Source organism: Nerophis lumbriciformis, linkage group LG25 (genome assembly GCF_033978685.3).
Source record: "Nerophis lumbriciformis linkage group LG25, RoL_Nlum_v2.1, whole genome shotgun sequence".
Lineage (NCBI taxonomy): Eukaryota > Metazoa > Chordata > Actinopteri > Syngnathiformes > Syngnathidae > Nerophis > Nerophis lumbriciformis.
The window spans coordinates 19,517,201-19,589,289 of record NC_084572.2 but is presented as its reverse complement, the minus strand read 5'-3'; positions in this window follow the sequence as shown (position 1 = coordinate 19,589,289).

The following is a 72,089-nucleotide window of genomic DNA, read 5'->3' as shown; positions in this document are numbered from 1 at the left end:
ATTCCCAGGTCGCCCACCTCGTCTGGTAAAGCGGCGCTCTACGCGTCGCCGCCACCTAACTCTGCCCCGGTGGATACGGGGACACGTGGTCTGGCGACCCACCGCCATATCCCCCACCCGCCCTCCCATGACTATTGATCATTGTTTTTTTTGTTTTTTTTTATGGACATCTGGTATCTGTCCTTAAGGGAGGGGCTCTGTCATGTCTGTGTAATCCTGTTTTGTTTTAGTCATGCTTTGTTTTGTTTAGTTATTGGACTCTTTAGTTTCTGGTTGTTCACTCCCTTGTTTTGTTTCCATAGAAACCCATTAGTTTTCACCTGTCACGTCACGCACCTGTTTCACGTTTTGAGTCACGCACCTGTTTTCGTTAATCATGTCTGTGTTATTTAAGCTTTTCTTTTTCTGTTGGTCAGCCTGGTGACATCGCATTTATGCTCTGCACACTCTTTATCGTCACACTGCATAATGCCATGTTCACAGTCCCATGCCAAGTAGGTTTTTGTTTCATTGTTCACAGTTTCTGCCTTTGTGCAAGTTTTGTTTTCATTAGCCAAGTTTTTTACCTCCGCCATTGTGCGCGCCTTTTGTTTGCTTCTTTATATATATATATATATATATATATATATATATATATATATATATATATATATATATATATATATATATATGCATATATGATTTTAAGTTGTCCTGAATAATTTGGAGGTAATCCTCCTTTTTCATTGTCCCATTTACTCTCTGTAAAGCACCAGTTCCATTGGCAGCAAAACAGGTCCATGGCATTATACTACCACCACCATGCTTGACGGTAGGCTTGGTGTTCCTGGGATTAAAAGGCTTACCTTTTCTACTACTTGGGAACGGCGTGGCACAGTTGGGAGAGTGGCCGTGCCAGCAACCCGAGGGTTCCTGGTTCAATCCCCACCTTCTACCAACCTCGTCACGTCTGTTGTGTCCTTGAGCAAGACACTTCACCCTTGCTCCTGATGGGTCGTGGTTAGGGCCTTGCATGGCAGCTCCCGCCATCAGTGTGTGTGAATGAGTGAATGTGGAAATAGTGTCAACGCGCTTTGAGTACCTTGAAGGTAGAAAAGCGCTATACAGGTATAACCCATTTAATTTTTATTTTTTTATTCCAAACATATTGCTGGGTATTGTGGCGAAACAGCTACATTTTTGTTTCATCTGACATCACATGCACAAAGATAAGACCTTCTGGAGGAAAGTTCTGTGGTCAAATGAAACAAAATATGAGCTGTTTGGCCACAATACCCAGCAATATGTTTGAAGGAGAAAAGGTTAGGCCTTTAATCCCAGGAACAACATTCCTAGCGTCAAGCATGGTGCTGGTAGTATTATGTATCTGGACCTATTTTGCTGCCAATGGAACTGGTGCTTTACAGAGAGTAAATTGGACAATGAAAATGGAGGATTACCTCCAAATTATTCAAGACAACCTAAAATCATCAGTCCAGAGGTTGGGTCTTGGGCGCAGTTGGGTGTTCCAACAGGACAATGACCTCAAACACACGTCCAAAGTGGTAAAGGATTGGCTAAATCAGGCTTGAATTAAGGTTTTAGAATGGCCTTCCCAAAGTCCTGACTTAAACGTGTGGACAATGCTGAAGAAACAAGTCCATGTCAGAAAACCAACAAATTTAGCTGAACTGCACCAATTTTGCCGAGAGGAGTGGTCAAAAATTCAACCAGAAGCTTGCCAGAAGCTTGTGGATGGCTACCAAAAGTGCCTTATTGCAGTGAAACTTGCCAAGGGACATGTAACCAAATATTAACATTGCTGTATGTATACTTTTGACCTAGCAGATTTGGTCACATTTTTGGTAGACCCATAATAAATTCATAACAGAACCAAACTTCATGAATGTTTTTTGTGACTAAAAAGTATGTGCTCCAATCACTCTATCACAAAAAAATAACAGTTGTAGAAATGATTGGAAACTCAAGACAGCCATGACATTATGTTCTTTTTTTGTAAACTTTTGACCACGACTGTATGTGTATGTATATATATATATATATATATATATATATATATATATATATATATATATATATATATATATAATGGTCTCTAGTGTGTGAATGTGAGTGTGAATGTTGTCTGTCTATTTGTGTTGGCCCTGTGATGAGGTCGTGACTTGTCCAGGGAGTACCCCGCCTTCCGCCCAAATGCAGCTGAGATAGGCTCCAGCACCCCCCTCCCCGCGAACCCGAAAGGGACAAGCGGTAGTAAATGGATGGATAAATGGACATGCATACCTTCATTGTTAGCCGCCACTTACTATCAGTTTTTCACTATTACATAATCATATTACATAAGGATTGTGGATGAGAGGCACAATTCTTAAAAAAGTGCAATCTTCCTTTAAAAGACGTCTGCACCCTTTTGATTATTCAATTAAAATCATTTGTCATTTGTCACCATAATTCACAATTTGTAGTTTATTTCAGTGTTCTTTTCCCCTTCTTCTGCTTTCCTCTCCTGTTTGTGTGAAGGATTGTTACCAGGAATGTTTAAACCCCCTCAGGGGTGTTGTTGCTGAGTTAATAATGTGTGTCATTATGCCATTGTGTTTCCGTAGCAACACCATGGATAGGCCTTGCTGTTGGTTTTTTTTGTTTGTTTTTTGGTGTTTTGTGGTTTGATTCGTTGCAGGGGGGAAAATGAACAGTTTTCACCCGGGCGGCTCTACAGTACACTGTAGTGGAGTTCTTCAAACAGTCAATGGAGGGCGCTATAATGCAAGAGAAAAGACGATTACTGTTTTAGAGCTCTTGGAATGACCCCTTAAGGCTGCTGGGATCTGCTAGGGATTGAAATCAACTTGTGTGGAATGGATTTCTTATTCCACCTCATGTTTCCTGATCTGTTCCAGAATCCATCTATTATTTCCGTTTCCTTATTCAGGACAGCACCAAAATAATTTTGCAACCCCATGTGTCAGCATGGATATTCCAGTGAATTGTTGTGATGGAGCTCCTTGTAGAGAAGTGTTATGGATCGATAATCGCGGACACACACACTTCTTCACAAGCAAAGGCCTGTGTGTTTCATCACTTTGATGCAATTGTCACTGCGCCTGTTTTTCATCAAATTCCAAGGCCACACACACACACACACACCCAAACCCACACACACAAAAACACCATTGTCTGCTCTTGTCTTCCCATTTTAACAAGAGATGAGAAAAGAAAGTTACCAATAAATAATCATTGATTGCTATCAGTGGTAATGTCCGCAGTCTCACCGTTTATCAACAAAGTGTTTTTCTGCGTACAGTCGGTGAGTGGTGTGTGTAAGTTTGTTTGCCTGCATTGTGTGGGTGTGTGTGTGTTGAACATTTTACTATTTACCTGGTTTGTCTAAATCAGGGGTGTCAAACTACGGCTCGTGGGCCTGGTCAGGCCCGCTCACAGGTTCTATCCGGCTTGCGGGATGAGTTTGCTAAGTATAAAAATGAGCCGAAAATTTTGAATGAAAGTATTTGGCCACCTGCCTTTACTCACATATGAACTTGAAGTGCCATCCCATGGAATTGTCCAAAATGTTTTGGTATCCAGGAGCATTCAAAGTTCCTTTCACTGGAATTAAGGGACCAAGCCCAACTGTGTGTGTGTGTGTGTGTGTGTGTGTGTGTGTGTACAAAGTACAAAGATAAGATAAGTGTCTTGAACTTATTGACAATTATCTATCATTCATCACATTGGGTGAACCATAACTGACTTAACTATTTATAAAGGCAACTGTTGTGTTTAGAATTTATTGATGTAAATTGTGTACAAATTAAGAACAGGAATTAAATATATGTGTGAGTAATTGCTGTGAAGTAGAAAGGGGGTAAGATTGAATACGTTTTGCTTCTTCCTACTGCTTTTTGGACAATTTTTAAGGGGGGGAAAAAATATGTTGTTTATCAGACATTTTACATGCAAGTCAATATCATTCAATACTTGTTTTTTTTAATGATATCCGAGCGATATCAATATGGATTCGGGACACCCAAAGCCTAAATTATATTTGCTTTATAACACATATATTTTACTGTTGATTTTATTTCCTGTTCACACCAATTGGGTGGAAAAGCGCAGGAGTTTTTCCAACCACATTTGTTGATCTGCTCATTTGTATTTTACCAACAAATACACAACCAATACAATATGATAGGTCATGTATCTGGATCATACACTTATTGTAAGATTTTATAGTTGGTATATACCCTTTTTGTAGGACTATAAGGCGCACTTAAAATACTTTAATTTTCGAAAAACTCAACAGTGCGCCTTATAACCCGGTGTGCCTAATGTATGGAATCATTTTGGTTGTGCTTACAAACCTCAAAGCTATTTGATTTGGTACATGGTGAAACGGGTTCTTTTGGCTCATGGGACTCTTGAGGCAGCGGACAGGTACCGACAGGCCAAGCGGTGTGCGGCTTCAGCGGTCGCGGAGGCAAAAACTCGGACATGGGAGGAGTTCGGGGAGGCCATGGAAAACGACTTCCGGACGGCTTCGAAGCGATTCTGGACCACCATCTGCCGCCTCAGGAAGGGTAAGCGGTGCACTGTCAACACCGTGTATGGTGAGGGTGATGTTCTGCTGACCTCGACTGCGGATGTTGTGGATCGGTGGAGGGAATACTTCGAAGACCTCCTCAATCCCACCAACACGTCTTTCTATGAGGAAGCAGTGCCTGGGGAATCTGTGGTGGGCTCTCCTATTTCTGGGGCTGAGGTTGCTGAGGTAGTTAAAAAGCTCCTCGGTGGCAAGGCCCCGGGGGTGGATGAGATCCGCCCGGAGTTCCTTAAGGCTCTGGATGCTGTGGGGCTGTCTTGGTTGACAAGACTCTGCAGCATCGCGTGGACATCGGGGTCGGTACCTCTGGATTTAAAAAGGGGAACTGGAGGTTGTGCTCTAACTATCGTGGGTTCACACTCCTCAGCCTTCCCAGTAAGGTCTATTCAGGTGTACTGGAGAGGAGGCTACGCCGGATAGTCGAACCTCGGATTCAGGAGGAACAGTGTGGTTTTCGTCCTGGTCGTGGAACTGTGGACCAGCTCTATACTCTCGGCAGGGTCCTTGAGGGTGCATGGGAGTTTGCCCAACCAGTCTATGTGTGCTTTGTGGACTTGGAGAAGGCATTCGACCGTGTCCCTCGGGAAGTCCTGTGGGGAGTGCTCAGAGAGTATGGGGTTTCGGACTGTCTGATTGTGGCGGTCCGCTCCCTGTATGATCAGTGTCAGAGCTTGGTTCGCATTGCCGGCAGTAAGTCGGACACGTTTCCGGTGAGGGTTGGACTCCGCCAAGGCTGCCCTTGGTCACCGATTCTGTTCATAACTTTTATGGACATAATTTCTAGGCGCAGTCAAGGCGTTGAGGGGATCCGGTTTGGTGGCTGCAGGATTAGGTCTCTGCTTTTTGCAGATGATGTGGTCCTGATGGCTTCATCTAGCCAGGATCTTCAGCTCTCACTGGATCGGTTCGCAGCTGAGTGTGAAGCGACTGGGATGAGAATCAGCACCTCCAAGTCCGAGTCCATGGTTCTCGCCCGGAAAAGGGTGGAGTGCCATCTCCGGGTTGGGGAGGAGATCTTGCCCCAAGTGGAGGAGTTCAAGTACCTCGGAGTCTTGTTCACGAGTGAGGGAAGAGTAGATCGTGAGATTGACAGGCGGATCGGTGCGGCGTCTTCAGTAATGCGGACGCTGTATCGATCCGTTGTGGTGAAGAAGGAGCTGAGCCGTAAGGCAAAGCTCTCAATTTACCGGTCGATCTACGTTCCCATCCTCACCTATGGTCATGAGCTTTGGGTTATGACCGAAAGGACAAGATCACGGGTACAAGCGGCCGAAATGAGTTTCCTCCGCCGGGTGGCGGGGCTCTCCCTTAGAGATAGGGTGATAAGCTCTGTCATCCGGGTGGAGTTCAAAGTAAAGCCGCTGCTCCTCCACATCGAGAGGAGCCAGATGAGGTGGTTCGGGCATCTGGTCAGGATGCCACCCGAGCGCCTCCCTAGGGAGGTGTTTAGGGCACGTCCGACCGGTAGGAGGCTACGGGGAAGACCCAGGACACGTTGGGAAGACTATGTCTCCCGGCTGGCCTGGGAACGCCTCGGGATCCCCGGGAGGAGCTGGACGAAGTGGCTGGGGAGAGGGAAGTCTGGGCTTTCCTGCTTAAGCTGCTGCCCCCGCGACCCGACCTCGGATAAGCGGAAGAAGATAGATGGATGGATGGACATGGTGAAATGATAAGTGTGACCACTCATAAGAGATATATGTAAACTGCAGTATGACTCAAGTAAACAACACCAAAATTGTGTATGTTCCATTGAAAATATAAACCATTACACACGGCGCTCAAAAATCTATAAAAATGTTTTAGTACGACTTTGGTAAGCAATGAAGCTGCACCACTTGATAGATTGTACTGAGTTTCAACGTACGAGTATTATTATGGTGTGTGTATAAGGTAAGACATATTATCTGGTGTTTTTTTCTCACAATATTATGCAAAAGCAACTTTTCTTACCTTCTGGTACCTGCTGATCTGTATTTGTGATCTGCATAAGTCCAATAAATGTGCACCCTTCCGCCTTTGTAGTCCGTGGTGACGCCGAAGTTAAAAAGGTTCTTCTTTTTCTCAATCTTCTTGTTATGTGACATTCATCCTCCACTGTTGTCATTTCTAATATACAGTAATGTAAAGTTCTTACTTATATCTGTCAGTGAACTCGCCATGAAAGCGCTAAAACATACCGGTGTAGTCAGGGGCGCCGAAAAGGGGGGGTAAAGGAGACAGATTCTAGGGGCCCATGATGGAGGGGGCCCAGAGAGGCCCCTAATGATGATGAAATTATAATACAGAAAAAATAATGACACTGTGTTGGGGGCCCTGTAAAGATTCTTTTCATGGGGCCCAAAATCCCTAGCGGCGCCCCTGGGTGTAGTGAGTTTACATAATTCACCCAAAGAACTTTAATTATTAGAGGGTTTTTCACGGGACACATTTCCGCCGTTGTTATTGCACTAGTGAACCACGGATGAGGAGATGCTGCTCCGTTATTGATTTAAATAAAGTCTGAATGTCATTAAAACAGTTAGTTCCATCTTTTGAAACTTCTTCCACCCCCGTCCTTGCACGCTACACCGCTACAACAAAGATGACGGACAAAAGACACTGCCGAAGGTGAGCCACGTACATAAGACCGCCCACAAAAGGGCGCATCATGAAGCGACTGTCAGAAAGTGACTTGAAGATGATCTGTAAAACATAATCTATGCAACATTTTGACCAAAGAACCACCATTACATGTTATGTAGACCACAAGGAAGTGTTTTCCATTTAGAAAAAAAATAATAATAATATGACTCCTTTAATGCGCCCTATAACTTGCTGTGCCTTTTGTATGAAAATAGACCTAACTAGACCCGCTCATCGTCAGTGCGCTTTATAATCCGGTGCGCTCTATGGTCCGCAAAATACGGTAGGCTAAGTTAATTCTGATCATGTGCAGGAAAGCAAACACCAATGCTGAGTCAAGCGTTTTAAGTTTGTGAAAATGAGGTCAAATATTTGGTTGTACTATGCACATTCAAAAACACTTGCACTTTCTTGTAGGAGCTATGGATCGATATTGCCTACCTTTGGGAAAACTGCTGATTCTTAGACAATTTAACATATTCTGAAGCATGCTCCTTAAAAGTGGTTCTCGAGTGGTGAGAAAGTTTAGACCATCACACACAGATATAAAATGTCACAGAGTTTGTGAAAGATGTTTAAGATGAATGGAAATAATTTATGTTGTTATGTTTGATTGATGGAAAACAATAAAACAATTAACAAATGAAACATTAAACTATGAATTTTAGCAATCCCATTCTAAGAAAATTTGTTTTTAGGAATTCCGCTCCATCACATATATACTGTACATGAAATGCATCTTAGCCCAAAAAAATTGAAAAAATAGCAATAGGACATTTTGGGTTTAAGTGTCAATATTTTCCTTAATGTTAATGTTTTATGTGGGTCAATGCTATACTGGGATGTGTACCAGAACTCAGTACCATTATGGCACCTGACATAAACAATAATTAACATATCAAAACAAAGGTTGATAAAGTGCAATATTTATGTACGTGTGATTTTCTTAGTTTTTTATTTTTAATAAATTCGCAAATTAATAAAAAAAAAAAAATAATAATAATAATAATATATATATATCTATATATATATATATATATATATATATATATATATATATATATATATATATATATACAGGTAAAAGCCAGTAAATTAGAATATTTTGAAAAACTTGATTTATTTCGGTAATTGCATTCAAAAGGTGTAACTTGTACATTATATTTATTCATTGCACACAGACTGATGCATTCAAATGTTTATTTCATTTAATTTTGATGATTTGAAGTGGCAACAAATGAAAATCCAAAATTCCGTGTGTCACAAAATTAGAATATTACTTAAGGCTAATACAAAAAAGGGATTTTTAGAAATGTTGGCCAACTGAAAAGTATGAAAATGAAAAATATGAGCATGTACAATACTCAATACTTGGTTGGAGCTCCTTTTGCCTCAATTACTGCGTTAATGCGGCGTGGCATAGAGTCGATGAGTTTCTGGCACTGCTCAGGTGTTATGAGAGCCCAGGTTGCTCTGATAGTGGCCTTTAACTCTTCTGCGTTTTTGGGTCTGGCATTCTGCATCTTCCTTTTCACAATACCCCACAGATTTTCTATGGGGCTAAGGTCAGGGGAGTTGGCGGGCCAATTTAGAACAGAAATACCATGGTCTGTAAACCAGGCACGGGTAGATTTTGCGCTGTGTGCAGGCGCCAAGTCCTGTTGGAACTTGAAATCTCCATTTCCATAGAGCAGGTCAGCAGCAGGAAGCATGAAGTGCTCCAAAACTTGCTGGTAGACGGCTGCGTTGACCCTGGATCTCAGGAAACAGAGTGGACCGACACCAGCAGATGACATAATAGATAATCCGCGGACTCCGCGCATCTCTAGTGTCCACATAACACTTTTTCACTTCCAATACTTTAAGCCTATTGTAGCCTTGAGTTTCGGCCAATATATTAAGACGTCAACAGGAATCACGTATACTTGTATTATTTTGTAGTGTGGAATGTTCGAAAAATATTTGATCAATTGAAATTAGTTATACAGAGAACAATGGTAGGTATGAAAACCACTAGCCTATTTATTATTAACCGTCTGGAATGGACTTCTGCTGTCTTGAGGTTTAAATGGAGTGGTACGTTTTTTAAGTTATGTTCATGATGCAGTAATTGGAATGATGCGAACACGTTTGATACTGGTTACTCTATAACATGCGTTTGCTTTGGAGACTTTACATGTGTAAGTAATATGCAACTATTATTATTTGGCATTTGTTCATATTGACAAATGTGCTGCTTTAGACTGCAATATTGTTCAATAAAGTACACTTACTACGGTTGTCTTGCATGTGTGCTATTGTGTGCTTACCTGTTGTGTAGCTGCAGGCTCCTTGTAGCCTATAGCCTACCATGTTTTCCTTTTGTAAACAAGTTGACAAAAATAAAAGACAAACCTTGTGTGCTCTTTGGAGGACATCTGACTGTCGAGCTTTGCACAAGTACGACTGTTTGTATCGAACATTTTACATGCAAGCTGATATACTCTCATACCTGTCTTTTGCTGATATCTGACTGATAGCCAGTATCGATATTGGATTGAGACACCCCTAATTGAAATTACTATTCTGTTTAACGGACATGTCACAAAATCGCATAAAACAAACATGATTATTTTTGGACAAAAGTGGAACAGCATGTTATACTTTTCTAGAAGGAAACCTATGGTGATGTTAATCTACATTTAAAACAATTCCTAGTGGTCTACATCAGGGGTCCAACTTTTTCCACTACACTGAATTAGTCATCTTACTCTTGATTTTAATCGTATTCAATAATTACATCTAACCCACTTACAGTTTACAACCTTTTCAAATGATATGAAACCATTTGTTATTCACAAAGATTATTATTTATTTAGCACGTAAACCTTCGGCTTAGGTCAGGCTGATTACAAAAATAAGTACTAACCAAACATACAGCATAAAAAACTATTCATATATAACTGACGAAACATAAATGCATATACAACTAGATGAGGCAATTCCTGAAGGAATGCTGAAGTTGAACTGAAATCCTGGAAAAAAATTTTAGAATTATTGAAGTAGAGCACACAATTCCTGAACAGGCTGAATATCAACAGTTTGATTTAAATGGGAATTTCCCCAAAATTTGGGAATTTCGGGAAAAGCGGGATTTTTTTTTTAAATGGTAAAAAACTTGAATGGTCTGAATGATTAGAAATGGTTGCTGTTTACATTTTTTGGTCGAGAGTAGTAACATGTTGAATTGAAAAATAGTATTACGGAATGCCTGGAATTTCGGGAAAACCGGGAATTTTTCCAGTTCAAAAAACAACTTTTTTTTTTTGTGCTAATTAAGAGAATTGTTTTGACGGTTGAACGGTTGAAGTGGGTTGAAAAATGTGTGAGGAGTATGTCGTCAGAAAAAAGGGTGGAAAAAGGCCTTTGGAAAACCAGGAATTCTGGAGAATCTTGGAATTTTTTTGAACTTGGCAAGAGGGTTGTTTAATTTTCCAGAATGGTGGAATGTGTTGAAGGTGGAATGGTTTGAATTGGTTGAAAAACGTGGAAATGGTGGAAGTTTGAAAAATGGGCAATTCATTTTGAATGGGAAAAATGTCCCGGAAAACCTGGAAGTTCTGGGAAATCTGGGACATTTTGGAATTTGTTAAGGGAAAGCCCGCGATTCCCAAATAGGCTGAACAGTTTGAAGTTGGAATGGTTTGAGTCGGATGAAAAATGTGGAAGGTTGAGCTCACCAAAATCTGGAGAATAAGAAGAATTTGTTGAATAATAAATTAATTAATTTTGGTGTAGAAAACCACAGAAATGCTCCAAAATGCTTTGGAGCATGCACACAAATATGCAGTGCTTAAATTAAATTAATGATAAATATGTTCCTAAACTAAACTGTCAATAAAATTGAAGTGCAAATGAAAATACAGCTTGACCACTTTAGTTATTGTTTTTGTGCTTAAGAAACTTTTCTATAACTTTAGCGCCAGACTTCTTCTGTTTGTTTAAGATTGTCTTTACTGCCACAAGTAGTGGAAAAGTACCGCTAGCTGAGAAACATATATTTTTTGCGGCCCTTCAAGGGCAGCTTACGGCTCAACAATGGGCCCTATGCTTAAGAAACACCAGTCTACATAATAAAGTATGTTTTGGATATGCTCTAGCGTAGATCCTCCCCCTCTGAGAGCTTTACTCAATGTCAAAATAAGTACGTCCACCTCATGTTGACGTCGCAACATATCCAGACTGCAAAACTCTGCAAACAGAGGCATCCAAAACAGCGTGCAAGCTCATGCCACAATGCATGAACCTTATGATTTGATGCTTTGGCATTGATTAACACGAGTATCCAACATTTTAACAACATTTATTCTGTAAGTCAGAAAAGACGAGATACATCATAGTTCCCCTTTAAAGTATCGATTCGGTACTGGTATTGGATAATATGTAAACAATACCCAACATTAGTCAAGACCAGGGGGTGTCAAACTCATTTTAGATGGGGGCCACATGGAGAAAAATCTACTCCCAAGTGGGCCGGAGTGGTAAAATCACGGCATGATAACTTAAAAATAAAGACAACTTCAGATTGTTTTCTTTGTTTATAAATAGAACAAGCACAAATGTACAAGTCATAATGTTGTTAGGTTTTTTTATACACTTACATGTTGCGGTTAGTAATTTATTGTCGTTATTTTTATTTTCTGAATAAATTATGTGATAATGTTCATCAGTCAAGTCATTGGTGTTAATTTTCAATCTATCAACATTACAAAATTATATCAAAATCAAATTACAGGATGTTATTTATGTAATTTGATCATTTTCCTCGACTGATGTACTAACATCATGTGGTTTATATTGTACATATGTAGCATTGTCTACAAAGATACAAATAATTGCTATTGCGACATCCAGTGGACAGATTTAAAACAGCAGTTTCTTTAATTAAAAAAATTCAGGTTGATTTTAATACTTAGCAAACTCATCTTGCGGGCCGGATAAAACCTCTTCGTGTGCCTGTACGTTTGACACCCCCTGGTCAAGTTTGGTGTACATACTGATCATAGAAACGTTCATCAAAAGCATAAACACGTTTTTACAACACATATGGCAAAAATAATCTTATGCCTTTAATGCCTTAAAGGCTTGTACCAATTCCTCCTAAATAAACCAATTTTGACTCCGCAATAAAACCACCCCATAATTAATTTGTTGTTTCTTTCTTGTCCTATATTATTTACTTGGCTTGAACTGCACCTTTGAGACACACAAAGTCAAAACTTCCAGCTGCGTTTCCTCATATAGAGAAAATGCTGCCGGCTGACTTTCTTGCTTTATTATCAGTCAAAGGGTTCTGGCAGCCTGCAGGTAGCCAGCAGCCAATATGAATGGAGACATATGCAGGGGCATGGTCTGAAATAGTACACTGTGTATTGCAACTCAGGGGGGGTGAGGGGAGAAACACACACCTTTTGCAATTACGCAGCGGCACAAAGGCAAACGCACACTAACCTAACGCACACAACAGCGGTAGTCAGAGACATAGGCGCCGCTCCCGTGGGTGGGTCGGGGCCGAGCACCCATGGACAATGCCGAGCACCCACGTGAGATTGATGGCAACTTTCAATCTTTAAAATAATTTTTCAAGAATCAATTTTGTTATTGTTAATTTTGTGGCGAGTTTGGTCTGTTTTACATATCGAAAAAGTCACAAATCATATAGTCTATAATTAACATAGCCTAACCAAGATTTCATTGTGCCCGATTATGAACTAATGACACAATAATCTTGACTTTGAGCAAACTGCATACTTACTCAACAGCCATACATGTCACACTAAGGGTGGCAGTATGAACAATGCCAACACTGTCATAAACATGTGTCATATAGTGAAACCACACTAAACAACAACGACAAACACATTTTGGAAGCATATTTGCACCGCACCGCAACATAAACACTACGGAACAAACTCCCAGAATTCCCTGCTGAATTCCGGGACGCTACAATATAAACAAACGCAATTGGTGGATCTACATCTAAAATACACTGTAATGATACCACGTACAATTTACATCGATATTTTTTAACGTCACAAAATCTTTTGCTTTTTTAAAAATGTATATTATGTTTATAAACTCAGGAAACATGTCCCTGGACACATGAGGACCTTGAATTTGACCAATGTCTGATCCTGCAACTACTTGGTATCGGATTGATACCCACATTTGTGGTATCATCCAAAACTAATGTAAAGTATCAAACAACAGAAGAATAAGTGATTATTACATTTTAACAGAAGTGTTGATAGAACATGTTGAAACAGAAAATAACCAGATATTAACAGTAAATGAACAAGTAGATTAATAATTCATTTTCTACCACTTGTCCTTAATAATGTTGACAAAATAATAGAATGATAAATGACACAATATGTTACTGCATACGTCAGCAGCTAAATTAGGAGCCTTTGTTTGTTTACTTACTACTAAAAGACAAGTTGTCTTGTATGTTCACTACTTTATTTAAGGACAAAATTGCAATAATAAACATATGTTTAATGTACCCTAAGATTTTTTTTGTTAAAATAAAGCCAATAATGCAATTTTTTGTGGTCCCCTTTATTTAGAAAAATACCCAAAAGTACCAAAATACTTTTGGAACCGGTACCAAAATATTGGTATCGGGACAACACTAAAACACACACACTGAGCACCCACTGGCAGAAATGTAGATTGGCGCCTATGGTCAGAGAGATTTCTTCTTTTCCTAATTTCACTACATTCAGACATGCCATTTCTTATTTACACCTACAAATATGCCTTCTATCTATGATCTACTAGTAAAACCCTCCACCTGCCATAGGTTTATACAGTGCCGGCCCAAGCCTCCATGGGGCCCTAAGCAAAATTTGATTTTGGGGCCCTCTATTTCTGCCAATAATATTGATTGTTGATCATTCACACACCTACTATAAACTCATTGCGGCTCTGGCAGTGTTGTTTACATTATCCTATTGTCAGCCTGGCATGTCTTTACAAATGACATGTCATTTATAAAGATATGGGGGTGGCCCAGTTAAGAACATAAATAATACCAATGAATGAACGAATGATGTCCAGAGTGCCACATATGGTTCCTAATCTTAAAATGTAGAAAACATTCAGCTACAAGAGTGGCCTGGGGTTGAACAGTCCAAGTGATAAAGCTTTGTATTTACAGTAAAAGTGTCATCTTGTCTCATCAGTCTTGTACATATTAGTCTTTAATTACTAGTTTACATTTTTAGTTAATTGTTCATATTTAATGTTTACTTTGTACAAAGAGAGCGCAGTCTACTGAAGTTAAATTCATCAATAGTTTTCCCCTTTGAAAGACGCAAGGCAAAATCCTTCCATTTCACCATGTTGCTACAATGATCTTCACTGTTTTCATGCTGTTTCAGCAGTGCACCTATGTTGACCCAATCCCGCTGTCCCTCGGCTGCCAGTTTTAAGGACTTTTTGGAAAATAATTTGCAGCAAAAGCAATAGACTGCATCTTTACTTCTTGAATAAGTCAGCCAGCTACGCTTGACTTTTTCCCCATTGACTAGCTGTCTGTAGGTATAATGATAATGAAAACTTCGGCCATCAAGCCGTTTGGGGAATGAAAAGTTCTCCTTAATAGACAGTGGTCCTCTGATCACCTGCTCAGTCCTGTCTGAATCTGAGAGGAAAGATATGGCGTCACATTAGTGCCAAAAATCCAAGCGCATAAAAACTGTTATCGCGCGCTGATTCTCCACTTTGTGCGCGCGCGACACCCCTTTGCACGCGCGTGGTGTCTTTTTGCGCGCGCGTGGTGTCTTTTTGCGCGCGCGCGGTGCCTTTCTGTGCGCTCTCTGTGTACTCCTGGCATCTCTCCTCGCGCTGTCATTTTTTTTTGGCACTTTGGGGGCAGGTATGCTTAGACAGCCCCTCCTTTCTGATTGGCTCTGAGCATTTTTCATATGACCAATCATTCTCCAGCGTAGCAACGTTGTAGCCATTTTACCTCGGACAGCTAGCCTCAATCATTACATTGATGTCAAAGCAAGTTATGGTAATTTAATTAGTACATGTACCAATTAAATTACCATAACTTGCTCGATTTTCGACCAATTTACAAACGGTTTGCCTTGTTACAAATCTTATTACATGTAGATATGACATAGGATGCTGCACCTGTTGAAATTACCTCTTTCGCTATAAAAAAAAATGACTTAATTGTGCAACATAGTTGTGTAGGGTCAGTGATAGTCAGTTCTCTGATTATTTTAAACTGTTTCAGAATACATTATTAAAAGGCTATTTTTAACATTTTAAAAACAAAATTCAAAGATTATTTCATTAATTTTATGGCTGAATCAAAAGAAATTCCATAAATTAGAAAACAAATGTTCAAGAAGAAGTGAAAACTTTGCGCCTATAACAATCTTGATACATATTGACGATGACCCGCCCTGCTATACTTCTGATTGGCTCTGAGCATTTCGCCTGACCAATCAGAAAGAAGGGGCCGTCTAAGCATACCCGCCCCCAAAGTGCCAAAATGAAACATGCCAGCGCACAGACCGAGACGGCGCGCGCGCAAAAAGGCACCACACGCGCGCAAAAGGGTGTCGCGCGCGCGCACGAAGTGGAGAATCAGCGCGCGATAACAGTTTTTATGCGCTCGGATTTTTGGCACTAATGTGACGCCATAGCAGGCGGCCTAGATCAGCAGCAGCACTCTGTTGACCTAAAATTGTGTTTTTGTACAATAATATATCTTTGATCATTTAGAAATCATCAGTCAGACTCGTACATGCAAAAAATTCAAAATAAGACTTTTTTGTTAATTGCTTTTGGGGGCCCCCTGGTGGCCGCGGGGCCCTAAGCAAGCGCTTAGTACGCTTATGCCTTGGGCCGGCTCTGGGTTTATATGTTTAACATTCATTTTAAAACTTCAAAGTGACTCAAGCGGAATCCAGTTGACCCTTTTTACCACCTTGTTGACATTCTGTCTGACAGAATTATGCTGGCCTCAGCGATTTCTTTGCATTTTCTTCCTCCCCCATTCACTTTACTCACCCCACTTAAGTTTGCTTAAGCTGACTCAGGGTCACTTCAATTTAGCTGTGCAGCCTTGGAAGAGCGAGGACTACGCTGAGATTTGTTCACCTGAATCGTAGGGCTGCCTTTATATATACCGAACCGCGCGTACAGTGTGTGATTGTGTTTATGAGATGTGTCAGAAATAGTTCTGCACTTCAAGAAAAACCTCAAGGAGCAAATTATAGCTGTAGTAAAGTTCAGGTCATAGCTTATAGTGAAGAGTAGAAGCAATGGTGAAGTTGGCTCAAATCTGATTCAAATGTGAATATGTTGACGTTACAAAGCTTTACATATGACAACCCAGTCAAGTTAAAACGAGCAGATAAATATGATTATCATTCATAGAAACGTATTTCCATCCATATTCGATATTGCTTAAAGGGGAACGGCACTTTTTAGGGAATTTTGCCTATTATTCACAATTATTATGACGATGGATGTATTTTCTTTAATGCATCATAACTTGTAAATAAACGTAAATAAAAGTCTACTTAGCAGAGCCAACGGGATGTACTTTCTTCCGCCCATAAAACCCAATAAAAACATGAAAAAATCGCCCAAAATACCCAAGTATCAGTGATATTGTGTTATTATAAGCGCTAACGCAAAATAACTATTTATAACGGCGCCGTGAGCACAAGCTTGTGTGCCGATGTTGACATGATCGACTATTGAGCTGCTTCCTCGTTTCCTTGCTCGTCAAACATTCATTTCGATTAAAAACCATGGTTCTCACCTGGATAGAAGAAGAACAAGGACATATTCCGACAAGTTGGTACACTTTGACAGCCAGTTTAGACGAGGCAACATTGGCGAGAAGGACACAAAAAGATGCCTGGGTCCAACCCTTTTCTTCGCGAGGGTTATGAGTATCTTCATCTAAATGCGAATATAAGAACATACCTGCAGTCGGCATCCTAATGACAGTAGACATTGTACAGTAGGTGATATTTTATTATGTTTGTAGGCTCTCATGAAGTCTGCAGTGGGTAGAAATCAGTGATGTATGAGTAAAAAAAGCAAACGCCGTGATGCGTTTTTTTTTTTTTTCAAATATTTTTATTGAATTTTACAGTTAAAATCACATTTAACAGTCATACTTTGCTCATGCAAAGCCTTCATACAAGCACACATTCACTCATACACATTCACATGTACACTTGAGGAGAGAGGTGCACTTAAACTTTAACAACTCAAGGTTTACAGTATAAACATTATTAGAAAAAATACCCAGATATTGTATATATATCCATCCATCCCGCTCTGGCTCAGGATCAGCAGGCTATCCAGACCATAGCAAGATGGATGGATATTCCTCGGCATCTAGGATCCTCAGGAAGTGATCCCAAGATCACCTCTCGAGGACCTCTCCACCGTTCACACTTAAAAAAGAAAAGGAAAGTCACAGAAATTGATCAGATGCAAAACAATACGAAATAAAAAGTCACAAAAAAAATAAAAATAAATAGGCAAATAAACCGTGGCAAAGCCATATCAGAAGTAACAAAAAAACAAAAACAAAAATAGTGTAGGATCAATACAAAAACTAATAAAGCTAATAAAAGGAATACAACTACAAAAAAGATGGCAGTTTTTTTTTTCTTGTTTTTTCTCTCCCTTCTTTAAATGTCTATAAGTTATGATTCAATATATGTCAGTAAAGGTTTCCAGGTTAGTTCCCATTTATTCATATTTGCAGAGTTTATAAATCTTATTTTTTCAAGAGTCATTGCATTCACAAGTTCATTTAGCCAGTTCCTGAAGTTGGGTGCAGATGGGCTTTTCCTGTCTTTGAGAATGAGTCTTTTGGCCAAAACCGTCCCGAGCAGCAACACAGCTGTAATATATTTTGGAAGTTTTTGTGTTTCTGAAGACCACTCAAACAAGATTATATCCCTGTCAGGGACAAGTTTTCTCTGATATACCCCCGAGTAAAAAAAGAAAATGCTGGACCAAAATGATTGAATAATTGGACATTCCCAAAACGAATGAGACGGTGCTCCTTCAGCAGATGTATTGTTATCACACAGTGGAGATGTATCAGGATAAAATTTGTGTAATAAGACTTTGGAGTAGTAAAAACGATGAATCACTTTAAACTGTATGAGCCTAAGTCTGCTGTGAATTGAGCAATTGTGAATTTGAGAGAGTGTCCGTTCCCATTGCTGTTTGGGTATTGTTGTTCTTAGTTCCTGTTCCCATGCTCTTTTAACACCGTCGTGATGCGTTTTTTTAAATTAATGTGCTGCATATGCTTAAAATTTGCAAAACATAGGTAAATATTAAAATGTTATTATAAATGTACATGTTATTACATTACATATATACTTACATGATGTATATAAAACCTTAATGAAGGTTTGGATGTTTTTTTTTTAGTTTTAAAGGCAGAATACAGCAACTCCCCTCGGCTCCATAGCAGTGATGTGCGGTGAGGTTCATGGCTGGTGAGGCACTGACTTCATCACATCAGATTTACAAACATATTAACCCTAAAGAGTATCTTATTCACCATTTGATTGGCAGCAGTTAACGGGTTATGTTTAAAAGCTCATACCAGCATTCTTCCCTGCTTGGCACTCAGCATCAAGGGTTGGAATTGGGGGTTAAAGCACCAAAAACAAAAATTACTGCGAGCCTCACCCAGTGCATCTTTTGCAGCCGTTTTATGATTGCTTAGCACAAGAAATACGTTACACACATGCAGTTGTTGACAAAATACACTGTACATTATATACCTCAGCTAACTAAACTATGGAAATGTATAATATAATTCATATAGCAATACGGTCTCAGTGCACAGCAGGCCAGCAGTTAGCCGAGTCATTGCGCAATCCATGGTGAGGCTCAACTCAGTGACGTGCCTCAATTGGCTGCTGACTCACCGCAAGTCTCTTCTCAGTATTTGAACGGCAAATGTGAAAATTATGCGATTTTGAATAAAAATAATCTAAAACTGCTGAAGTTAAATGGAAAACAACTTTATAGTATAATCACTGGATACATATAACAATTTAATTTTTTTCTTTTCTTTTTACATTTTTTTTCTTTCCATGATGGCACGTGAGGCCCCGCCTCACCTGCCTCCCCTGACTGCACGTCACTGCTCCATAGGACGTTTGATTCCTTTTATTTGATATATAGAATGCATTAAAAAAATTTTTTTTTTTTTCTTGTCTTTCATAATGATTGTGAAGGGTAGGCAAAATTCCAAAAAAGTGCAAATCCCCTATAACCTTATTTAGGTCACGAGTAGGGATAGGTACCTTTCACTTTTGAATTAATTTGAATCACGGTACCATTTCCTGTTACGTAAGAATTTAGGGGCTTTTAGTTTACGAAAGGGCGCTTAACCAATGTCCTCGGTATGGCCTGTAGGGTGTACGAGGTTATCCAAACTACTAAGGACATTGCTTTCCAGCCTGTTCACAGTAAACACTGGTCTCCACCAACGCTGTCCTTGTCATGATATTGCAGAAGGAAGCAGGAAACAACAAAGCAACAAAGCAATAAAGTACTATCTATCTATCTATCTATCTATCTATCCAGGCCAGGCCCTAACCAATCTGGCGCCCTAGGCAAGATTTTAGGTGGCGCCCCCCCACATCGGCAGTGAAGTGTATATACTCACAAGAAACCGAATAGCTTTGTCTTTGACCTTTTTTTTTAACTTAAAGAAAGCAAATTAACAATCAGAATAGTTAACAAGATAAAAAAAATATGAATAAATAAATGAATACAAAAAATAAAAAATGAATATATGAAATACAATATTTTTACATACATAAACACAAAATAAAACGTGTCAACAAGTTGCATAAAATAAATTAAAAATACAATATAAATAAGGCACTGCACAAAACAAGATATCAAACCAGTATGACTTTAACAACTATATTACAAAAAAGGGGATCCTACAGAGTTCTCTATTTGTGCTTTTTAATATTGCATTAACTAGAATGACTTACAAATTACTGTACACCACCCCCTCATCAAACTCACATCACCTGCTACAGCCTTACTCTCCTAGTCTTTCTTGCAGCAAAGTCATCGACAACATCATCATATGACAACTGATTTGAGACCACATGATTTATGCTTATGATGGAAAGTCCACTGAGACGTTCTTGCTTCATAGTAGATCTCAGGTAGGCTTTAATGAGTTTGATCTTAGAGAAGCTTCTTTCAGCAGCAGCCACTGTAACAGGAAGAGTGGCAGAGATTCTCAGAGCAACCCACATGTTGGGGTAAATTTCTGCAAGCTTCTTCTCATGCAGGAAGGTCAAGAGTTCCATGTTTGTCATGTTCTTTGATGGCAATGGTGGAAAATTCTGCATTTCCATTGCAAGTTCTGTGTCATTAATGTCCAGCTGGCTGTCATGGGTCAGGGTAGTACTCAGGGTTTGGCACTGTTGTAGCAGCTCTTCTTTTTGTAAGTTGTGGAAATTGAGGAGTACTCCAAACTTGTCATTCACCTCTCCAAGGCTCTGAAATCTCTCATCAAGTGAAGAGATGGCTGTATCCACTACCACATTAAAAAATGTGGTTTCCATTTTTTTAAGTGCATCTTGTATGGGCTCATCTGGAGACTCATAACCGAAGTGCCTTTTGGTGGTTCTCAATCGCTTTTGTTTGAGTTTAGCCTCCACATTCATTTCTTCACACATCTCCTTTGTCGTTGTCTGTGCATCAGAAAATCCAGTGTTTCTGTAGCTGGTGAGGGAATCTTTGGTTTTCTTCAGCAAGTCGACAGCCACATCGAGCTGCATGGAGGGCGACTGCATGAGTTTACTCACATACTGGATCTTGCTGAGAATGTCATACCAGATGGCTGTACAAATGCAAAAACGATAGGATCCAATCTCCTCAGCCAAAGACTGGGCTTCAACTCTCACCACAGGGTCTGTAGTTGTTTCCCTCACCTCCAGAAGAGCCTCTCTGACTTGCCGAGCCTGATATCTGACTGCCTCAATGCTTCTTACCCTGCTTTCCCATCTGGTCTCAGCCCTATGATTTCAAAGTGGTTTTAACATGTTTCAGGAGGACACCCCACCTATGGGTGGAGGCTGAGAAGAGCTTGAATAACTTTGCTAAATGCCCAAAGTAGCCAAGGGCATCTGGTGAGCTTTTTGCAGCATCAGCTACTACCAGATTTAAAGTGTGGGCATCACATGGGACAAAAAAAGCTCTTGAGTTTAGCTGAAGCAACCTTGCCTGAACACCTTTATTTTTTCCCTTCATGTTGGCCCCATTGTCATAAGACTGTCCTCTGCAGTCTTCAAAAGGAATGTTAAGCTCCTCTAACCGTTTTAGGATGAGAGTTGACAAATGATCTCCTGTTTATTCCTCTGCAACAAGAAATCCCAGGAAATGCTCTTTAACTTGTGGTATGTCTTCTTGTGACACTATCCTGACTATGACAGAGAGCTGTTCCTTATGACTCAGATCAGGTGTGCAATCTAAAATGATGGATAAATACTTTGATCTCTTCCACAATGCGTTTTATTATTCTTGAACTGATGGAGTCAATCAGTTAATTTTGGATTGTTTTTCCCAGATAATGTACGTGACTGCCAGCTCCACTTTCTACTCTACTGACATGCTGCTTCATCACTGGATCCAATTTGGCCATAAGCTCCACTTCTTTCAGAAAATTGCCATTTTCTGGTTTATTTAATGTGTCTGTGGACCCCCTGAAAGCCATGTTTCTTTCAGCTAAGGACTGAATTATTGCCACCAAACGATGTAGAACTTCACGCCACCTTTTTCTCTCAGCCTCAGCAAGTGCCATCTCTTGTTTATCTATTGTGAGTCCTTTCGCAAAACGGACCTCCAAGACCTTCCATGTTGCCATGTGAGCATTATGCTCCTGGCTATCCTCATGGACCTTGAGCAAGTGGCTTGCATTTTTCCAGTCCTTCAGACCTTCCCTACTCAGTTTGTAATCTCTCTTGGAAAACATTTTGCAGCAGAAGCAGTGCAAGCTATCCTCTTTTTTCGAGTACATAAGCCAGGTTCTTCTCACCTTTTCCCCATTGATTAAGAGTCTGTTAAAATAATCATGCTGACACCTTCGTCCGTCTTTCTGTTTCGGGAATGTGAAGTCACTATCAATTACAAATGGACCTCTGTGAACTAACTCTGTTCGTACCTTTTCAGTTAAAGCAGAAGGCCAGTCAGCAGGGTCTATTGATGCAGCAGAAGGACTGCTTGATGCTGCTGCATCACTGGTGGGTTGTGCTGCTGAGGTAGAGGCAACAGGAAGACCGCTTGATGCTGCTGCATCACTGGTGGGTTGTGCTGCTAATGCTGCATCACTGGTGGGTTGTGCTGCTGAGGTGGAGGCAACAGGAAGACCGCTTGATGCTGCTGCATCATGGCTGGGTTGTGCTGCTGATGCTGCATCACTGGTGGGTTGTGCTGCTGAAGCGGAGGCAGCAGCGGTAGATGTGGTAGATGGCCCAGGGGTGGGATTTAGAAACTTCAACAGTGCATCTGAAGAGAGGAGTATGTGACACCATTGAGTATTACAGTCTAATTTTTTTTTTGTTTTTCTGTTTTTTTTATGTCCTGTCCAACTTCTCAGGCAAATCATATAGTTGATGTCGGCTGTTCAGATTTACTTTACAAAAGAGAAGTGTAGGATACTTCTCTTGTTGCCTTTTTTGTATTTGACTTTATTAAATGTATTTATATTATCATTTAGTGCAGCCGGGCCGGAGCAAGAGGGGATAGAAAGAGAAAAAAAAGAAGACAGAGGGGGACATTGTGGGGACAAGAGGGGGATGACAGAGAGACACAAACAACAACAGCAAACAACAACAACAACAACAATAGAGCAACATCAGCAAATACGACATGTACAAATATGATGGTAAAAGTAATAGCAAATAAGCAGTTAGCGAAAAATAAAAAAATAATACAGAAATGACAATGAGCATTATTACACTACAAATGGATCAATACAAATATCAATAGAAATAGCGCTATTGATAAAGAACACTACCAATACTTTACCTTTATTATCAACAATACAGTTGTTCAAATGCAACAATACATATACTGTACGTAATGATAACTTGAGATACAAAAGAAGGCAGAAAAATGGAGGGGTAGAAAGAGAAGCAACCTACATTAACCTTGTAGATTGTTATCAATCAATGTAATGTTGTAACAAATAATAGTTCTATTAAATAGGCTTTACTTTGCATTTTAATTAACCTGGGATTATTTTTTGTATTTAGAAATAATAGAACCAACTTTTTTTCTTCTTTTTTTTTTCCCTCCAACATTTGTGGCACTGGCTTGGCGCCCGCTGATGGACGGCGCCCTTAGCATTTGCCTATACGGCCTATGCCACGGGCCGGCCCTGTATCTATCTATCTATCTATCTGATCCAGCCCTGAAAGAGGGACCTTGGTGGAACTACTTAGAACTAATTAATGAGAATCAGGTGTGCTGGCAGGACATGGAACAGAAATTAAAGGTGCTTCAAAACACAGACCAAACAGAAAATACTGACAAAAAAAGAGCACCAGGACAGGAAGTGATTCTAAACACGAGTAGAAAACAAGAAATAGGAGCACTGGGCAGGAATTAAAACACCCTAAACAGGAAAACACAAACCTGACCAACCTGTCAGTAGCAAGTCTGACAGTAGCCCCCCTTCCTACAAAACAAACCATATACGTTTTAAGTTCAATACAAAGTCCAAAACCAAAGGAGGGTGGAGGGAGGAATGACGCAGGGTCGCCAAACTGCGCCCCCATCTCAAGGGGCCAGCCAGCAGTCCAGGCCATTTGTCCTCGCAGCCAGTGAGGAAGAGTTGGAACACCGCTGCAGCTGGCGAAAGGGAACACAAAAAGCGCAGGATGAGGTCCAGGTCCCAGGCTCGGCTGTAGACACCGAGGATGTCCGTTGACTGGCCACAGTTGCGGCTGACGAGGAGGATGAAGATAAACGCCAGACAGCGCTTTTGTAGCAGGCGATGAAGACGAGCGTCAGTCGGGGGCTTCTGCAGCAGGCGAGGATGGCGAGCGCCAGATGGACGCTTCTGCAGCAGGCGGGGACGGCACTTCTGCAACAGGCGAGAACGGCGAGCGGCTGACGGGAGCTTCTGCAGCAGGGAAGGACAGCGAGTGTCTGACGGGCGCTTCTGCAGCAGGCGAGGAAACTCAGGCAACGATCCCGCCGTGAGAGAGACAGGCAATGGACCCCCACCGGGAGAGAGACAGGTGGTGGCGCCGGCGTCAGGACAGGACGGAACGTTGTCGGCATTGTAGATGAACTCACTGGAGCTGAAGGGAGTACTGGTAGTGCCTCCCCAGCTGCACAGCTACTCATAGACCCCCCTCAAAGGACGGATCCCAGACATCTCCAACAGATGACAGGGGTGGCTGGGAGGGAGCTTGATGAGAGGCTGAAGAATGCTTCAATGTGGCCATCAGTGCCAAAATCTTGACAAGCGGCTGGGCCATAGAAATCTCCACTTGGCCACTCACTGGCTGGATCATTTCTGTCCCAATCTGGTAAGCGTTGCTTGCAGCATGATCCCAAGGCAATCCCTGCTGCAATTACTAATGTAGGGAACCAACACTGGCACACCAAACAACAAAGTAGAATGATCCAGCTATGAAGGAGGGACCCAGGTGGAACTAAATATAACTAATTAATGAGAATCAGGTGTGCTGGCAGAACATGGAACAGAAAGTAAAGGTGCTTCAAAACACAAACCAAACAGGAAATACCGACAAAACAAGAGCACCAGGACAGGAAGTGATTCTAAACACAAATAGAAATGAGAAATAAGAGCGCTGGACAGGAATCAAAACACCAAACACAGGAAAACGCAACCCTGACCAAACTGTCAGTTGCAAGCCTGACAGTCCTATGCTTTTTGTCACCATTTCTGTTCAAAATGTTTGTGGAAATATCTTGTGGCAACTCCAGAAACGGTTGGAACGCATCCTACGTGATGGGTGTGACATCATGTGAAGGAGTTCAGGTATTGCTTGTATGCATTGCTGACAAATGAGGGAAAGAGAACATCTTGGGGAACTTATAGAATGGGGCTCAGACTCAAATGACCACCAATTAGCTCCAAAATGATTTGCGCTATTCTTTTCGATCATGCTAAATAGGACTTTGGACCAAAGTTAGGACCAGTGTTCCACCTAAAGTCCCGTCAAACCCCCCACCCCTCCCCTCCAACCAACTAAAGTATCATAGGACTATACCGTAAAAGTCCCAAGAAGAACTAATGCCTAAACCTCCTGCATTGCTCTAGATCTAGAAGGTCAAACAAGTGCCCAAATAGAATGAGGGGGGGCTGTCACGCCGCGGATTCGAACCCGCTTCTACCCTGCAACTGAGTGTCACAGTTCCTCCTCTGGCTGCTCGGCCGGACACGCCCCCGCTCACGCTGAGCGCAGCACACCCACGCAGCGACAAGCCTGCACGCAATCGCAATCTGCACACCTGCGACTGATGAAGATGAGCTGTATAAAGGACCAGTGGGCCCAAGGATCGGCACGGGAACTTAGTTACCTCTTTGTGTACCGTAAGCCTTATGCTCTCTTACTGTGTTGTTTTTCCCTCCGTGATTCTGACGTCCATGTTGCTCTTCCGCAGTGCCTTCCCGAGTCTTCCCTCCTCGAGATCTCCCGTTGTTTCCCCAGTGTTTTGGACTGCCTTCTTTGTTTCCCGACTCCTCACTCGCCCCTGGACTCTGACGTCTCTCTCTGCCCCACGGACCCCTCGCTGATCTTGCACCCCTTTTGCCTTGCCCTCTTTGGACTTGTCTGCTTTTCTCATCAACACTTGGTAACACACACTTCAGATATCTACACACATAGTCTTACACCACACACACTCTTGTATTTTAGTCACACACTCCATTTCTATAGTTTAGTTGTATTGTTTATTATTATTAGATATATTTATTATATATAATAAATTATAGAACATACTGCCCTCTGGTGTCTGAGCCGTCACCTCCCCTTAGTGTTACATAACAGGGGCATCTTTTTGGTCAATTTGAGACTCCTCCTTGTGCAAATGGGATATTACCAGACCCTTCCAAGGTTAAAATGGGCACAAAGTAGTCCTCGTTGATACTTAACGAAAGCGGATTAGGGTGAGGGTTGGGAAAATACGACAAATTACCTTCTAACCCTACAGGTGGTGAAGGTAGAAGGGCGCGTGAGATTGACAGGCGGATTGCACAGCTTCTGCAGTAATGCAATTGCTGTACCAAACTGTCGGACGGAAGAGAAAGCTGAGCCAGAAGGCATGGCTCTCAATTTACTGGTCGATCTATTTTCCTACCCCCAGCAAGAGAGTGGAAGATGCCGAAATTAGTTTTCTCTGCAGGGTGGCTGGAAATCACCCTTAGGGATAAGGTGAGGCGCTCAATCATCTGGGAGGGTCTCAGAGTAGAACTGGATTCAGGATTCTAGTTTGGGTGCCTCCTTGACACTCCCTTCGTGAGGTGTTCTGGATGTAGCCAGATACAGGTGTGTCCAGGCCTCCTTACCCAGACTCCTGCGCTCATGACATAAAGTACACCTGGATAAGCAGAAGAAAATAAATGGATGGCACACAACAAGAAAGGAAGAGAGGAACTGTTTGATGAAAAGATTAGTCAACAAGATCAAGTAAAACTGATCAGCAAACAATCACAACGCGTATAAATGAATTATTAACATACAGTCGTACCTCAACTACAGTAGTTTTATTGAAATCGTGTATTAATTTTGTGCAACATTTACCTCTCCCAGCAGACTGAGGAGGACTTCAAAATCCTTTTTGGTTTTGTTTCTGATTGGCCTTTTGCTGTCTCATTAAATCTAACATATCATCCATCCATCCATTTTCTACCGCTTATTCCCTTTTGGGGTCGCGGGGGGCGCTGGAGCCTATCTCAGCTACAATCGGGCGGAAGGTGGGGTACACCCTGGACAAGTCGCCACCTCATCGCAGGGCCAACACAGATAGACAGACAACATTCACACTCACATCCACACACTAGGGCCAATTTAGTGTTGCCAATCAACTTATCCCCAGGTGCATGTCTTTGGAGGTGGGAGGAAGCCGGAGTACCCGGAGGGAACCCACGCAGTCACGGGGAGAACATGCAAACTCCACACAGAAAGATCCCGAGCCCGGGATTGAACCCAAGACTACTCAGGACCTTCGTATTGTGAGGCAATCAAAGTTTATTTATACAACCCTAAATCCCAAGTGTCTCAAAGGGCTGCACAAGCCACAACAACATCAGGGCAAGAAAAAACTCAACCCAATGGGATACAATGAGAAACCTTGGAGGGGGAGCGTGCTAAAATTGGCATGCTAACTAGTTTAGCTAATTTTGCAACCATTTGCCCCATAGTCCTACAACTTGGTATGTGACACATGCTAAGTGTTAGCATGTTAACAAGCTAACATTAGCAAATATGTTTATTTACAGCTTTAAATGAAATTAATGAATGTGTCTGTCAATATGGAGCAATATATATCCAAGATCAAATACTTTCTAAACTGGACTTTAAGACAAATATGATCATACAAAGTATGTTTTCATGTAGGATATACAGTGGTGCTTTAAATACAAATATAGAAAGGTATGATATGTTTTTTTGTTTTTTTTTGACAGTGCATTGGACTTTGTGTTTGGTGATCATATTGAAGTCAGAAGTTTAATGCTTTTGGTACCACCTCAGACCGGCTTAGCCTCTTGACATGATTAATCTGCCACTTAGCTTGTAGTTTAAACACTGAACATGTGGGCTGCTGGTGCGGTTGGCTATCCAAGAGGCAAGACCAAGTGCATATAAATCACCATTATGGCATTCTTTAACATTAGTGTTGGGGGACAAAAAAAGACTGTTAATGCATTAACGTCCTGGCCACATTTCCAGAAAGCTAAGGACCGGGCGGGGCAGACTTATTATTAGTCTTATTTTGTATATATGAAGAACCAGCGTCCTCTACAGTTGCCATTTAGTTTTGGTCTATTTATTTAGACAGAGTTATAGGAGCTCTGGGGTTTTTAAGGACCTTCTGCAAAAAAATCTCGTCAACAATCATCTCTATGACAGCACTCTAGTGTTTTTTCACAATCTGCTGCAAAAACGTGAGTTCGTTGAACTGAACTCATGGGCCACCAGTGTAATAAAGTTAAATTACCACTGATAGTCACACACACACTCGGTGTGGTGAAATTACACTCTGCATTTGACCCATCCTCTTGTTCCGTCCCCTGGGAGATGAGGGGAACAATGAGCAGCAGCGGTGGCCGCGCTCGGGAATAATTTTGGTGATTTAACCCCCAATTCCAACCCTTGGGCGCTGAGTGCAATAGCCCGAATGATGAAGTAGAGAGGACCCAAAATGGAACCTGAAGGAACACCACTTGTATAACTAAATAGGTTGAACAAATGACTACTGCTGCATCTGAAGTAAACAAACTACAGCAACAACTTAGTTGCACAAGTCACTTTACAAAAAATGTGTACTGTGACTGCCAAAAAGGACAGGACTTAAAGGGGAGCCTTGAAGAACGCCTTAGTTGTAAATCACAAGTTTGGACCCAAGATGTCATTCCCGGGCCGCCATTTGAATAGCCCTGCTGTAGACTATTTGCTGCTATGGTGTTGGTCAACCAACAACAATGGTCTGGACTGGAGCTTGCAGTGCCTCAGACTGGAAGTCTTTGCAGAGAGTGGTGAGGATGGCGGAAAGAAAGACTTCCTCCTATCCAGAAAATCGCAAAAAGCCGCTGCCTGACCAGGGCTCAGAAAATCTGTAGACTCCTCCCACCCCCACCAAAGACTGTTTTCACTGCTGGACTCTAGAAAGAGGTTCCGCAGCCTCCGTAGCGTAACCTCCAGGTTCTGTAACAGCATCATAATAACCCCCCCCCCCAAAAAAAAAAAACGGATTATCTCGCTGGAATATAAAGACAATATCACATACATCCATAAACGTGGATGCATATGCAAAAGTGCAATATATTTATCTGTACAGTAATCTATTTATTTATATATGCACCGTATTGCTCTTTTATCCTGCACTACAACAAGCTAATGCAACTGTGAGGGGCGTGGCCTGCGGACCTGCAGCGAGGCGGGACGTGTCGGGACCGGCTTCGAGATTAGCGACAGGTGAGTGGATGACACAGCTGAGTGTGTTTGTCTGATCACCTGTCGCTCTGTTAAAAGCAGCAGTCGGGAAGAAGAGAGGAAGTGGAGCACGAGCGAGAGCGAGAGCGAGACAGACGAACAAAAAGACATTTGCTGAAAAGCACGAAAAAGACTGAAAATAAAACCTTGTTCGAAACCCTGAACACTGCTGTCATGTCCGTGGTTGGTGGTCAGAAGAACCCGGTGAAACCAGACTTCCACAATTTGGCGCCCAACTCGGCTGGACCACCGGAGGCCAGGGAAGACGACACCCTGACGGCTCTCGCGGGAGCGCTCTCTGAGCTGGCAGCGACCACCCGCTGGCGTTAGCGGACCAGGGGGGCGGCGCACTGTCAGTGCCGACGACCGTCACCATCCCCCGCATGGGAGAAAAAGACGATCCCCATGCCTTTTTGGACATTTTTGCGGCCACGGCGAGAGCATGCGCGTGGCCGGAAGAAGAGTGGGGGGTGCGGCTCTTGCCGCTCCTGACGGGGGAGGCGCAGCATGCGGCGCTCAGCCTGCCGGCGCCCTCCAGAGTGCGCTTTGAGGACCTGAGGAGGGCGGTGCTGGACCGGACGGGAGGCACCACCGAAGATTGCCGACGACGGTTCCGGTCCATGCGTCTGGGGAAGGAGGACCGGCCATTCGCCTTTGGCCAGCGGCTCCAAGAGGCGGCGACGCGCTGGCTGCAGCCGGGAGAGGGAGATGGCCGACTGCTGGACCAGATCTTACTGGAACAGTTTGTGGAGGCGATCCCGACGCGGACGGCGAACTGGATCCGGTACCACCGGCCCCGGGACCTCGCAGCAGCGGTGACCCTCGCCGAGAACCACCTGGCTGTCCACCGCGAGGAGCAACCGACACCAGCGGCGCACGGACCGAGCGTGCGACATGAGAAGGAGAGAGAACGACACAAATTCCCCACTTTTTCCCACGTGACCCTCCCTTTACTCTGTCTCCGCAGGTCCCGGCTGCTGCTTCCAGAACATCTCCCGCGCAGACGGCCCCTCAAACGCTTAGGCAGGCGTGCTGGAGGCGTGGACGGCCCAGTCGCGCGCGTCACGGACCTCCGCAGGTGGAGGTGGGGCGCGTGAGCCGGGTGGCCGCTCCTTCAGTGCCCTCCCCCGGCCCGGGGGAGACGTACGGTATGAAGGTACCGATACAGGGGAGTACATACCAGGCGATGGTGGATTCGGGCTGCGGGCAGACCATGATCCACCAGAACCTGGTTCAACCCGGGGCTTTGAGGCAGGCAACACGGCTAAAAATCAGGTGTGTTCATGGGGATGTGCACGAGTACCCTATGGTGCCAGTAGAAATTTGGTATGAGGGCCAAAAGCATAGGGTCGAGGTAGCTGTAAGTACGCACTTCTCGCACCCCGTAATCTTGGGCACAAATTGGCCGGGGTTTAACCATTTACTGACACAATGTGTGGGGGTGCGTTCACGGACCGTAGGAAAGGGGAGCATCCGCGCGGTTCTCAGTGGTGACGCGGGTCCGTCCGATACTGCCGAGCGGGAACTGGTGGGGGCTTCGCGGGAAGCCCCCCCGGCCCCCCACTGGCACCCTATGGAGGATTTTCCGCTCGAGCAGTCTCGCGATGAAACTTTGCGCGCGGCCTGGGACCAGGTGGATTACATCGACGGTCAGCTGGTGCGCCCGTGAGCAGCGCGGGTGTTCCCTCACTTCTCGATTATTAGGGATAGATTATACCGAGTGAGCCGTGACACTCAGACCGGAGAGGAATACACCCAATTGTTGGTGCCAAAACGCCGCAGGGAAATGGTTTTCCAGGCGGCGCATTACAATCCCATGGCTGGCCACATGGGGTATAATAAAACACTCAATCGGGTCATGGTCCGATTCTATTGGCCGGGCATCCGGGCAGACGTGCGCCGCTGGTGCGCTGCCTGCCCGGACTGTCAGCTGGTGAACCCGGCGGCCACCCCAAAGGCGCCTTTGCGCCCATTGCCGCTCATGGAGGTCCCCTTCGAAAGAATGGGTATGGACCTCATCGGACCATTCCACCTGAGCACACGGGGATATCGCTTTGTGTTAGTCCTAGTGGATTACGCAACACGCTATCCCGAAGCAGTGCCCCTGCGCTCCATCTCTGCAAAGAGTGTAGCGCAGGCCCTGTTTCAGGTCATCTCCCGAGTTGGAATCCCGAAAGAGATTCTGACTGACCAGGGCACATCCTTTATGTCACGCACGATAAAGGAACTGTACGGATTATTGGGAATTAAAGCGATCCGCACCAGCGTATACCATCCACAAACAGATGGGCTGGTGGAGAGATTGAATAAAACGCTGAAAACCATGATCCGTAAGTTTACACATAAGGACAAACCAAATTGGGATAAATGGCTGGATCCCCTACTGTTTGCGATGCGGGAGGTACCTCAGGCCTCCACAGGCTTTGCGCCTTTTGAGTTACTATACGGCAGGAATCCGCGCGGAGTATTGGACGTAATTAAGGAAAGCTGGGAGGAGGGGCCAAGCTCCAGCAAAAACAAAATTCAATACGTCATGGACATGCGAGCAAAACTCCACACGGTGGGGCACTTGACACGCGAGAATTTGCTCCGTGCCCAGGAACGTCAGCAGCGCACGTATAACAGGGGGACTCAGCCTAGAAAATTTTCACCGGGAGAAAAAGTGCTTATATTACTCCCCACATCCAGCTCGAAATTACTTGCGCGCTGGCAAGAACCCTTCGAGGTCACACGGCAAGTGGGTGATGTGGACTACGAGGTCCGGCGCTCGGACCGGGGCGGAGCCACCCAAATTTATCATATAAACCTCCTGAAAGCATGGAAGGAGGCGGAGCCTGTTTCCATGGTAACGGTGGTTAAGGAGGAGGGGGAGTTCGGGCCGGAGGTCCCGCGCGCTGGTCCGCCCTTTCCCCTCCTCTGTGACGATCAGCTCACGTTAGCGCAGAGAGCGGATGTTGCTAAATTGCAGCAGCGCTTCTCTGATGTGTTCTCCCCTCGGCCCGGGCGCACGAACCTCATCCAGCATCATATTGAGACCAGCCCGGGTGTTACGGTGCGGTCTCGGCCCTACAGGCTCCCCGAACACAAACGCAAAGTAGTTCGGGAGGAATTAAAATCCATGCTGGAGTTGGGGGTAATAGAAGAATCCCACAGCGCGTGGTGCAGTCCCATTGTTCTGGTAGGGAAGAAGGATGGGTCTGTGCGGTTCTGTGTGGATTACCGCAAAGTGAACGAAATTTCACGTTTTGACGCATACCCAATGCCTCGGGTCGACGAGCTCCTGGATCGGCTGGGCGCTGCTCGTTTCTTCACGACACTGGATTTAACCAAGGGCTACTGGAGATTCCCTTGTCACCAGAGTCCAGGGAAAAAACGGCCTTTTCCACTCCGGAAGGTTTGTACCAATTTGTGTCACTTCCGTTTGGCTTGTTCGGTGCGCCCGCTACGTTCCAGCGCCTCATGGACCGTGTGCTGCGACCCCACGCTGCATACGCTGCGGCCTACCTGGATGATGTCATCATCCAGAGTAGCGGCTGGGATGAACACTGCGGCGGGTGGGGGCAGTGCTCGAGTCCCTGAGACAGGCAGGGCTCACCGCCAACCCGGCGAAGTGTGCAGTTGGCCGGAGGGAAGTACAGTATCTGGGGTACCACTTGGGAGGAGGGCAGGTGCGGCCGCAGGTAGATAAAACAGCGGCAATTGCGACCTGCCCAAACCCCAAGACGAAAAAAGAGGTGAGGCAGTTTTTGGGTCTGGCGGGTTACTACCGGAGGTTTATCTCCCGGTTTGCGGACCTTACCAGCCCAATAACTGACCTCACCCGAAAGGGTGCTCCAGATCTGGTCCAGTGGACGGAGCAGTGCCAGCAGGCGTTTGAGAGGGTTAAGAAGGCCCTCTGCGAGGAGCCGGTCCTGCACATGCCTGATTTTTCTCTCCCGTTTTGTCTGCAGGCTGACGCGTCGGGCAGAGGACTGGGAGCGGTTTTGTCCCAGCAGGTGGAGGGCGTCGACCGACCCATTCTGTACATCAGCCGGAAGCTGTCCGAAAGGGAGGCAAGGTACAGCACAGTGGAGAGGGAGTGCCTCGCCATCAGGTGGGCGGTCGGGGCCCTCCGATACTACCTCCTGGGGCGCTCATTCAGCCTCTGCTCGGACCACAAACCCCTCCAGTGGCTCCACCGCATGAAAGATGCCAACGCGCGGATCACCCGTTGGTATCTAGCTTTGCAACCCTACAACTTCAGAGTGATTCACAGACCGGGGGCACAGATGGCTTTTCTGGCTACTTCCTTTCCCGCTCCCTCACTGGGGGGCGGGGGGGGCGGCCGGACGGCGTCCCGGCCTGTGTCTGGCGGTGGAGGTATGTGAGGGGCGTGGCCTGCGGACCTGCAGCGAGGCGGGACGTGTCGGGACCGGCTTCGAGATTAGCGACAGGTGAGTGGATGACACAGCTGAGTGTGTTTGTCTGATCACCTGTCGCTCTGTTAAAAGGAGCAGTCGGGAAGAAGAGAGGAAGTGGAGCACGAGCGAGAGCGAGACAGACGAACAAAAAGACATTTGCTGAAAAGCACGAAAAAGACTGAAAATAAAACCTTGTTCGAAACCCTGAACACTGCTGTCATGTCCGTGGTTGGTGGTCAGAAGAACCCAGTGAAACCAGGCTTCCACAGCAACAAAATGTCGTTCTTATCTTTACTGTAAAGTTCAAATTTGATTGACAATAAAAGGAAGTCTAAGTCTAAGTCTTCGTCTAAGTCTAGTCTAACGAAACAATGTTATCCAGGGTAAATCACACATAACCTTATCCGTGCCCCTAATAATGCCACCGTTTAAGACACCCGCCCCCCTCCGTCCGCCGGGGCAACGCGACCGAGTACGCATGCGCGAAAAAAAAAACCTCCAAAAAAGGGTCATTAAAATAATACACAAAGCGTGCTACTATGAACAGACCAATCCATTATTTATAAGTTCTAATGTGTTAAAATTTTCAGATATTGTGTTTTTAAAAACAATGGAAATGATGTTTCGAGTAAAGAACAACAGCCTTCCAGCTTGTATTCTTAGGTTATTTCAATTAAAAGGAGACACCTATAATTTACGGGGGATATTGATTTTTGAAATAGGTAAAGCCAGAACGAATATAAAATACAAATGTATTTCAGTTTTAGGAGTTAAATGGTGGAACAAGCTCAGCGATGAGCTGAAGACATGTACTTCTTTGTTAAGGTTTAAGAAAACATTGAAAGGTGAAATTATTGAAAATTATAAAATATAGTAACAATTACTTTCATCCCATTGATTTTGATTTTTATTTTTTTTAACGTTGATGATCCAGGTAATCTTATTTTCAGTGAAGGTTTAGGATAGGCAGAGGTGGGTAGTAACGCGCTACATTTACTCCGTTACATCTACTTGAGTAACTTTTGGGATGAATTGTACTTCTAAGAGTAGTTTTAATGCAACATACTTTTACTTTTACTTGAGTATATTTATAGAGAAGAAACGCTACTTTTACTCCGCTACTTTTATCTACATTCAGCTCGCTACTCGCTACTAATTTTTATCGATCTGTTAATGCACGCTTTGTTTGTTTTGGTCTGTCAGACAGACCTTCAAAATGCCTGCCTTACTGGTGACGTTTCACTTCGTTCCACCAATCAGATGCAGTCACTGGTGACGTTGGACCAATCAAACAGAGCCAGGTGGTCACATGACCTGACTTAAACAAGTTGAAAAACTTATTGGGGTGTTACCATTTAGTGGTCAATTGTACGGAATGTGTACTGTACTGTGCAATCTAATAATAAAAGTTCCAATCAATCAATCAAAAGTGTGAAGGAAAAAAGATACTTTTTTTATTTCAACCGTACATCCTGTCAAAAGCCTAAAGACTGAACGCACATGAGGACGTTCCTGTCTTCACAATAAAAGTGCCGCTCCATCGCGCCTGCGCTTTCAAAACAAGAGTCTCCGAAAGCCAGCGCAAACAAGCTAGCAAGCTACGGAGTTTGACGCCAATATATTTCTTGTAAAGTATATAAAAACGAATATGGAAGCTGGAAACTTTCATGTGGTATTAGACAGAAAGGAGGAACTTTTCTTCTCCTCCATTTGAAAACGTGGACGTTATCATCACTACTGTCTGATTACAATCAACGCAAGTCATCAGAATCAGGTAATACACCAACTTATATTCTAATCTTCATGAAAGAAAGGAATCTATATGTGTTAAACATGCATGTATATTCATTAAAACACCTTTAACATGTAAACAAAAACAGCAAAATAAATACATATAAATGATATACTGTATATATCAATGTATATGTATCTTTGTATATATATATATATATATATATGTATATATATATATATATATATATATATATATATACACATACAGTATATATATATATATATATATATATATGTATGTGTGGGAAAAAAATCACAAGACTACTTCATCTCTACAGGCCTGTAGTCTTGTGATTTTTTTCCCACACATACATATATTGCGCTCTACTACGGTATCGAGCACTATTTTTTGGATAACCTTATTAAGATATATATATATATATATATATATATATATATATATATATATATATATATATATATATATATATATATCTATGATATGAGTGTGTATGTTACTCATCAGTTACTCAGTACTTGAGTAGTTTTTTCACAACATACTTTTTACTTTTACTCAAGTAAATATTTGGGTGACTACTCCTTACTTTTATTTGAGTAATACATCTCTAAAGTAACAGTACTCTTACTTGAGTACAATTTCTGGCTACTCTACCCACCTCTGACTATATATATATATATATATATATATATATATATATATATATATATATATATATATATGTGTGTGTATATATATATATATATATATATATATATATATATATGTGTGTGTGTGTATGTATATGTATATATGAGGTAGATCACCTCGACTTGGTCATTTATTAAGTAATTGATTAACGTTGAAAAACTTATTGGGGTGTTACCATTAAGTGGTCAATTGTACGGAATATGTACTGTACTGTGCAATCTACTAACACAAGTTTCAATCAATCAATCAAAGAATTCCTACTGAGCCTATGGTGCTGTTAAGTTATTGTGGCTCAATTTGCCTTAATTTTTTTATATTAATGTATTATTATTTAATATATATTATTGTTTTAGTTGCTGAAGAGATATTCCTGGCTTTGAATTTGCTCATTGCTATTTTTATGTTTTTGTGCATTATTTGGACTCCTGAGGCAGCGGACAGGTACCGACAGGCCAAGCGGTCTGCGACTTCAGCGGTCGCAGAGGCAAAAACTCGGACATGGGAGGAGTTCGGGGAAGCCATGGAAAACGACTTCCGGACGGCTTCGAAGCAATTCTGGACCACCATCCGCCGCCTCAGGAAGGGGAAGCAGTGCAGTGTCAACACCGTGTATGGTGGGGATGGTGCTCTGCTGACCTCGACTGCGGATGTTGTGGATCGGTGGAGAGAATACTTCGAAGACCTCCTCAATCCTACCAGCACGTCTTCCTATGAGGAAGCAGGGCCTGTGGAATCTGAGGTGGGCTCTCCTATTTCTGGGGCTGAGGTTGCCGAGGTAGTTAAAAAGCTCCTCGGTGGCAAGGCCCCGGGGGTGGATGAGAGCCGCCCGGAGTTCCTTAAGGCTCTGGATGAAATGAGTTTCCTCCGCCGAGTGGCGTGGCTCTCCCTTAGAGATAGGGTGATAAGCTCTGTCATCCGGGTGGAGTTCAAAGTAAAGCCGCTGCTCCTCCACATCGAGAGGAGCCAGATGAGGTGGTTCGGGCATCTGGTCAGGATGCCACCCGAACGCCTCCCTAGGAAGGTGTTTCGGGCACGTCCGACCGGTAGGAGGCCACGGGGAAGACCCAGGACACGCTGGGAAGACTATCTCTCCCGGCTGGCCTGGGAACGCCTCGGGATCCCCCGGGAGGAGCTGGACGAAGTGGCTGGGGAGAGGGAAGTCTGGGCTTCCCTGCTTAAGCTGCTGCCCCCGCGACCCGACCTCGGATAAGCGGAAGAAGATGGATGGATGGATGGATGGATGCATTATTTGTTGCCGCCATCATTAAACGAACAGGTTACTCATCAGTTACTCAGTACTTGAGTAGTTTTTTCACAACATACTTTTTACTTTTACTCAAGTAAATATTTGGGTGACTACTCCTTACTTTTATTTGAGTAATAAATCTCTAAAGTAACAGTACTCTTACTTGAGTACAATTTCTGGCTACTCTACACACCTCTGAGGATAGGCAAATATAAGCTTTGGCTTCAGCCTATTCCTTTTTCAGTCATGCTTTTTCTTTTCTTTTCTTTTCCTTTTGTGTGTAAATGTGTATGATTGTACTTATTTCATTCATTCAAAATCTTTAATCGACATGAGAAAGTAGACAATGCGATAAACTGTTTGGGACACGAGGGGATGGCCGCCGAAATCGGAGGTCTCAAGGTTGGCAAGTATGCGTCTTGCTCAAGGACACAACAGACGTGACCAGGATGGCAGAAGCTGGAATTGAACCCGGAACCCTCAAATCGCTGGCACGGCGGCTCCACTACCCGAACACGCCGTCTTTTCAATATATTTTATTCACTTCGCTATTCACTTAAACAAAGTAAATACTTCGCTGCCCAAACTACACTATCAATGTCTCCTTCTCTCCCCTTGCACACTGCTATGCTTCTCTGGCTCCCAATCAAATTTGAGCTTCATTAGCCCTCTTCTCTTTTCTCCTCATTGGCTCCTGGCAAAGAAGGGCAGAAACACACGCTGGCAGTCGGAAAGGGAACATGCCCACTCGCACACACTTGCCAAGAAAGCCTAACACACACTCCCACGGACCGACAAACACATAGAAAGGCTCTCACTTTAAATAATGAGAGTGCTGTCACATCTAATCAGCGCCGGCGCCACTGCATCGCCCGGTGGTCAGCAGCAGGCAGAGTAACTGCTTGCGGCCGACACCCTGCGGACACGCGGGGAAGAAGGAGGAGGCGGATGGAGAGGTAGAGGAGGGGAGAGAGGAGGCCGGGTGTTGACTGGACAGAGAGAGAGTGATGGAGATGGAGATGGACAGCAGCGAGGTCCCCTGTCTCCTTTGGCGTCTGAAGCCAGTGGGGGTAAGAGCAAGGATAGGGGGAGGAGTGCTGACACAGGCGGAAAAAAGGAAGCAAAAGAGAAATTAGATGCAAGAAACGCAATGAGAGATTATGAAGGAATACATGGACAGGATGTCCTGATACAACTTTTTGACTTCCAACACTACACTGCCTCATTATCCAACAATAAAGATACAAATTGATAACTTCGTTTTGTACTTGATGATTCGGTTCTGTTGGACACACCAGTGTACCGTGAGATATTGTCTGGTGTGCTGTGGGTGATGACGTCATTTCACCTAATTGGGTTAAAAATATATTTTGCAAACCAGTAATTATAATCCGAAAATAATGTGCCGTTGTTGAGTGTCGGTGCTGTCTAGAGCTCGGCAGAATAACCATGTAATACTCTTCCATATCAGTAGGTGGCAGCAGGTAGCTAATCGCTTTGTGGATGTCGGGAACATGGTTTGTCGTGATCACAATATGCGGATGACAGTGGGAGGCAGCGTGTAGGTAAAAAGGTATCTAATGCTTAAACTAAAAAAAAAAAAAAAAAAAAGGCGAGTGCCGCTAAGAAAAGGCATTGAAGTTTAAAGATGGCTATGCAAAATGAAAGTAAAACTGAACTGGCTGCAAAGTAAACAGAAACAGAATGCTGGACAACAGCAAAGACTTACAGCGTGTGGAGGAGCAGACGGCGTCCACAAAGTACACCCGTATATGACATGACAATCAACAACAAATTAGGAAACACTACACACAGAAAAACGGCAAAAAACTCCAAATTAGTCACGGCGTGATGTGACAGGTTGTGACAGTACTCCTACTTTGAGACGCGCTATAGTGTTGCATGCTTGGTTATGGTTTGAATGCATATCCAACAATTGCGAAAATTACTTTTTACTGACAATATCGGCTGCTGAGTTGAATTTTGTTATGTTTTCTGCTAGTGGTGTGCCTCGGGATTTTTCCAATTTAAAAAATGTGCCTTGTCTCAAAAAAGGTTGAAAAACACAGCTGGAGAAGACAGAATAAGGGGTTTGAAAAGCAAGGTGTGGAAGTCGTGTCTGTTGGGTTGAGGAGGTCAGTATAAGGGCTGGGGGATATGGACGAAAAAGTGTATCTCGATATTAGAGTTGTACGGTATACCGGTACCGATACTAATGAATCATATTTGGTACTATACCGCCTCTAAAAGTACCGGTCCGCCACCCCACCCGCGCGCCCCCGTTGTGTCATTGCTGATTTATGAGCAGAGAAGCATTTTCGGCAGTGCACAGTCACAGAGTACTTGCAAACAGACACAGTGTGTAGACAGAAAAGGGGGAACAGATGCATTTTGGCTTAAAAACTAAAGATAAAGTTGAAGTTATAACACTGAAACGCCCACCGGAAGAGGTGCTTTAAGACATGGCTAGCTAACTAGTGGCTAAAGTCCAGCTGCAGTCTGCAGTGTTTTAGCTACTTCTAAATCACTAATCCTGGTCTCCATGGCGACAAATAAAGTATGTTTCTTACAAATATCATCCCTGCAGGATGAGGAATAGCTGAACATGTTTCACTACACACCGTAGCTCACCGGTGTCAAAATGTAAACAAACTCCATTGGTGGATCTACACCTAACATCCACTGTGCTAAGTACAGTAGCGTATCTAGTTGATACTATTATGATTATGTCGATATTTTTTGGTATCACATCTTTTTTTTCTATTTTTTTTATATCATGTTTATAAACTTAGGAAATATATCCCTGGACACATAAGGACTTTGAATATGACCAATGTATGATCCTGTAACTACTTGGTATCGGATTGATACCCAAATTTGTGGTATCATCCAAAACTCATGTAAAGTATCAAACAACAGAAGAATAGGTGATTATTAAATTTGAACAGAAGTGTAGATAGAACATGTTAAAAGAGAAAGTAGGCAGATATTAACAGTAAATGAACAAGTAGAGTAATAATTAATTTTCTACCACTTGTCTTTAATAATTTTTGACAAAAGAATAGAATGATAAATGACACAATATGTTACTGCATATGTCAACAGACTAAATTACGAGCCTTTGTTTGCTTACTTCCTAATAAAAGACAAGTTGTCTTGTATGTTCACTATTTTATTTAAGGACAAACTTGCAATAAGAAGCATGTTTTTAATGTACCCTAAGATTTTTTGTTAAAATAAAGCCAATAAAGAAGCTTGTCTGTCCCTAAAACAAAAACAGGAACTATAGAGTCCAAAACTAACACGACATAACTAAACAAAACATGATCAGGACCATGGATCATGATACTGCATTTGACCCACCCCCTTGTTCCACCCCCTGGGAGGTGAGGGGATCAGTGAGCAGCAGCGGCGGCCGCGCTCAGGAATCATTTTGGTGATTCAACCCACAATTCCAACCCTTGATGCTGAGTGCCAAGCAGGGAGGTAATGGGTCCCATTTTTATAGTCTTTGGTATGACTCGGCCGGGGTTTGAACTCACAACCTACCGATCTCAGGGCGGACACTCTAACCACAAGGCCACTCAGCAGGTTTATTATCGGTGTATATACTACGAATCATAATAAAACAATTTTATCATCATAATAATGTTATTAGTACATCCTTTGGGGGGGTCAAGTCTCTAACCTGACTTTCGCCAGATCCTTGTAGTTCCCTGAGCTCCACACAATAATCTGGGAGTTCTCAATAGGAGATGTATTTCAGAAGGCGGGGCCTTGTAAAAAAAATCATTGTATGTAATTGGATAAACCACTTGTCCGTTATTTTGAATGACGTGCTACTTCAACCACTCACATCGAAATCAACCCGTGATGCTGATGAGAACGACGCTGGGAAATCCAAACCCGGTCGGAAAAAGAGCCAAAACATCCTTGCCACCAATAAATGTCTTTAAAACCGTTCTCTGTTCATCTTTTAAATAATTAATATTCGATGAATTCGACAAAACAGTTGCAATAGCAGAATCAATGTCAGTACACGACACAGCGAGGGCTGTGTTCCGCCATTGTTGTTTGAATCAAACAGTCGCTTCGGTGCTACGTCACATCTATGAAATCCCGCCCAGGGATCCTGATTGGTTTATTATTTTTTGCTATCTGGAAGGAGTTTGCAATGCCTTCGAGCCCAGACCCTTGTGTGGAGCTCAGCAAACTACAAGGGTCTGGCGAGAGTCAGGTTATCAAGTCTCCCCCTGTCTTTAAAAACTAGTGATACCTCTGTTCCTAGCTGTAATCGAGGGTCCTTGCTCGCAGTTATGTGCAAGAGATGCAAAAGTGAAACTGAAACATGACTTGCCACAAATACACACATTATATTTTTTACCTTACTTCTATCACTTTATGTATTTTTATTGTTATTATTATTATTTTACATTCCGCAATTTTTGGCGCCCCCTCCAAAGTATGGCGCCCCAGGCAAATGCCTGGTTCACCTATCGGTCAAACATGACTGTCTCTGGTAGTCCGAGACGACTAAACACTTCCTTCAGAGCTGCGACTACTATATCAGCAGAGGCTACATTTAGTTGAGCCACTTCTACATAGTGTGAGAAATAATCCACGATCAGAAAGTATGTGTTATTTTCCCAGAAGAACAAGTCTTTTCCAACTATTTGCCAGGGCCTCTTTTATACTGGTGTCATCAGCAAGGACTCGTTGTGCTCTTCTCTGTGATATGAACACACGTTGCAATTTTCCACCATCTGACTGATGTGTGTGGACAGCCCTGTGATTGGCGGGCTCTAGCTTTGCACTTTACAATACCTTGGTTTCCACTTTGAAGATACTGGAGAATTGATTGTCTCATGCCGTAGGGAATTACTATCTTCTGGCCTCTGAGTAGCAGTTCTCCCGCCAAGGTGAGATTTTCCCTTTCTGGACAATATGTTGCCCATTACAAGTGGGCGGGCCTGATTTTCTGGCCATCCCATTTTGCAGTAGCTGATGATCTTCACGCAGACTAGTTCAGCTTTTTGTTTCCACTGTATCTGTGGCAGGAAAGCTCTGAATGATGGCATCCACAAACACTTTAACTTCTGCCTTGTTCTCTTGTTCTTCCTATGTAAGTGTATGTTTCACAGGTGCTTTGAACAACATATCTAGTGTTATTAAGTTATTCCCCGGCACATGTACAATATCAAAGTTGAATCTGAGCGTTCTCAGCCGGAACCTCATCACCCTCGGTGGGAGCGCATCTCGTGCTCTAGTACTGAATATCGGCACTAGGGGCTTGTGGTCTGTTTCTAATCTGAACTTCAGGCCCAAGAGGTATGATGAGAGACGTTCATAAACCCACGCTGCAGTCAGAGCCTCCTCTTCAATCAGTGCGTCATGTTTTTCTGCATCACAGTCCTGTTGAAAAAATTATAACTGGCTACCTTCTCTATGCCTCTCGGTCAGGACACCCCAAAACTGAAAGATGAGGCATCTGCTGACACATACGTCTCTGCTGCAGGAGAATACTCAGCCATGACTTGTGATAAGCTCAGTTCTGCTTTCTGTGGCGCTTCCCAGCACCATTTGTTCCTCTTACACAGCAAGTCTTTGATTGGAGGTGTATATGAGGCCATATGGGGTAACAACTTGCTCAGGTAGTTGGCCATTCCGATCACTCTTTTCACGCCTTTGACATCTTTTGGTTCAGCAACCTCCATTATAACTCTGAATTTGCCTGGATCCTCCGACAGGCCGTCTGCTGTGACTTTGTGACCCAGAAACATGATGCCGTTCTTTGAAAACTCAGGTTTGTCTGAATTTAGAGTCAATCCCTCACGTTCTAACTTCTTCAGTACATGATGGAGTCTCTCACTGTGTTGATATATGTTTTCTCCATACACCATATATTATCTGCATGACACACCATGCCAGGACAGTTCTACGGTATCAATGACATGCAATACTGGAAGTGCTCAAGAGCTGACAAGGTCCCTAAGGGCAGGTGATTAAAAGCATATCGCCAAAATGCTGTGATGAAGGTCGTCAGGAGTGAACTCTCCTCTGACTACGGGATTTGCCAGAAACCGGAAACTGCATCCATCCAGCTAGCATGCTGAGGGTATGTTTACTGCTTGGATGATGTGTCTCTCTTGTCGCACCCACTTACAGTATTTAGCTGTGTACACAGCCGTATCTTCCATGCAGGTTTGGGGACCACCACCAAACCTTCACATCATTGTGTGGGTTGTGTCACCTTGTAAATAACCACCGTATTTTCCATCCGCTCGATCTCCACTTGCACCTTGTCCCACAGGGACACAAGATAACAGAGGGAATGGGACAGCCTCTGGCTCCTTCTCAATTGAATATGGCTCCTTTAGCTTCCCTAAGCCAGAAAACACTTTGGAGTATTGGGTTTTTACATCTTCTTTCTGTCCTTCAACCTGTGTCGAGACACTTTATTAGTCCGAGAGATTCTCTTGGAAGGCGACCGAGCAGAGGCTTGGACAGATCTTTAACAACATAAACCAGTTGCTCTGTTGATCTCTTTTTTTATGGTTAGTTTTCCTTTGCAGCAGACCTTTACGTTCAGTCTGTGTTTTCCTGGTCCATACAGCACTTTCAGTGGTGGTTCCACTTACCGATGCTTTTTAATGGAGTACATGCTGTTCTGGATAGCGGTGACCTGAGCTTCAGTGTTTTGAGTTTGAAAACTGTAGCTTTTCAATCCAGTCCTTGGTTTCCTTTGAGCTCACCTGTCCTAGGAAAGTAAATTCATCCTCTTATTTTCTTCCCCTCTGCACTTGTGTGATGTCATTGATGCTGCAGCCTGGTCTGCATTTTTTGTTACAAATGTCCTTCTATGTGACATTTCCTACATTCAGCGTCACCAACAGGACATTCTTTCCACAGGTGTTTCTTTGTGTTTCCACATCTGCTACATTCTGACGACTGTTTGTCATTCTTCTCTTTTTTCCCTTTTTCCCTCTCTCCTCTTTTTATTTATTGACTTCCACCTGTTGATTGCTCTGTCCCTCTCATTACACTGTTGCACTCTTGCAATAGCTTGTTCTAAAGTTAAGTCTGCATCTAACCTTTAGCTTTCTGATAGTCTAGCACAGGGGTGTCAAACTCATTTTAGCTGAGGGGCCGCATGGAGAAAAAAATCTATTCCCACGTGGGCCGGACGGGTAAAATTATGGCATGATAACTTAAAAATACAACTACGACAACTTCAGATTGTTTTATTTGTTTTACTTTGGTCCACAAATAATCCTCTTGACAAAACACTTTAAGTTAGTAAAAAAAAATTGAGGAAAAAAATAGGTGCATTTCAAAAACACCATTGAGAACACAATACAATTAGACTTAGTCTCAGTGTTTCTACAAACCAATTACATTTTAAGTCACAGCCTATCTATGATTGAACAAAAACAAAATTAAGTATAAGTATAAACGCTTCTATGTATCAACTAACTCATTTGTCATTTCCATGTTGACTTTCTTTAAATTTGCACAGAAAACAATAGATTCTACAGAACTATATCAATGTGTAGTGTCTCATGCAGCATTTTAAGTGAGGTTACCAATTGTTTGTATAGTTTATTTTACTCCTGTTCATTTTACGTTGGGTCGAGGGGGAGGAGTCACAGCCCTGCTTTACCGTGTACCTCTTGCTTGGTGTACTTGCTATTTGCTTGCCTAACAGAATTGCTATTGTGACATCCAATGGACACTTTTAGAACAGCACTTTCTTTAATTTAAAAATGCAGATACATTTTACACTTAGCAAACTCATCTCACGGGCCGGATTGAACCTGTTCCGGAACAGGCCCGCGGGCTGCATGTTTGACTAGCATCTCTTACGCCCACTTCTATACGATCCCTTAATAATTGCTCACACAGGGAACCACACTCGCAGTGTTTAGCTAGAGTCTGCACTGCAGTTATGGAAGACTCCACACTCTCACCGGGCTTCTGGCTTTCGTTTGTTGAAGCATGCTCTTTCAAATAGGGATGTTTTGCTTGCTGACACAGTACACGTTGAAAGCTTCCGGGACACAATGGTATGACTTTTTCTCTGCCTCTGTCAGTGGTAACACGTTCAAAATGTCCTCGGCTTCGTCTCCCGCGTCATACACAAGAGTGTTCACTTGAAACTCATCCGTCTGTTTATCTAGTCTTAGTGTGATTCTATAGCGTTCAAAACGTTTAATCCATCATGGCCATTCTTTAGTGTCTGTGAAATCGAACTTGCCTGGCGGGGCTAATTGTGGAGCTACTAGGGGGGGTCGCTTGCCGCTGCTGAGTCCATGTTTCCCTCGTTCTTCTTCTCCCGCTTTTTTATCTTTCAGGTTTAGTTCCTTTTCTTTAATTCACATCTCCCACACTGACACCATGGTGGGTTATCTTATTATTATTTAAGAATAACGAGACAGAGATCATGAAGTACAGTCTAACTGGTAGTTTACTTCCTGTAACCATGTGCATCATACAAACAAGTTCCCCTGACTACACAACTTAGTTCCGCCTACATAACAGTTAATAGCAGGTCCTTAATAATGTTAATATGTTTCTTAACTAAAGTTTCAATACAATTAACCCTCCTGTTGTCCTCGGGCCGCTGTGTTAAAAAAAACCCAAAAAATCCCCTAAACGATATTTTTTTAACTTGAAATTTTATGACTTCTCCCAGCTTGGCACCAACAGTAGAAAAAGTGAAATGTTGCTTTTATTTACATTTCCATGTAAGCTGTACAAAAAAAATTTACAAAGGTGGTCTTCGGGTCAAAATGACCCGTGAGTCACAAAGCGTTGAAATCAAAGTCACAGAGTTATTTATACATCACAGAATGTTACAATGTTTTAGTTGTTATAGTCCAACAGTAGCAGAGCTCTTTTTCTGTAGATTTCCAGAGATTATAAAAGTGCTGCAGACCACAGGGCCCCGAATTACGTCTGTGCTGAAGCCATGAGTGTGCGTTATACCGCTGAAGAAGCTTTCGAGCTGATTTTTTCAGATGTCCAGCAAGACAACTCTGATTCAGAAGAAGAAGTGGAGGATGTATCAGAAGAAGAAGATGGGGAGGAATACAACCCAGAGCATGATGAATCATCTTCAGAAAAAGAAGAAAACCCTGAAAAAAAAATGGCAAAATAACATGGTCCTCAGCAGCATATGACCATCAAGGCAGGGATGCAGAACAAACATCATAAAGATGAACCCCAGGACCCACAAGGTATGCCGTTCTGTTTTAATCCATCCCAAAGGTGTTCTATCGGGTTCAGGTCTGGACTCTGTGCAGGCCAGTCAAGTTGATCCACACCAGACATTGTTATCCATGTCTTTATGGACATTACTTTGTGCACTAGTGCACAGTCATGTTGCAAGAGGAAGGGGCCCGCTCCAAACTGTTCCCACTAGGTTGGGAGCATGTTTTGCCCCTAAGTTCCAGTGAAAGGAACTTTGAATGCTCCAGGATACCAAAACATTTTGGACAATTCCATGCTAGAACCAACTTCATATTGAATTCTATGGGTTAGGAATGGGATGGCACTTCAAGTTCATATGTGAGTCAAGGCAGGTGGCCAAATACTTATGGCAATATAGTGTATATAAACGTGTATGTATATCATGTGTTGTACCATTAAAAATTAGCTACTAAATAAATCAAAAGTTAATCACAAGTTACTCAATCCTTGAGTAGATTTTTCCACAGAATTCCTTACTCAATTAAATACTGTATGTTGATCTTTTTTTTTTAGTCATATTATTATTGTCATGTCTGTGTGATCATGTTTTGTTTTAGTCATGTTCGATTTTGTTTTTGGACTTTTTGTGCACTTTTGTTTGTTTTGTCACCATAGCAACCATTAGTTTTCACCTGTCACGTCACGCACCTGTTTCACGTTTTGAGTCACGCACCTGTTTTCGTTAATCATGTCTGTAGTATTTAAGTTCATTGTTTTCAGTTTGTCTTTCTGGCGACATCCCACAATTATGCTCTGCACATTCCTGACACTTGATTTCATGTCCATCGTTCATGCTGCTCCTTTAGTCCATGCCAAGTAAGTTTTTTGTTTATTAATGCTATAGTCTTTTGGTTTCATAGTTTGTTCTCCGGCACTGTGCACGCTTTTCGTTTGTACTTTTTTTGATAATATTAAATAAATATGTACTCACATTCCCGTCTCGCCCGAGCCAACTTTCCGTTGCATTCCGGAAAAGCAAACACCCAGGACCAAGTCTTGACAATTCTATGGCTGCTTTGCCCACTTGACGTTGTACACGGCAGACTATTGGCTGATAGCGGACCAATCACAGAACACTGTGTTCTCTGTTCTGGCAGCTTATTGGCTCAACCACATAAAGCTTTCACTTTACTTCAGCTCCATGCACTGGAGCTCGAGCTCCTTGTACAACTCTGGATGTTTTTTTATTGAGAACATTTGTATCGATTTCCTACAATGTCATCTAAACACTTTCCTTCTAAGGCTTCTGTCACAGAATCAAAGCCCCATAAATAGCTTTTAACGTCAGAGAAAAAGTAGACCTCATTGTAATGCTGAAAAAAGGTAGCTTAGCTATGAACTACTATTTTACTTGGTGTCATTCCACGATAGATATATCATCACTTCCTACAGAGAGAGGAAGGAAAACAATAACAATTGCAGCGACAGTATCTCCTAAAAAATTTTTTTTAAAGTTAAAGTACCAATGATTGTCACACAAAACTGCCAAACAGATCTCCAGGACTTTGTTCTTCACTCGGAAAAGTTAATAGTGACTGACGCCGCCACCTTGATTGTCATCATTCGTAAGTACACTTATGAAATAATAAATGTGAGAATTACATAAAAGTGTATTAAGTGTTCATGAGTGTGTGGAAGATTAATAACAGTATGTGCAGGGTTTATAAACCCCTCAATATAGTCATAATATTCAGAAAATAAATAGCAATCTTAGTTTGCGAAAATTCCCCTACCATGTGGGGTACTGAATGTAACTTCCGCAATAATCAAGGGAAAACTAATTACAAAACTAAATATAAAATATATATATTTGTGAAAACAAGAATGACATCTTCCGTCAAATGTAATTAAATGTAATGCATTCTATACACTTAATAATTGTATGCATTAAATTAGCAAAAATAACTTGAGTTGAATATCTGATCCTGTTGAAATGTTATAAGACACACCTGTTTGGAAACCTGATCTTCAGGGACTGAAAATAAAAGAATATAAAATTGGCCTCCTTCGTATAACGGCTTACTTTTTAGCTGAAAGGCTCTGGAGTGCATCTGTGGGCATGTGGCCAAGAGAGAGCATTGGCTAGGTCAGAGGTCACTGATGCTGGACAAGAGGACCTGGCTCACAATTTCCCTTCCAGTTCACCCTAATAGTTTTTGATGAGATTGAGGTCAGCAGTGGAGTTTGATATGAAGAAAGGATGGAAACTCAGTCCTACATACTATAGACCACATTGCAGGGAAGCGACAAGATTCTCTCTTACCGTACAACGGCCACTTTGAAACAACGCTGTCATTATCTAAGAAAATAGAAAAAAAAAGTGTATGTATGGTACACATTGGACATACATCAGGTAGGATGAAAAGACAATTGGTACGAATTGAAGGAATGGTTTTGCAAGTGGTGCTTTAGCATTTTTCCAGTACTCTCGTCATGGTGGCAGCATCTGTCGTTCAAAAAATGTGCTCAGGCTGGGCATCTGCTCCAGGATGGTACACCCTTAAACACCATGTTCAGAAGAAGATTAGCTGTATATCCAACCACAGTCTCAAAAACATGTTCAGGATACCAGGATAGCGGAGAAGTTAAATGGGCTCTTTTAGAGCATCCACCCAACAACAACTAAGTCCAAGGAACAACACTGACAGATTTATGGATGAAATGGTTAAGGGAAAACATCCAAACCGTGACACATTCTGCTGAAGACTCTCAGATATTGCCTAGTCTACTGACATCCAGACTGAAATCATTTTTCTGTGTGTATACAATTTTATAGCTTTTACCCAGATATTGAAAGGATGACAAGGAGGTGGTCGATTAACAATCACTTTATTTGAACAAAAAAGCATCTTAAAGCGCGCAACAGCGGCCCCCTTGCTATTCTGTCTACCCCTTCGATCATCCAATCACAACTCAGGACAAATTCCTATCTGCGGTCTCCTCCAAGGTTTCTCATTGTATCCCATTTGGTCGAGTTTTGTCTTGGTCTGATGTGGGATCTGAGCCGAGGATGTCGTTGTGGTTTGTGCAGCACTTTGAGACACTTGTGATTAAGGGCTATATACATAAACTTTGATTGATTGATTGATAGGAGTCACAGAGGAAGACCTGCTGCGATTCATCCTGAAAGTCTCAAAAGCACAGGACATTACCAAACATTAATGAAGTAGTTGCCAAGTATCAAGCTTCAATACAAGTAAATGAAGTGAATTATTTATAGAGCGCTTTTTTCTCGACAGAATCAAAGTGCTTTACATTGTGAAACTCATTAATCTACATTTTTAAACTACATTTGAGCCAGTGTGGGTGGCACTGGGAGAAAGGTGGTTTAATCGTTTTACTCAAGGACACAACGGCAGTGACTAGGATGGCGGAAGCTGGAGTCAAACCACAAACCCTTCAGGTTTTTGGCTCGCTGTTCTATCATTTGAGCCACGTTGCCCCAAAGTGCAGGCTAAGTGTAAAAACTGTTTTAATGGTATTATTGGGATATAAGGTATTCTGGGGTGTTAAAAAGAACAACACTTAAACAGAGTCAAACAAATAAACACAACTGTGATATGATTTGAACCACGGATATTCGGAACCATGCCAGTCCTAGCCAGATCCTGACAAACCTCCAGTAGGCCACGCTGATGTTATATGTGCACATAGGTCGGCATTGTGCAGCACAATTTGCCATTGGTACCTTATTCTTTTCACAGATGTGAGCAAGTTCACACTGAGCACAGGTACCACATTTGGGGAGAGCCAAACATACATTCCCTGAGTAGCCAAAGGTAGTATCGTACAATAAATGAACTATCATGATCCTCATTCACTTTGACCTTGTACAAACGTAGTATGAAACAGCTTTATTTGACTTGTTTGTTTGTATGTGTTTATTTGAAGGACCAGTGTGCAGTTACATTAAGGATAAGGCTGCACCAGATTTAGCACCATATTCATTTCCATCTGTAGTCCTTTTACGGCGCATTTAACATTCAACCATCCATTTTCTATCCACAATTAAAATTAAACAGGATTGGAAATACACAATATTAAAAATACATAATGATAAGCAATTCAAAATACAAGTACAATACATAGAGGGTATGTGAGTTACAAATCGTGGGCGGTCAAGTTACCGTATTTTAGCAGCTTCATTTAAAGTGCAGAAGTATAAAGTGCACCAGTTGTTATCAAAGTCCACACAACACATAATACAGTGCAGTAGCCATAAGATGGTACCCATAAGGGTATCATCCAATAGCCATATACCCCGTTGGTACTGCATACGTAAACAATATTGCAATGTTACAAGATTAGACTGGTGCTCTGGTGGCCATCAGACTGCTCCCTCTAGGGTATCATCTGATGGACCTGCCTGGTATTGTTAATGTGAGCAGGACTGGTGGTATAAAAGCCAGTCTTTGACTGCCTGTGAGAAGCTGTGAAAACTTGTGTTGTTCTTTAAATTGTCTGGGAACCCATTCCATTCTTTGATGGCTTGGTAGGAAAAGGCTGATTGGGAGAAGGCAGACTTTCTTTTTGGAAAATTACAGTCACCCCTGGATACAGACCTTGACCTTATTATTGTTCAAAGCACTGCGAGTGTGATAGCATCTCTCATTACATCTTGGCTTTGAGGGAGATAGGATACGGGAAATATACGTCAGCCAATGCTTTGCATTTGATACACTCTCTCTTTTGTGTCCATCATCCATGAACGTCATATGTTTGGCCAGTCTTTTGCGCATGGAATAACACTCTCATTTGCAGCCATTAGATCCTCCAACCTGCATTGATCATCCAGGAGTGGGCATCTCAACAAGTGTTGCATTTATTGTTCAGAATTTCCACACTCGCAGGCATTAGCTGTTGAGGAACTTCCCCGTCTTCCATGTAGATTTATGACCAGGTGCTCGTTGTTCTTTGGTTGGTATTGGCAGCTTTGCCTTGCAATCTGTTTTTCCTGCTACAATGCTAACATGGCTGTTTGGAGACTGAGAAAGTGCCTTACTGAATGGAGAAAGCTTTTCCTGGACTTCTGGAGGCTTTGGGCTGGTTAGTTTGAGTGACAGGGGTAAATGCAAGAGTCAGCTTGACTCTTGCATTTAGTTTTGCTGGCTACAGACCTGCGGATGCCAGGTGGAGCAATGCCAGCCAGGACATGTAGGCTGTCCACATTTGTTGGTTTGAGGCATCCCATAATGCACCTGCAGCTGTCGTTTAGGACCGTGTCAACTTTATTCGCATGGGATGATCTCTCCCAGACAGGACAGTCATACTCCGCAGCAGAGTAGCATAGTGCAAGAGCAGTAAACCGTAGTGTGGAAGCAGTAGCACCCCATGATGAGTTTGCAACTTTGCGCAAGAGGTTGTTCCATGTCCTCACTTTGCCTTTTTCTTTTTTAATGTATTGTTTGTAGGAGAGTGATTGATCCAGAGTGACCCCAAGGTACAAGTGGTAATCGCACTGAATCAGGTGTACAAGGACAGCTTGGGTCTTAGCTCGGCTAGCTTTCAGTTGTTTTTCCTTGTAGTACTTTGTCATCTAAAGCTGTTGAGATCTTCTTGATGGTTGACCGGGCTTGCCTGCTGTTGTGTGTCATGTCAACACTGACAATAAGCTCTTCCCAGGACTTCCTTTGATTATCTGATACAGCTGCCACAAGCGTCTCCCCTGCAGTCATGGCCTCTTCTGAGAAGAGCTCCTCCTCATACAGGTTACAGTATGTCTTTGTGGAGGGGGGAGTGCCCTGCGGGCCTGCAGGGAAGCAGGGTGTGCCAGGACCGGCCTCAAAGTCAGCGACAGGTGCGTAGATGGCACACCTGGGCCTTGTTATCTAATCACCTGTCGCTCTGTATAAGCAGTAACCGGGAGGAGAGACGGAGTTGGAACTGGAGCAAGAGCGAAAGCGAGTGCGAGAGACAAACAGACAACTGCTGAAAAGCAACCTGAGAACATTATTAGAAAAATAAAAGTATATTGTGACCATGAAACGGGCTCGCATGACAATGCTTGGTGGTCTGGACGACCCTTGGGAAGGCAACTCCCACAATTTTAGAGTGATCCACAGACCGGGGGCGCAGATGGCCGTGGCCGACTTCCTCTCCGTCCTCCAGACCACCAAGCATTGTCATGCGAGCCCGTTTCATGGTCACAATATACTTTTATTCTCAGGTTGCTTTCAAGCAGTTGTCTGTTTGTCTCTCACTCTCGCTCGCGCTCTTGCTCCAGCTCCAACTCCGTCGCTCTTCCCGGTTGCTGCTTATACAGAGCGACAGGTGATTAGATAACAAGGCCCAGGTGAGCCATCTACGCACCTGTTGCTGACTTCGAGGCCGGTCCTGGCACACCCCGCTTCGCTGAAGGCCCGCAGGCCACTCCCCCCTCCACAGTCTTGTACAGTGAAACACTAGGTGAGATGCCGGGGATATAGTGTTCCCAACAACCTTGTGGGATGCACTTTCTGGAGATCTTCTGTACTGTTTTGACATACTTGTGATAGTTTTCTAGAATTGGTTCTAAATCAGACAGGGCTTTGTCCAGATTACTGGTAAATTGTCCCCAATCAGCCATTTGTAAATTGAACCGCCGTCTCAGAGGTACTTTTTGGAGAACCGCAGGTGCTGAAATACCAATTGTGATGGGATTGTGTTGGGAGTGTGGTATTGGTTCCAAGACTTGCTTTTTTTTGGCATGTTAATCGGTCACTTTTAAACCTCAGGTCTGGATTATATCATCTCCCCCATTGAGATCTATTAAAGGAAGGAGGGAGCTTGGCATCGTGGATTAGGTCTAGATGATGTGACTCCACCCAATTTTCTACAAGCTCACCATCCTCACTGTTTGTGGTGTAGTCCCATGATGTGCCGTGGATGTTAAAATCCCCAATGATTACGTTCACATGCTCATTACTGAATGTTTCTGGTTCTTCGAAGACGAATGAAGAGCCTTTGTATATTGAGGTCACTGTTAGTTTCCCAATGTTCACACTATATAATTACTATGAATAAAGGAGGCATTCCGATTCTCACAGTCCATATCGCTCAGCGTGTATTTCGCTACAACAGTATGGAATGAGATAATCAGACCATACCATATGCTGTGTGATCTTGGATTCCTTCTGGTGCATGACAATCTGTGACTGGGGTTTGTCAGTAGATCCTGGTGGACGAAAGCATTGAAGCTATTGACCAATTCACCCATTCTTCAGATCTATAATTAATCGAGCAACTCTGGTATGTTGTAAATTAACTCCTGCCACAATGTACAATATTGTTCAGGTGCTGACTTATACCATGTACAAAGTCTCGGGGGGGATTCTTTACAGACATCAACATGTGCGTCTTCTCTCCTTCAAACATGTAGTTTTTAGAGCTTCAATATCAAGTCTACTGACGGATAGATAGAACTATACGCTACTTTGTACTAGAAATGGCAAAAGCGGAGGATGCTTGTGTATGTACGAGTCAGTCTGCCCCACAACAAGAGGATAGAGGAAAAATAAAGACTTTATTTACTACAACTGGATAAAATAAGCAAAGTTCTTTGGGGAAAGCTCTACCATATATGGAGATATCTGCTGACGTTACTAAGGCAAAATATGTCACTTAAGTCTCAAATTGCTCGTTTGGAGAAAGTTTAGAAGAATGCAAAGTCCATCCATTTCCTACCGCTTGTCCCCTTTGGGGTCGCGGGGGGTCGCTGGAGCCTATCTCAGCTGCATTCGGGCGGCAGGCGGGGTTTTTCGAATATCTCCGCCATGCCTCTATTGTTTGATTTCATATTATTGGGACTTATGGGGATCCCAAATACACAAAACATGTACCGTATTTTTCGGACTATAAGTCGCAGTTTTTTTCATAGTTTATGAAAGTTGCATTATGTTTTTTTCCTTCTTTATTATGCATTTTCGGCAGGTGCGACTTATACTCCGAAAAATACGGTACCAACAAGTAAGACAAGTTGGTTTTGCATGATGGGACCTCTCTATGTTTTATGTTATTGTTTTTTTGCCTAAAATGCCACATCGCAAAAATACATTATTTGATCCGTACATTTTTCTCAATTGCCAGAAAAAAAGGAATTATCCTTTTGCTTGGTCTTTACGCTATGCAATCACAAAACAAAATCGAGTTTTGTTAATTTTCTAACTCTCCAAACAACCCAAAACCATAAATCATTAGTGTCTTGCCGTGTGCAGTTTGAACTTGCAGAGGTAATGACGATTGCCAGAAAAGATCGATTCACATCCAAATTACAATTCTTGTTTATTACGATTTGTAATCGATTCAAAAATGTTATAAAAATATGTTTCTTTAGGACATCTCAGCGCTTACTAGCTGCCTCTGTTTATCATCTGTCAGCAGCCAAGAGGAGCTCTTGTTAATTAAAACCTGTTTTTTTTTTTAAGTTTCATGATCATTTAGTACAGTGGTCCACAACCTTTTTGTAACTGCTTGAAAATTTGTCCCACGTATTGTATTTTTTGTCATAAAAAAATACAATCATGTGTGCTTACGGACTGTATCCCTGCAGACTGTATTGATCTATATTGATATATAATGTAGGAACCAGAAATATTGATAACAGAAAGAAACAACTCTTTTGTGCAATTTAGTGTGTAAATGGGGGAGGGAGGTTTTTTGGGTTGGTGCACTAATTGTAAGTGTATCTTGTGTTTTTTATGTTGATTTGATAAAAAAACAAAACAAATAAAAAAAAAAACGGCCCGGTACCAATCGATCCACGGACCGGTACTAACAATATGGTGCGAGAATTGTTTTGAATACACTGTCAAGTCTGATTTGAATTGTCACCCCGAGAATTAGAATTAGATTGAACCGTGAGTTGTTGTAAGATGCACACCATTAGTTAATTAGTTAGCAAAAATAATTGATGAAATTATAGGTGTATTTTCATAAAGCCAAAATAAAATAAACAACTGATAACATTTTAAGCTTACTTATTTATGCGCTGTTACTGTATGGTTATGTTTGTTGTGTGTGTGTGTGTGTGTGTGTGTGTGTGTGTGTGTGTGTGTGTGTGTGTGTGTGCGTGTGTGTGTGTGTGTGTGTGTGTGTGTGTGTGTGTGTGTGTGTGTGTGTGTATTCTTGTATTTCTACCATTCAACAAGGAAAAGTACCTTCCATATGAGGACCGGTGAACAAGTTAGAACCGAAATCACTGTCGCAATGCGGAAAACCATCGCATCTAATAGAGAATGTCTCATTTGCGCCCCCGGTGGTGAAATTGATCAAAATCAGGCTGGACCCAAAAAGGAGGGATTTTTCTAATTGACTGTGTCGGTTTTAACATATAAAATAACATATGAAATAACAAGTGTGGGTAAAAATTTGAAGTGCTAACAAATGTGTGTAAGAAATTGAAATGCGCCCCCTTTGGCCAAAATGAATTTAGAAAAATAAAAATAAATATGTACATAGAGACATATTGTAATAACTTGAAGTAAATAATGAAGATTTAAAACCAATTACAAACAAAACAACAACAACAACAAATATTAAAAGCTTACCTTTTTTATATTTGCATAGTATGTATATATTATTAATGTTGTAAATACAAATCTTTATATTTCCAGAAATGGTGGTCCTAAAGATGTAGGCATTTTTCGGAGGTCTCAAGAAGGTAACAAATACAATAATGTATACTGGATCATTCATTTTACGGCACCTTATGTTAACGTTACGAGTTTCAACCTCTGTGTGCATATGCCCGCGGCCCTTCCACTTCTCACAGAGACAAAGATATTGAATGACTGACAAGAGGCTTCACTCCGTTTCCTTTATTCCACAATAATTCGCTCGAAAAGTTATAAGCACATTTTGATTAAACTCTAAGGAAATGTCAGAAATGTGACAAGAAACAAATGATCCGGTTATGGGGATGATCAGGATTAACGTCTGGATTCAGGACTTTCATGCGACTATCAGGCAGAGGTTGTCCGTGCTCTCCAAAATGCTTTTCAATGTATTTATTTTTTTTCATTTTATTAAATGAAATATCATGCAGTCTGCTTGTGTGTGTGTGTTTTTTTTTTAAAGCTTTTATTTCCTAAATACCCTAAAAAATCCCCGCAGCGCACAAATCTGTTACACACTCTATTTCTCAGCATGTCCCCAACGTAACCCTCTCCCCAACACAGCCTCCAGTCCAGCCTCCCTCCCACCCGGCTAAACCCATCATCTTTATTCAATATCGCCCCTGGTAAGCATTTTAAGTCGGATTAGCTTGTCAGAAAACTTGCCTCTTTTTTAAACGTAGACTCTTTTTTTTCTTTGCTTCCTTTTTACTTCATTTATTACCCCCAAATAAACACAATCAGTCAACGTGCGGTAATTATTCCTGGCCAAATATACACACTGTTGTTAAAGCATGCATATTTACACTCAATTTCAGATGGTGCATCAATGATGAACACCAATTTTTCTAATAAAATAGAAAATACGCACATTCCACCAGAGAGTTTCTGAGAATGTTATTCTCCATTTGTACCTGGCTGATCACAATGCATGTTTCTGAATTTGTAGGTGACAACAAATACATTTCTACTCATTGAGTGATGAATGGAATTGCGGTGGTAATTTATTTGATTTATATACACTTTTTCTCGCAGATATATTTTTTTTAGATTTAACACACTTTTGTCAGATTTAGGTAATGTTCATCACATTTAAGTTGATTCATTGAAGTTTAATGTTGACTCTAAATATTATATCTTAATGTTAAATCCAAACCTAAATCTTAAATATAAATATGTATGTTGGACATACTGTACATCTATATGGTAAATATAAATCACATGTTAAATCTACACCTACATCTTTAATCTAAACATATATGTTAAATGTAAACCTAAATGGTAAATCTAAACCTAAACCTAAATGTTGAATCTAAATTTAAAAGTGAGCGGTAAATGATAAATGTGAGCGCTCAATGTTTAATCCAAACTTAAATCCAAACTTAAATCTTAAATCTACACTGGAAAAAGTCAGTGTTCAAAAACAAGAAAAAAAAAATACAAAAATTAGGGGTATTTTACTTGAACCAAGCAACATTATCTGCCAATAGAACAAGACATGTTGGCTTGTCAAGACTTTCCTAAACTAGTAAAATTAGCTAACCTCAATGAACCCAAAAATACCATAAAATAAATATATTCTCCTTAATAACAAGTGCACTTTTCTAGGTAGAAAATGTTTTTTACCTTTTTGCTCAATATGTTGAAAAATATTCTTAAATAAGTAAATGCCTCTGCCATTATCTTGACATAATGATATGCGCTCGGCATCACAATTTTTTTTTTCATGCTTGAAGTAAGAAATTACTACTTTAAAAAAGTAGATTTGTACTTGTGAGTGTTGATGACACAGCTTTGCATCAGTTGATATACTAGTTTCAAGCATGTTTTACTCAATATAGGTCATAAAATCTCAGCTACAAGCTGTAATACTGTATCTTACTGAGATAATTTTGGACCAAAACCCTTAAAACAAGTAAAACACTAACATAAAATCTGTTTAGTGAGAAGAATTATCTTATCAGACAGAAAATAAGCAACTTTCACCCTTATTTGAGATATTTAATCGTACTTTGATTTCAGTTTTTGCAATGTATATCTAAATGGGAGCACTAAATGTTGAATCTAAACCTAAATGTTAAATATAAACGTGAGCGCTAAATGTTGAATCTAATTGTAAATGTTAAATCCAAACCTAAATGTTAAATCTAAACCTAAATCTTAAATCTAAATCTAAACGTGAGCACTAATATATAGGATATAGGGTCAATATTCCACCAATCCGACCAAGGCCGTACCCACGTCTCTGCTTCTCAGTGTAAAAACTTGTATATATGACGGATGCTTAATTACAAATAATGCCAATAAAGTTGCATATTTTAAAAGAAAGCTCCAAACGTGTGAGTGTGTGTGGTGTGTTGTGAGACAATTAGACCAGTGACGTGCGGTGAGGTTCATGGCTGGTGAGGCACTGACTTCATCACAGTCAGATTTACAAACATATGAACCCTAAAGAGTATCTTATTCACCATTTGATTGGCAGCAGTTAACTGGTTATGTTTAAAAGCTCATACCAGCATTCTTCCCTGCTTGGCACTCAGCATCTAGGGTTGGAATTGGGGGATAAATCACCAAAAATTATTCCCGGGCGCGGCACCGCTGCTGCCCACTGCTCCCCTCACCTCCCAGGGGGTGCTCAAGGGGATGGGTCAAATGCAGAGGACACATTTCACCACACCTAGTGTGTGTGACAATCATTGGTACTTTAACTTAACTTTAACTTTACACATACAAACTGTAGCACACAAAAAAGCACATTTAATAAAAAAAAACGTTATAATGGTCTTTCCTTTACTTATAAATGAAGTCCAAGCGTCGCTCATTATGACCAAAAGTATTGATAACTTGTTTATAGAAGTCTTCCTTTTCTTTCTTCAGTTTTAAAAGTCTCTCTGTCTTGATGGAGATCTTCCTTTAATTATTACCTCCTGCTTCGATTGAAAGTCCAGTTTAGACAACTGTTTTATTTTAGATATGTAATCCTCCATGTTAAAAATCCAGGCGAAAAGAAAAAATAAACGATCGCTAACTGTTGCTGCTTGTTGTCACTTATTCTGCAGCCGAGTAGTCGCAGAAATGATCTCTGGGATCACTAGCGCCCTCTACCACCAGGAGGCGGGATTACTGCGAGCCTCAGCCAGTGCGTCTTCGCAGCAGTTTTATGATTGCTCAGCACAAGAAATACGTTACACACATACAGTTGTTGACAAAATACACTGTACATTATATACCTCAGCTAACTAAACTATGGAAATGTATAATATAATTCATATAGCAATGCGGTCTCACTGCACAGCAGGCCAGCAGTTAGCCGAGTCATTGCACAATCCATGGTGAGGCTCAACTGGCTGCTGATCACCGCAAGTCTCTTCTCAGTATTTGAACGGCAAATGTGAAAATTCAGCGATTTTGAATAAAAATTATCTAAAACTGGTGAAGTTAAATGGAAAATAACTTTATAGTATAATCACTGGATACATATAACAATTTAATTCATTTTCTTTCTTTTTACATTTTTTTCTTTCCATGATGGCACGTGAGGCGCCGCCTCACCTGCCTCCCCTGACTGCACGTCACTGAATTAGACGCTCAAACACGTCGACGCTGCACTTCCGAGCTTGACAATAAATGGAATTAATTCTTACTCCAAGATATGTAGTCTGCATGAATACATTCTTACTTCATGATTGTGTCACACATGAACTGTACTATCAACACGTTCACTGCCACATACGTTTGCTGCTGGCATGCTCGCTTTGGATCGGTTCGAAACAATATGTCTTAATTGTGAGATGAATGGTAAAAACATGATCATTTGGTCAGAGGTTCGGATCCGGCGCATGCTGATATGCGCCTTTTAATATGCTTAATTTCTACGTTCCTGCTCCTCGCTGCAGGACACAGCACCGCTGTCCGAAAAGCGTGATTTAAAAGGAAGTAAGAAGAAGGAAAGATGACTTTAATTCACAAACACAATTAGACTGACCATACAGTACGTCCTCTTTCCCCCGGACATGTCCTCTTTTGCGGGGCTGTCCGGGCGGAGTTTCTTAAATGCCTCAAATGTCCGGCATATTGAGTTAGGGTTGCGTGTATTTTCAATGTATGTCCAGGATTAAGAAGGGGTTAAAAACAAAACAAATTGTGAAGATGTGTGCACGCAGCAGCATTCGTGAGGGAGGGGCAGAGACAGAGAGAGCGAGAGAGCGAGGGAGTGGATTGATTGACATACTTGCCAACAACGTTCCCTCTAAGGTGGGCGCCTGCGCAATTGCGCACCGCTCACGCGTCCTCTGTGCACAGCAAATTAATGCCGCACAGGAAATCAAAAATCCCATCTGAACTTTAAACAAAATCAACAAATTACAATTTATTCTGTATGATTTTGCAATGCAACTCTGTGAGTGACAGGTGACAACAAGAGTGGCCCCAATGAATTCAACAATCTTTGTCAACACAGTTCAATTATCGTCTGTCGAGACACTTTACGGACAGGAATTCCATCAATCACTTTATTGAGCAAAACTGTTTGTAACCACACCAAAAACATGAGTAAAAAAAACTTTTATCTATAAAAACTGGTAATTTTCTGCCATACAAACCAGAGTTAAACCAACTTTGTCATCCGTCATATCAACAGAAGCTGCTCACTCTGTCTCACCTGCACCAACACACGCACTCATGGCACTTTGCCAGTGCTGCGTTTATGGACACACAAAAAGTCGGACAACCCCAACGCCACACAATGTGTAAATGCCAGGTTGTAACACTCTGATTCCACAATCAGACGTGTGCTTATTTTACTGCCATTTATTAAGAATGTTAATCTAAGGATATTATTCATGAAATATTGTCACTAGATTTCGTAAATGCTAATAAAAATATATATTTTACAGACAGAAAGGTACAGGAACTAAATGTAATCTCTGAAAGGGGTAACATTTCTTTTAAAGGCAAGACCCGTAGCCCGACATACAATACTAGCACATAGGTCATGAAAAACCTGTATTTTTGTTATTGTCATTGTAAGAGGGCAACATCACTTATATCAGAAAATTATTTTAATAAAACATTTAAATTGTTATGATGTCAGGTTTGGGACAGGTGTGACGCTGGTGTGGCCACAGTGTGCATGTCTGATGTTACTCACATGTGCTCCAATGAATGCTCAGGGAGTTTGTGCGTTTGCTCACACAAATGAAAAATTAGAGGGAACATTGCTTGCCAACCCTCCCGATTTTACCGGGAGACTCTCGAATGTCAGTGCCCCTCCCGAAAATCTCCCGGGGCAACCATTCTCCCGATTTCCACCAAAACAACAATATTGTGAGCGTGCCGGCCCAGTCACAAAATATCTACGGTTTTTCACACACACAAGCGAATGCAAGGCATACTTGGTCAATAGCCATACAGGTTACACTGAGGGTGGCCGTATAAACAACTTTAACACTGTTACAAATATGCGCCACACTGTAAACCCACACCAAACAATAATGACAAACACATTTCGAGAGAATATCCGCACCGTAACACAACATAAACACAACAGAACAAATACCCAGAACCCCTTGCAACACTAACTCTTTCGGGACGCTACAATATAGTATGTATGTATGCCCTGGCACACCATTATCATCATTTCATGACCGAAGCAAAACAAGTTTTACACTTTTATACTGAAATAAATACACCTACAACTTATTAAATAAAAACATAGAAAAAACTACCAGCAGCGGTAAAGTTTAGAAGGAAAGAAGAAAGTGAATGCATGTTTATAACTGAATACATTTGTATATGCATACACATGTGTCTTCTTTTTTTAATGATTTATTTTAATGAATTAAGTAACGTTTATGACAACATTTTTTCCAAAACACAATATAGAATGTGAGATATAACAGGACAATGCATACATTTATCATTTGTTTTCAAAAGGCTTACAAAAAAGTAGGACCCCAAAAATTTACTGTGGGACCCCATTTTGAAAATTCCTAGCGCCAACACTGCTGTCAACAGAGGAGAAAAAATGCTTTATTTAAATAAATATATTAGTTATAAAGCAAGTTCAAGTATCATTGGCAAATTTTCACCGAGTCCCGGCCTTGGCGTGCTGCCCGCCTTGGCACGCATATATGTGTCCTCTTTTTGAGATTTCAGAATATGGTCAGCCTAAACACTATCATCATGTTTTTGCCATTCAGCTCACAATTAAGACATTCTTTAGAACCGATCCAAAGCAATTTGGAGCAGGCAAATAGATTTAGATATAAGATTTAGGTTTAGATGTATTGTATAGATTAATATTCATATTCATATTCATATTTAGGTTTAGATTTATCATGTATATGTAATATTTAAAGTCACCATTTAATTTAAACTTAAATGTGATGAAAATGACCTAAATCTGAGAAAAGTGAGTTAAATCTTAAAAATATACAGTATCTGCTATAAAAAAATTTGACTGAACTTTTACATTCGGCACCCCATAGCTCATGTATTCGTGAGATACATACAGCAAGAGTTTCAATTCAAAACTGTGATTAACCCTTGTGTGGTGTTCATATTGTTGTTACTCAGACAGTGTTTGTGGGTCTGATGGACCCGTAGCATTTTGTGGCTTTTAATGCCTCACAATCAAACACTTTTATGTTAAAATACTGAACAGATGTTTACCTTATCCCAAAAAACGTCTGTAATGAAGTGCTTCGAGAGGCTGGTAAAGGAATACATTGTCTCCAGACTTCCCCCCACATTCGACCCATACTAGTTTGCTTATCGCCCTAACCGCTCCACAGAGGACGCCATCTCCTCTGCACTCCACCTGAGCTTAGAACATCTGGAAGGAAATGACACACATGTGCAGATGGGGTTTCTGGACTTCAGCTCGGCATTCAACACCATCATCCCGCAACACTTGGTGAGCAAAGTGGACCCCCTTGGATTCAGTACCCCCCTATGCAAGTGGCTGCTTGACTTCCTCACAGACAGACCCCAGTCTGTGAGAGTGGGCAACAACACCTCCAGTGCCATCTCCCTGAGCACCGGCTCCCCCCAGGGCTGGTTTGGTGGCCTTGGGCACTGTTGGCGACCAGGCCTCTTGTTTATTTATTTTTATTTATTTTATTTTATGTTTTTTTTATATATGTGTATGTATGTGTATGTGTATATGTATATATATGTATATGTATGTGTATATGTATATGTACAGTATATATGTATATGTATATACGTGTGTGTGTGTGTGTATGTGTATGTGTATATGCATACATATGTATGTGTGTGTATATGTATATGTGGAGTCTGTGCCATAAGTGGGCTTTTATGTGTATAAGGTCCTATCATGGGATGTTGGGAGGCTGGCTGATTGAGGAAGCGTGTTGCAGAATGGATGCTTGATAGGAGCAGAAAATGCATCCATTGATGGATCATGCTGGCTGTCTTAAGTTGAGTTGAGCCAGCTGTGATGTTGTTTTATCACTATTCTGTCCCCTGCGTACGTGGCTGCACGAAGTGACAGATAGCTAAACACTGGTCCTTGGCGTTGAAAAGCAAATGATGACTTAGACGTTGAAGTAATTTAGAAGGTTGTTTACTGTTGGCCAGAAGACTCTTTATATTGTGAAACTGATAAAGACATACAAAAAAAAAAAAAAAAAAAATATATATATATATATATATATATATATATATATATATATATATATATATATATATATATATATATATATATATATAGATAGATATATAGATATATAGATAGATATATAATGTGATCAATGTTCACATTAAATCAAAATACACAAAAAAATAGCAGTTATGGTGCATATAGACTAGAATGTTTACTTTTAGCATTAGCTTATACATTCTAACAAGTATACACCATCAATGAACTTGCACAAATGTAACATATTGGATACACTTACAAACAAAGCTTTTTTAGATGGATGGATGGATGGATGGATGGATGGATGGATGGATAGATATATAGATAGATAGATAGATAGATAGATAGATAGATGGATAGATAGATAGATAGATAGATAGATAGATAGATAGATAGATAGTACTTTATTGATTCCTTCAGGAGAGTTCCCTCAGGAAAATTAAAATTCCAGCAGCAGTGTACAGATTGAGATGGGAATAAAACAGAAATTATAACAATAAGAATACAAATAAAAAGTAACAATAAGAATAAAAATAAAACAATAAAAATAAGAATATAACAAGAGAAACTAGGCAGTATTGACCATGTTATGACAATAAAAAAAATGTAGAAAAACTACATGAAAGATATGATGTGTATATTGCACCTTTAAAATGTATTGCACTTGAATTGCTGTTTATTGCACTGTTAATTGCACTGTTTTTTGTTGCAGTTTATTTCAGTATTGTTATTGTTGTTTTGCATCCCCTGTTATCCTAGTACCGCCCCCCTTCCTCCCCAAAGAGGGTGTGTGGGACAAAGGAGATTGTTAGTCTACTAGTCCTGCACTTGGGATGAATCAGTCTCGCACTGAACAGGCTCCTCTGGCTACTGATAACGGTATGCAGAGGGTGACTGGTATCATCCATGATGCTCAGTACTTTTTCCACAGTCCTCTTCTCTGCCACCGTCACCAGTAGAGATGCGCGGTTTGCGGACACAACCGCGGAGTCCGCGCATTATCCGCGGTTCGGGCGGTTGAAATTAAAAAAAATTAGATTTTATCCGCGGGTCGGGTCGGGCGGTTGAAATAAAAAAAAATTAGATTTTAAATAGATTCAGGCGGGTGGCAGTTAAACCAATTTGGAAATATATATACATAGTTAAATGTTGTTACCCACATACGAAAAACGAGCAGGCACCTGCAGCATATGCCACAACAGAAGAAGAAAAAAAAAAAGAGATGGACACTTTTACAGAGCGGAGAAGGGACGCCTCGCCGGGGTCCGGGACCGAGGCCCCTTCCCCCGAGAGGGCCCCACCGGGAGCCGTAGCTGAGGTGATCCGCGAGAAGGGCCCGACGCACGTCCAGGGTCACCACCGCGCCCACCGCACGACACCCCGCCTCGTCCGCCTTCGCCGCGGCCGGCGTCACGCGCAGCAGGTAAGCAGCTTACCTGCCCGCCACCCCCGTGGCCGGGGGCTCGTAACAGGGGTCACTCCGCGCGCGCAGCTTACCTGCCTGCCACCCCCGTTGCCGGGGGCGTGTAACAGGGGTCACTCCGCGTGCAGTGCGCTCACGAAAGGGGTGGGGCAAGCAGAACTGGCGCTGCGGGATGAACCGAACGCCGGGTTAAGGCGCCCGATGCCGACGCTCATTAGACCCCAGAAAAGGTGTTGGTTGATATAGACAGCAGGACGGTGGCCATGGAAGTCAGAACCCGCTAAGGAGTGTGTAACAACCCACCTGCCGAATCAACTAGCCCTGAAAATGGATGGCGCTGGAGCGTCGGGCCCATACCCGGCCGTTGCCGGCAGCGAGAGCGGCAAGGGCTAGGCCGCGACGAGTAGGATGGGCGCCGCGGTGCGCGCTGAAGCCTCGGGCGCGAGCCCGGGTGCGAGGGACATCGCACCTCCACGCGCTTGGAGCATTGGATCAGTCGCCTTTCTTTATCATGCAAAAGCTTTATAACCTCACTAATGCCTTGCATCGTTTATATTAGATATATAACAACGGGCGGGTGCGGGCGGGTGCGGTGTTGATTAAATGTTAATTCGGGTGGATGTGGATGGTTGACGACTTTTGTCATGCGGTTGCGGATGAAATAATTGCCTATCCGCGCATCTCTAGTCACCAGTGATTCCAGTTTCATTCCGATCTGTTTCTCCAGTCTGGAGCTGTCCTTCTTAGATGTACTGCCCTCCCAGCACCTACAATGCAGAACAGAACACTGGCAACCACAGACTGGTAGTACATCCACAAGAGTTTTTTTACAAATGTTGAAGGAGGAAGCCTCCTCAGGAAGAACAGCCTGCTCTGTCCTTTCCTGTACAAGTGGTCCGTGTTAACAGTCCAGTCCAACTTATTGTCCACCCACACCCAAAGATACGTGAATGAGTCCACGGTCTGTACCTCAACTCCCCTGATCACAATAGGTTGTGACCTTGGACTCGACCTCCCAAAGTCAATGACCAGCTCCTTGGTCTTTGACGGATTGAGCTGCAAGTGGTTCTCGTGGCACCAGACAGCAAAGTCCCTCACCAGGGTCCAAAACTCTTCCTCTCTGCCGTCCCTGATGCACCCAGCGATGGCTGTGTCATCCGCGAACTTCAGGATATAGCACAGCTCCGTGTTGTAGCAGAAGTCAGCGGTGTACAGGGTGAAGAGAAGAGGGGCCAGCACTGTTCCCTGCGGTGCTCCGGTGCTGCTGATCACAGTGTCAGACGTAATGTCTTTCAGTCTGACGTACTGTGGCCTATCGGTGAGGTAGGTAGTCACAAAACTGCTCACCGTCATGTCTGATCTTGGTGGTCCATGGAACCCTGAGGGAGGAAGACCTCCACAATTGGCGCCCAACATGGCTGGACCACTGCAGGCGGGGGGAGACGACCCTCTGTGGGCTCTTGTAGGCGCGCTCACCAAGCTGGCAACAAGCAGCCGCCAACGGCTCGAGGAGTCCCGCCAACAGTGCCGGCTCTTGCAGAGGTTGGAGGACCAGGCGGGGTGTGACTGGCAAAAACAATAGTCCAGGATATCACTCACCCACTACACCAATACATCATGCCACTACCTTCAGGGCGCAGGTACAGAACTATCACATTCCGGAGGGCCCGCCTCAGGAAAAGCCTTATCCCTGCAGCTATAGCCGCCCATAACAACAGGCCCGGCCGACCTGTCTGACAAGCCTGTAAATGTGTGTTGGTCATGTATGATGTCTTTTTGTTATTTTTTTGTGATGTGTAATGTCTATTGTTTAAATGTAGGGCAGTGACAATGAATTTCCCCAAGGGGACCAATAATTTAACTAAATCTAAATATCTAAATGGCCCCCCGTGGAAAAAGAAGGTGATGAAGATTGTGATGAAGATTGGGACGAAAATTGTGATGAAGATTGGGACGAACATTTTGAGGAAGAAGAAGAAGAACAAGAACAAGAACAATTACAAGAAGAAGAACAAGAACAAGAACAAGAAGAAGAAGAACAAGGAAAAGTCGAAGAAGGCAAAGAAAAAGTTGAATAAGGCAAAGAAACAGTCGAAGAAGTCAAAGAAAAACAAGATGAAGGCATAGAACAAGTCAAAGACGAAGAAGATAAAGACTGTAAATACAGACAAACAAGATACAGACAAGGAAGATAAAGGTGAAGAGGATAAAGTCAAAGAAGAACAAAGAAGGGACGAAGAAATGGGGAAAGAGGAGAAGAAAAGACCGGGAACACAGGAGGCCGTGGCCGACTGTGTCCGGCGGACCTGCAGCGAGGCGGGACGCGCCGGGGCGTCAGGTGCGTAGATGGCCCACCTGGGCACAGTTGTGCAATCACCTTTCGCTGTGTAAAAGGGCAGCAACCGAGAAGAGAGGGGCAGAAGGAGTTGGAGAGTTGTTGTTGATGGTGGAGAGCGAAAGCAAGAGGGAGACGAGACAATTACTGAAGGAAGATCATTATTGAAAAATAAAACCTTGTTCCAAACCATGCACGCAGCTGTCACGTCCCTCCTTGGTGGTCTGAAGGACCCGGAGGGAGAAAAACCTCCACATAACTCGGTTGGTAGAGTGGCCGTGCCAGCAACTTGAGGGTTCCAGGTTCGATTCCCACTTCCGCCATCCTAGTCACTGCCGTTGTGTCCTTGGGCAAGACACTTTACCCACCTGCTCCCAGTGCCACCCACACTGGTTTAAATGTAACTTAGATATTGGGTTTCACTATGTAAAGCGCTTTGAGTCACTAGAGAAAAGCGCTATATAAATATAATTCACTTCACCTGACTTCACAAAGACATCATTTAGTTCAGACATGCTTAAGAATGAATAAAGCTGGAATTATTTTTGTACCTGTTCATGTAGGAGTTGTGGGTACTAGCAGATAGGTATGCAAAGCAAGCAACAACTAAAACAGAAATAAACATTGAAATTAATCACAGTAAAGCAGAATTGAAGAGTATAATTAAGATAAAAGTAAAAAAAATGGCAGAATAATTGGAATAAAGAAAAATACAAGTTGGCATTATTACAAAGTCCAGAGGAGTGTGAGAGTAATAATAGGAGTAATTGAACGAGAAGGAAATTATTACTAGAATGAGGTTATGACATCCATCCATCCATTCATCCATTTTCTTACTACTTCGTCGCAGGGATCGCTGGAGCCTATCTCAGCTGCATTCGGGCTGAAGGCAGTGTACACCCTGGACAAGTCGCCACCTCATCGCATGGCTAACACAGATAGACAGACAACATTCACACTCACATTTAGGGATGTCCGATAATGGCTTTTTGCAGATATCCGATATTCCGTTATTGTCCAACTCTTTAATTACCGATACCGATATCAACCGATACCAATATCAACCGATATATACAGTCGTGGAATTAACACATTATTATGCCTAATTTGGACAACCAGGTATGGTGAAGATAAGGTACTTTTTTTTTAATTAATAAAATAAAATAAGATAAATAAATTCAAAACATTTTCTTGAATAAAAAAGAAAGTAAAACAATATAAAAACAGTTACATAGAAACTAGTAATTAATGAAAATTAGTAAAATTAACTGTTAAAGGTTAGTACTATTAGTGGACCAGCAGCACGCACAATCATGTGTGCTTATGGACTGTATCCCTTGTAGACTGTATTGATATATATTGATATATAATGTAGGAACCAGAATATTAATAACAGAAAGAAACAACCTTTATGTGTGAATGAGTGTGAATGAGTGTAAATGGGGGAGGGAGTTTTTTTGGGTTGGTGCACTAAGTGTAAGTGTATCTTGTGTTTTTTAATGTTGATTTAATAAAAAAAAAACAAAAAAAACGATACCGATAATACAAAAAACGATACCAATAATTTCCGATATTACATTTTAACGCATTTATCGGCCGATATATATTATCGGACATCTCTACTCACATTCACACACTAGGGCCCATTTAGTGTTGGTTATTTATGCGTCATATAGCTTACACTTATTCAGCCTGTTGTTCACTATTCTTTATTTATTTTAAATTGCCTTTCAAATGTCTATTCTTGGTGTTGGGTTTTATCAAATACATTTCCCCCAAAAATTTGACTTATACTCCAGTGCGACTTACATATGTTTTGTCCTTCTTTATTATGCCTTTTCGGCCGGTGCAATTTATACTCTGGTGCGACTTATACTCCGAAAAATACGGTAGTCTAATATAGTTAATATTGACACTTACATTATGTGTTGCCTTCATTATAACACATATATAAGACTTTTAAAGTAATTTTAGTAGTAGTCTACTATAGCTAATATACTAATATATATATCTTGTGTTACCTTCATTTTAACAGCAATATAAGACTTTTAAAGTCATTTTGATAGTAGTCTGATATAGTTAATATAGGCACTTACATCATGTGTTTTCTTCATTTTAACATTGATATAAGGTTTTGGAAGTCATTTTGATAGTAGTCTGATATAGTTAATATAGACACTTACAATATGTGTTGCCTTCATTACAACACTTATATAAGACTTTTAAAGTCATTTTGATCGCAGTCTAATATAGCTAATATAGACACTTACATCTTGCGTTGCCTTCATTATAACACTTTGTAAGACTTTTAAAGTCATTTTGATAATAGTCTAATATAATTAAAATCGACACTTACATTATGTGTTGTCTTCATTATAACACTTGTATAAGACTTTTAAAGTCATTTTGATAGTAGTCTAATATAGCTAATATACATACTTACATCATGTGTTGTTTTCATTATAACACTTATGTAGGACTTTTAAAGTAATTTTGATAGTAGTCTAATATAGCTAATATAGACACTGTGTGTGTTACCTTCATTTTAACACTTATATAAGACTTTTAAAGTCATTTTGATAGTAGTCTAATATAGCTAATATAGACACATACATCTTGTGTTGCCTTCATTTTAACACCGATATAAGGCTTTTAAAGTCATTTTGATAATAGTTTAATATAGTTAATATAGACACTTACATTATGTGTTGCCTTAATTATAACACTTATATAAGACTTGTAAATTAATTTTGATAGTAGTCTAATATGGCTAATATAGACACTTACATCATGTGTTTTCTTCATTTTAACACTGATATAAGATTTTGAAAGTCATTTTGATGACACGATGGGGGGATCGCAGCTTGCTGCGGGGTTATTCTCCCAGAAATGAAGACGGACTACTCCGGACATGGCGTGCAGGTAAAAACAGGATTTATTCTTAACAAAATCAAAGGAGTACAAAACAGAAAGCAAGCCGACAGAATAACGTGCCTGATCGCACTCGAAGCTAAACTAAAACTTAGCATAAACTATGGATGAGAAAAACTTACTAACAGTAGCAGGAACAAACAAAAACGTACTTGTCAAGGCATGGAACGAGCAGAAAGAACAGAGGCATTGCATGAAACAAACAATGACGCCAGGCCGACTGACTGGCACAGTCAGGCTTAAGTAATGCCTCTGATTAGTGCTCGGGTAGCAGGTGAGCGGCCGAACACTAATCAGAGACGGGTGAACATAATTAGCAACCATGGCAACCAAAACAAACTCAGGGAGGTGCACACACAGGAACTACGGAGTCCAAAACAGACAGAGGTGGGTAGAGTAGCCAGAAATTGTACTCAAGTAAGAGTACTGTTACTTTAGAGATTTATTACTCAAGTAAAAGTAATGAGTAGTCACCCAAATATTTACTTGAGTAAAAGTAAAAAGTATGTTGTGAAAAAACTACTCAAGTACTGAGTAACTGATGAGTAACATACACACACATATCATATATATATATATATATATATATATATATATATATATATATATATATATATATATATATATATATATATATATACATATATACACATACATTGATATATACAGTATATCATTTATATTTATTTATTTTGCCGTTTTTGTTTACATGTTAAAGGTGTTTTAATGAATATACATGCATGTTTAACACATATAGATTCCTTTCTTTCATGTTGACAAGAATATAAGTTGGTGTATTACCTGATTCTGATGACTTGCATTGATTGTAATCAGACAGCAGTGCTTAACGTCCACGTTTTCAAATGCAGGAGAAAAAAAGTTCCTCCTTTCTGTCTAATACCACATGAAAGTGGTTGGTTTTTGGTATCTTATTTGTCCAGCTTCCATATTCGTTTTCACACACTTTACAAGAATAACATTGGCGGCAAATTCCGAGGCTTGCTAGCTTTTTTGCGCTGGCATTCGGAGACTCTTATTTTGAAAGCGCAGGCGCGATGGAGCGGCACTTTTATTGTGAAGACAGGAACTGTACAGTCAGTCTTTAGGCTTGTGACGGGATGTACGTTTGAAATAAAAAAGTGTCTTTTTTCCTTCACACTTTTGATTGATTGATTGAAACTTGTATTAGTAGATTGCACAGTACAGTACATATTCCGTACAATTGACCACTAAATGGTAACACCCCAATAAGTTTTTCAACTTGTTTAAGTCAGGTCATGTGACCGCCTGGCTCTGTTTGATTGGTCCAACGT